The following is a 72,089-nucleotide window of genomic DNA, read 5'->3' on the forward strand; positions in this document are numbered from 1 at the left end:
TGACCTCTGTGATATTAAGTACTTCTACCATAATGCCACAGACAAATCTAAGTTCCTCTGTTCCAAAATGATCAGACACATACCACAGATCAGTTTCTCCTTAGAGCTTCCTCCTTTACCCAACAAGGCAGTGCTGAGTCTGATCCTGTAACAAACATATGTAGGCTTTATTAATTAAATGAAAATGAAGCAAGAAATAATTTCACCATGCTAAGAACACTAAAGACAGTAACAGACAGACAAAGACATAAACCTACTGTGGCAAATTGCCAGCACTACTATGATGGGTCTCACGCTTTCTCTTCTTGGGGTGAGAGGGGGTTCAGGGCACCGTTTCTTGCCCCTGAACTGGGGTATTAACTGCCCCACTAGTGTCCTAGAGGAGGAGATTGGAGAGGGAGGGACCCGGGCTCGCCCTCTACTCTGGGTCCCAGCCCAGGGGCCCTAGGGATAGCAGTAAACCACTAAAACTAGCAGTTCCTTCCCCTGGGCTACTTCCCTCTATGGCCCTTCAGCTTGTGGGGCTTCCTGCCCTCTCCCTCTGCACAAACCAGGTGTCCCTTTACCTAGGGTCTTGGTCTTCTTAGCCCACTGCAGCACTTCCCCAAACTCTCCTCTTCTTCCCTCCAAACTGCTCTCTGCTCCAACACCAATCCATTCTGCTTCAACTCCTCCTCTTGTCTGATTGAAGCAGGGTATTTTTATCATGTGATTGGCTTCAGATGCTTTAATTAATTTATAGCAAACTTTCTTCCCTCTACAGGGAAAAAGGCTCCCTTCTAACACTCTCCTGCTGCTCTCTGGCCGTGGTGTATCACACTACGTTAAAACTTCTGTTCAATGTAACAATGTCTTAGAGGTTCAGTTTCTGAGGTTTTATCCCAGCTATGGCAGCTAGGGGTCCTTTACCTGGCGGACAGAGTCGTTGCCTCTCAGGATCCAGTCATAGAATCATAGAATCATAGAATATCAGGGTTGGAAGGGACCCCAGAAGGTCATCTAGTCCAACCCCCTGCTCAAAGCAGGACCAATTCCCAGTTAAATCATCCCAGACAGGGCTTTGTCAAGCCTGACCTTAAAAACCTCTAAGGAAGGAGATTCTACCACCTCCCTAGGTAACGCATTCCAGTGTTTCACCACCCTCATAGTGAAAAAGTTTTTCCTAATATCCAATCTAAACCTCCCCCACTGCAACTTGAGACCATTACTCCTCGTTCTGTCATCTGCTACCATTGAGAACAATCTAGAGCCATCCTCTTTGGAACCCCCTTTCAGGTAGTTGAAAGCAGCTACCAAATCCCCCCTCATTCTTCTCTTCTGCAGACTAAACAATCCCAGTTCCCTCAGCCTCTCCTCATAAGTCATGTGTTCTAGACCCCTAATCATTTTTGTTGCCCTTCGCTGGACTCTCTCCAATATATCCACATCCTTCTTGTAGTGTGGGGCCCAAAACTGGACACAGTACTCCAGATGAGGCCTCACCAATGTCGAATAGAGGGGAACGATCACGTCCCTCGATCTGCTCGCTATGCCCCTACTTATACATCCCAAAATGCCATTGGCCTTCTTGGCAACAAGGGCACACTGCTGACTCATATCCAGCTTCTCATCCACTGTCACCCCTAGGTCTTTTTCTGCAGAACTGCTGCCTAGCCATTCAGCCCCTAGTCTGTAGCGGTGCATTGAATTCTTCCATCCTAAGTGCAGGACCCTGCACTTATCCTTATTGAACCTCATCAGATTTCTTTTGGCCCAATCCTCCAATTTGTCTAGGTCCTTCTGTATCCTATCCCTCCCCTCCAGCGTATCTACCACTCCTCCCAGTTTAGTATCATCCGCAAATTTGCTGAGAGTGCAATCTACACCATCCTCCAGATCATTTATGAAGGTATTGAACAAAACCGGCCCCAGGACCGACCCCTGGGGCACTCCACTTGACACCGGCTGCCAACTAGACATGGAGCCATTGATCACTACCCGTTGAGCCCGACAATCTAGCCAGCTTTCTACCCACCTTATAGTGCATTCATCCAGCCCATACTTCCTTAACTTGCTGACAAGAATGGTAAAAAGAATCATGTTTCCTTCCACTAGGCAGCTTTTAACCAAATACCCTGCCATGTAACTGTTCTGACCCCAGGGCTCACAGATGTAAGGGTGTGGGGAAGGGGGTCCATGAGGTAATTCTTCAGTGAAGTCATCCCATGTGACTCACCCATGGGTAGGAGTTTCCCCTTCTCCATTGTCTTGTAAACTGGTTTCTACCTGCTGTATTGAGAATCAAGGACTTTCCTCTGGACATGTTGCTTTTTAATCGGTATTAATTGACCACCCTCTCTCCTAAAGGGTGTATATCTACTTCTGGCAAGACTCAGCAATGATTAATGGCTCTTGTTATCATGGAATGTGTCCCAGCCATATGAGAGTTAGGTAACACAAATGTACACATGTTACTCTTTACATGAGCAATACAGAGATTAGCTCATCAGTATTACAGTCATCTGGTCATCTGCATTTAGGAAAGACGAAACACTACATTGTTTGCTGCAATTTTAACAGCTGAATTTTAATAACGTTCTACCAGCATTAAGCCTGACAGACTCTTAGTTGATACACAGGCCTAGAGTTTGCCTACACCCCCAACACCACAATAAGTAGAGCTGGTTGAATACTGAGGATGCAGAAGCTTCTGAAAACTTCCATGTGGAAAGAAGAATCGTCCACATGTGGAAAGGATGCTCTGTCCCAGGATCTCAGAAAACCAGTCTAGAACAGTGTATATTCAGTTCGATGTATTCATGAAACACGACGAGAGTAGCTGTAGTCATTGTAAGTGTTAAGTGCTCTTTTAATTCTAATGCTCAGTAAATTCTTGATCATTTTCATTGTTATGCAATGTTGTTATTACAGTTCCTCAAAAAATGTCAATTGCTTTTCTTGGTAATTTTTTGGTTAAAAAAATATTCAATTTTATTGACATTTCCCATTAATGTTTTCATCTATCCATTGTCCATTTGTGGCCCCCATTATCATACTGTCTGAGCCTTTCACAGTCTGGAATGCAATTACCCAACATCCCTATGAGATAGGGAAGTGCTATTATCCCCATTGTACAGATGGGGAAATGAGGCATAATCAGATTTAGTGTAAGTCTACTTTAGAGTGGCTACAGCCGCACAGCTATGATGCTGCGGCTATGTTGCTATAGCACCATAGTGCAGATGCTTCCTACACTGATGGAAGGGGCTTTTCAATCACCATAGTTAACCCACCTCCCTGAGAGGAGTAGCCAAGTTGACAGAAGAATTCTTCTGTTGACCTAACCGTGTCTGCAGTGAGGGTTAAGTTGACCGAACTACGTTGCACGAGGTCAAAATTTTTCACAGTGCTGAGCAATGTAACTAAGAAAATTTAACGTTTATGTCTAGACCTGGCCGAAGGATATGTCTGCAATTAGAAATGTGACTAGGACTCCAGGGATGTATTTGAGTGGCTAGCCCGTGCTGCCATCACTTCACTGCTCTTGGAACCCAAGCTAGCTAGATGAAAGCTAGCTCAGGCATGTCTAAACGGGCTGCAGTCATGTCTCGGCTTGCAAGCATATGCATACCCTAATTGGCCTGCCCATACAGGAAGTCTGTAGCAGAGAAGGGAATTGATTCTAGCTCTTCTGAGTCCTGGGCTAGCGCCCTACCTACTGAACCATCCAAGATTAAACAGTGAATAATTCTAAGGAAAAATTCTGTGAAAATTATCATGGGGGTGGGAATGTTTCTGTTGGGAAAATGCTTTTTAATGGAAAAATGTTGACCTGCCCTATTTATTATATTTCAGCTGCAGGATTTTTTTTCCTCTATGCAGCATACTTTGCATTTGATATGATAACTTTCATGAGATTCCTGTTGTTTTGCATGTACAGTGACTGATGTGGGGTGTGTGTATATATATATATATCAGAACAATTGTATGGTATATTTTATCATTTGAGAAATACCACGTGATCAGATAATTAAAGACTGCCTAACAAGGAATACACATCAGGGCACATACAAGATATCATGTGCAATTTTAAGTTTGGCATTTCTATCTAGCTGTTTGTTTTACCATTCCCCCATCATCATTACAATATCAGAGTTGAAACCTTTTCTGAGGCAGAGTGATTTGGGCATTTCTTAAATGGGAGGCATTTGAAAGCTGCTCTGAGGCTTTGAATGGCAGAAGTAGTCCCAGAGGAGATATATTAGGGAGCACAATATGCATAATAAATTACATTTATCATATGGCTCTGCAGCTTCCTCAGTTTATCATATGGATCTCATCAATACTCATGTGGTAATAATAATCTATATCTACACTTAAGATACTGACCTGTGGAAATATGTTATCATAAAGGGTGTTTAGAATGAGAAACTGCTTCTCAACATTAATTAAGAAAAGTCTTATGGCATCTACTTTATCGTTGATTTTTGCCAAATTTCTTATGTGGGTCATTTTTTCTGCTCTTTGGAGCATGTTTTTCCTGTGCAAAAAATGTTAGACTTACTTGAGGAAATTTGACAGCCTCCGATAAGCCAGAGGCAGGCATCACTATTAGAAAGAACATCGTTTTGGAAATATGAATATATTAGACAAGCCAGAGCAGGGAAAGAAAACACATGTGTATAAATAATGAAGGGAGGGTTTAAGATGAGGGATAGCATGGGAGATGGCACTGGAAATATTAAGGGTAAGTGAATGGCAGGACATTTTCACAGCTCTGTGCAGCCTTTTCTTCTCTTGCATTAACTGTTAACACCCAAGCAGGATTCTGATGTTTTGACCATAGTTGTCTTCAAATCTCACGTTGTTTGCAGGTCTCTTGCTATTACAGCTCCCTGTCTCTGCTTAATATTTCTTTTCAGAGCCTGCCTTTTGGCAAGACATGTGTGTCCAGTTGCAGGGGCATGGAACAGAACAGGGGAGCAAAGCTATAAAGATCATTTGTTGGTCTCTGGCATAATCAGCAAATTAGGAGCTTGCTAGAATGGTGTACACAAAGAACAGATCTTGACAGATATCCCAGCAACACCTGTTCAGTTTTCTGTCTCTGCTGCAGAAGGGACACCTCAAAAACAGTAAGACAGAATGATGGTCCATTCCACTTGATGAAAGAGGACCCCTGCAGTAAAATCATTTGTGTCTCTACCTTTTGTGTTCCGAATATAAACACATCCCGTTATCCCCGCCCCACGTTCATAGGCTGCCCTTCTGCACAGCTGGCACTTATTAAAATTCAGCACCCTAAATAATTGTGTCACTTTATTTAGATGCCCCCTCCGTTTCTTCTCTCATCCCACCAACTACAAAAATGTTGTTTGTTCTCCTACCCTCACATAAACAAATAAATATAAAAAATCTAATCATCTCCCATAATAAATATTCCTCAGGGGCACTGGATGATTTGCATTGACTAACAGGGCTAGAAACACTACCAAAAAAAAAAAGACAGCGGTATAATATAAATGCCATGCAGTAGTTAACCTCATATCACTTTTTGATTATCATGAGGCCAGTGTGTGATTAACTGTGAGCTACATGATAGCTTTTTTTAATAGATGCATTTCTGATCTCCACCAAACATAGCTCTTCATTATGCAAATAAGCACTGAGGTCTTTTTTGTTTATTTGTTTGTTTATATTCCAGCTAAATTAAAGAATATTTTGGCAGGAGCTGCATGTCTTCTAGCAGTCATATGCTCTTGATTAATCATGCATAATGGGCAGACAGCATGTGAGGTAAAGTAATTTCATACCAATCACTATCCATTATTTAAAATCACTTTGACACATTGCCTTGTCTGTCTCGTCTGAGATCTTGGAGCCAGGAAGAGAAAGATCATTTGGATGTATGCTCCATGAACCAGCTGGACATCACCGGCAAAAGCAAGGGCAGGACAATATAGCTGCTGTTTGGGAACAGAAGTTTGAGTTTTCTCTCCATTGCAAGACATGGAAATTGATGAAGCCAGGACAGTTACACAAGCAGATTGTGACTGTGTGATTGTTATTGGTATTATGGTTGTGTATCAGATTCATATCCTCAGCAGACCAGGCACAGATGGGCACTTGTAATACATACTCACCAGTGGATTACTCTGGTCAAAGGAAGTTCTTCCTGAGTATCTGAGGCCACAGCAGTTTCAATTCCAGACAAGCCCTCACTTATACCAGAGCCATTGACCAGGGATTGAACTGGGGATGTCCAGAACTGTACACTCTATTATGTGGGGTTGCAGGGGTGGTGCTGTGGGACGATTGCAGGGGCTATAGCCACCCCAAAATTTGCCTTAGCCATCCTGTAGCAGCTGCTGCTCTCTCACTGCCCAGCTCTGAAGGCAGAGTGGGGAGATCAGCAGCTTCTGGTCTGGTGTCCAGATCTGAAGACAGTGCCACCACCAGCAGCAGCATGGGATTAAGCCCAGGCAGGGGACCGGGGCCCTGAGAGCAGCCCCCAGCCCATGTGCACACCCATTGGAGCGCACCGCCCAGGGCAGGTGCAGGGTCTGGGTCTCCCCACAACAGCCCTGACTGACCAGCTCTGAGCTGGGCCCCTTGCCCCCCCCCCCAAGTCACTGCTCCCAGAGGGCTCTGCAGGGCCCAGAGCTGAGTACCCCAACCTGGGCAGCTGTTACCTACTGCAAACAGTCAAAGGGTGGCGCGGACCTGAGGAGCAGCCGCAGCCCCAAGCACCATCAGATGCAAGAGGAGGAGACGGGGAGTGTCATGGCCGCTCACATCATGGCACCAGCCAGAGCAGCAGCCGTCCCGCACTGCCTGGCTATGGCTTCCGGCCCCTGACCTGACTGGGTGGGGGGGCTTGGTGGGAGAGAGGATAACGAGGGGCCGGCACTTACCTGAGGAGGAGAAGGGGGCAGGGCCACAGAGAGGGGTGGGGCCTCATCGCAAGGGTGGCCTCAGCCCTTCCCAATTTTCTGGCTAGCCCACATCAGCCCCCCACATTGGGAAGAGACTGGTGCCACCCCTGTGGGGTGCAACAGACTCATATGCTCTCTAGATTGGACACAGAGGGTGATCTGTAATGCACACTCATCACTCAGAAACCCCAGTCAGGATCAGAGTCCTGTTGTACTCTGCAAACATTTGAGTTGGTTGAAACCTGGGGGGAAAATATTGCGAAAAAATATTGGCCACATTTCACAAATTTTCTTCCAGCTCTTACAAACATACAGAGAAATGGCAGTCTCTGCCCTGAAGATTCTGCAGTTTAATAGGGAGATTTTTAAAAGGGGAAGCTGGTGCACAACTCCCATTGACTTTCAATGAAAGTTGGGTGATTTAGAAAATCTCCCCCTGCATGAAGGCAAGACATAAAAGTGTGTGATTCACACAGTAGAGGGGTTAGTGGGAAGAGGGCGATGGAGGTGACAATGATTGGAACCCATGGTTGTGTAGACACACGAGCAACATGCATAATTTGCATGTTGCATTTATATCCATTGATATGCTGGATACTGCAGAAAGTCTATCAACATGCACACTCATTGGGAGATGTCTCTTTCTTTTAATGAAGACATAAAATGGCAGTGCACTGGTGTGGTGTATTGTTTATTGGCAATATGCTATGGAAAACTCAGTATAATGGGCACTGTGCACCTGCTACTCATCCCATGGAGCACGTAGGTGGGGAATGGGTGGATTCTTGGCTCTGCCACCCACCGTCTTAACGTCAGCCAGGGCAGAGGTGTCAATTTGCTGGTGGTATAGGTCAGCATATAGCTACTGCCCAATGCCTGGGAGCAAGGCTGTAGGAGGGAGAGGAATTGTGTTTAAGCCACACTGCCCCCTAGAGCTACTTCTGGGGTGATGCAGTTTACACACTATCCATTCCTCAGGCATGATGCGAAAGGCACTGTCTAGCTCTAAATAGCCTACCAGTCTGAGTTCAGAACATCCGTATCAGTTCCTGTTTTAGACTGTAGCTACAGAGGCAAAGAGGCCCTTCCCTGCATACTTTAATTTACTCTCCATACCCCAAAGTGATGAATGGGAGAAGATTTGTTTTTCTGCACCAGCACAAATCTTGAAGAAAAGTTTACTTGTTGACATTTATACTTCAATGAACTATTAACCTTCCAGTTTTGGCAGGAGACACTGGGATCCACGGAATCCAGTTTGCCAGCTACAGATCATGAGCAATTTGTACCAAAAGAAGAGGTATTTAAACAGAGAATGAGTGGGAACTAGCAGTGATGTGTCTGGCATTTCATGATCCTGCCATTGGCTAAACTTCCTCTGGCAGCATATCACAAGTGTAATCACATTGATGCAAAAAGCAGAAAATGTCAGAGAATATTGCAACTGCTTAGCTGAAGAACGGCAGGCAGCAGTGGTGGGGTTTGATTTAAAAGAAGGTTTGATTTAAAAGAAATCTTCTATGGACCTTCAGCATGACTTTGCAGAGATTTGCCTCCTGTATTTTAACAACATTTTTCCTCTTCACCTGTTTTAAACCCCTTGTCCCAGAGGTGTGTGTACTTGCAGGCAGAATTTGGTGTGGGGCTGGAGAATCTGACCACACCTTTTCCTATTTAAACAAAATCATCTTCTCACAAGTGAAGCCATGGATGGAGGAAGCAACGCTTGACAAGAGAACTTAGAGTCATCACATTTGCTGGAAATATTTGACTTCCTGGCAAATATACCAAATAAAAAGTGAGGGTTGGGGTTGAAAAGCTGATAGTGAGACCAGAAGGAATTCTACCCCAAGAATGTAGCTGGAAAATACCAGCTTTTTGATGCAATCAGATCCATTCCAAAGGCAATACATTTTATCTTCCAAAGTATATTCATGAACCATCTCATTTTTCTTATATGCCAGAAGGGTTAAGTTATCTCTAGCAAGGTTAGGAGCACAAGAACATAGGAAATGCCATACTCCATCAGACCAGTGGTCCATCTAGGCTGGTATGTTGTCTTCAGCTGTGGCCACTATCACATATCAAAAGAAGGTGAAAGAAGCAAAGTTTGGTTGATAAAGGTAACTGTGTTGACATAATATATTTAGACCCTTGTATAGCATTTGACTTGGTCTGACATGACATTCTGATAAAAATATTAACACTATACAAAAATTAATGTAGCCCATCTTAAACAGACTGAAAACTGGTTAGCTGATAAATCGCCCAAATTAACTGGAGATGGGGAATCATCTTGTTTTCTTGATTCTAGTCAGGTGTTGCTGCGATCTATTCTCACTATTCAATATTTCAGGTTTAAAATTATGAGTTCAAATGATCCCTTTCCAAAGTTGCATAACTGGCATTTGCTAACAATAGATTTTATGTCATGAGCATTTTCCAAGATTGAAAATTTAGCATTTATTCCTATTCTTTGTTTTCTGTCTCTGAACCAGTTTCTCTCACCCCATGACTATTTAGTTTCCATAACAACATCTTGTGAGGGATATTTTTGCAGGCTTTTTGAAAGTCCCAATAATTTATTGGCGGGTTCACCTTCATACATCATTTTGTTAATACGTTCAAAATAGACTAGAGTGGCCTGATTGTCCTTTACAGAAGCTGCAAGAGAGTACCCTTGCCATAGCTTGTTCATCCCACTGCTTTAATTCAGCCATTTAATGTGGTACTGCAGTAAGGGCCTCTGGTTTGTAGATCCCAGGATTGCTACTACTGATTTTAATGTTGCAAGTTTTTTGTTAGCCACTCAGCTGCTTTATCCTTAAGTTCCTTCCGAACTCTTGGGTGGATACTCTTTGCTGGCCTCCTGATGACTGGTAGGTTGGCACAGTAATGCGGTGTCCTTGGAATAACAACACGGACACAAGCTCAGTTTAATAGCAGAGCAACATCTGCTTATTATTAGAAGAGGGTACAGAGCCTGCTCCGTTCCTGCTGCTAAGGCTGCTGGTATGAAGAAGTTCACTTTCTTCCCAAGGAAGGGAACACACATTTCAATTTCCTCTCAAAGCTACTTCCCCAGATGGGGCCTTTCAGTCTGGGAGGAGCCACACACTTTAGGAGTTGTCCATAGCTGTGCCAAGAAACACCCTCTCACTCAGCCACACAGTGACCCTGTTACAAAGCCATCTGGGCTGGTGACTGGCAGCCGTTTAGTTTATCAATTTGTTCAAGCTCCCTCCTTCTTTGATACCTACATCTCTATCTTGGAAGGATTAGACTTTTATCCAGGGGCAGAGGTATCGAAGGCCAGGGCAGGCTAAGCCTCCCCTGACCCTGGTCGTGGCCCCGCCCTCCATCTCCCACTATCCTTAAGCTGGTGGGGGTGCTTAGCTCCAGCCAGTGGCATGGAGCTCTGGCCCACTGGTGGCCAGGAGCAGCCTGGGGTGGCACTTGAACCCAGCCGGGGGGTCGGGACAGGTCGGACAGTGGGGCTGCCCCGGGACTGGGGTTGGTGGTTGGGGGTGGCACTTGGGACGACCTGTGGCTCAGCCGAGCGCTGTGGCTAGCCTGGGACTTGGGGAGGTGTGGTTCAGCCAGGCACTGGGGCCGGCCTGGCATTTGGGGTGCTGGCCAGCATGGCTGCGGCGGGCGGGCTGGGATTCCTCCAGCCCTAGGAGGTGTCTCTGGTTGCCTCTGGTCTGGGGAGCGGGGGGCCTCAGGGCTCCAGTGTGCAGGGGGCGAGGCCTCGAGCAGAAGGGAAGGAGCCAGTAGGCTAGCCTCCCCGAAACAGTGGGGTTCACCCGCCAACCATGCTTTTATCAGTAAATGTCGATTTCAACATACACACACACAAAACCAATAAAAATATTTCCATCAGTGATAATAGAAATTTACCGATAGGCAAAGTAGGAAAAACGCTGCTTGAGAACGTACTAGAGCTTGGTTTGAGGCTATGTCCTTTGTATATTTTGACATGTGATGTTGACAATTTGTGGTTGAATGGTTCTAAAGCGTTCACATTTTAAATCTCAGTGTCTACTATCATTAAATAATTATTGTCTGACCCTCCCCCCCACACACACATTGTTTGAAGCCCCATAACTTTGGGGAACTGTAAAAATGTAAATTGATAAAAGTAGAAAAAATGCTTAAAATAAACATTGATATTATCCATCAAAATTATATAAAAATAAAAATAAAAGTAAAATTCTGTCTGGCCTACTCATCCTTATTACCTGAATGAACAGAGCACATCTGGGGAATGTTTAGCACTGTCCGTAAGGGCAAGGAAATCACCTCCACCCTGCTTTAACGTGGTGGTGACATTTTAACATAGATGGAGGCTCTGATACCTCCTCCAGCACCATCACTGCAAGTCTGTACCTTGTGCAATCACTTACGACAATACTTCTGTGGTAGGTAGTCTACGCAGCTGGTAGGGCATGTCGATTTACATTCATTATATCTTTTCATAAAGGATTTTTCCTTCCAAAGAAAAAGAGCAGAATCTAGCAGTTACTGCGTCATGTCAGGATAGAGCAGTCCTAGATTTTAGTCTTGACTCACTGTGTGACCATGGCTACATCATTTATCCTGTATTTGGCTCAATTCACCCATCTGTAGAATGGAATTGCACCTACTGTACTTTCCCCACATGTTTTTTTGGTGAGGCTTTATTAACTATAGTAAATAGCAGTGAGGTATATCCAAAACCCCAGATCTCAGGAGGAGCGTGGATCAGCGTTCATGTTGCACTTCTCGTCAGTACCTGGCCCAAGCCGGGGAAGCTAATGATCCAACCAGCAGACCAAAATCAACGATGAATCCTGGTCATGTGCTACCTGAGGCATGTTGTGCATATGCTAAGAGGACATGAAGGAGGAAATTGACTTATTCTATGTGCTTGAGTGGCTCCAGGAATAGCAGGAAGCCGTGCGCGTGAACAGTCTGGCAAGTATAAAAGTAGTACGGCAGTTGTTAGCCTGACACCTCCATCTGTGTGAATACCATACATTGTCAGGTTCCAGAGCCGCAGCCGTGTTCGTCTGTCTCCGCAAAAAGAACAGGAGGACTTGTGGCACCTTAGAGACTAACCAATTGATTTGAGCATAAGCTTTCGTGAGCTACAGCTCACTTCATTGGATGCATACTGTGGAAAGTACAGAAGATCTTATTATCTACAAAGCACCTCCCCCCACCCCACTCTCCTGCTGGTAATAGCTTATCTAAAGTGGCCACTCTCCTTACAATGTGTATGATAATCAAGGTGGGCCATTTCCAGCACAAATCCAGGTTTTCTCTCCCGCCGCACCCTCACACATAAACCCACTCTCCTGTTGGTAATAGCTTATCTAAAGTGGCCACTCTCCTTACAATGTTATATTGTAAGATGTCCAGTGAGCTGCTGCTGGTGCTGTTGATTCAGAAACAGCCAATCAGAGCTAATGACACATTTTGAAGTCACAGGGTGGAACGGAAGGAATCTCTGTACCACTGATCCTATGATGAGTAAAACCAAAGTGAATTTGAAAGCCAGAGCAGCTCAAGTGAAGATACACTAAGAGGGCTTGATCCTGCTATCACTCTAGTCAGGGCAGTTTTTGTCATTAACCCAAGAGGTAACGCTCTGGGTTCTAAGAGGTCCGTAGATTCCTAATTAACGGACGTTAAAAAAAGCAGCAGGGACTGGCCATGTTTGGTTCTTGGTAGATAACACAGCAGATTTTCAATGGTCACTGCCAACTTGTTTATACCGCCAAAATAGACCCTTCTCTAGAGGACGAGAAATCATATGCAGCACCCCAGGAGGAAAGAGTGTCAGATGCTGATAGCCCCACTATCACCAGGTGCTCTACTCACCACGGGAGCACCTCCTTCTGGCCACATCTGGGGATTAGCTCTGCCAGGCCAACATCCCTTCTTACGGTTGCACTCTGTCACTCACGCAGTTTTGCTCGCTTGGGACTTGACTGCTCCTGCTTTGTGTCTTGGCCCTCCTGTCAGGCCGCTGTGGTTTTCCCCTTCTGGGGGTGGGTTGCATGCCCCAAAAGTCTCTTGGGACCCACTGTCCTAGGCAGTCTTTCCTTTCACTGCCCATTACCCGTTCCACTCTCCCAGTGGCTGGTATGGGAACCCAGGCCTGCCTTCTACACTGGGTTCCAGCCCAGGAGCCCTATAATAAGGAGTCAAGGTCTACATAATCCTCAACCTTACTGCTGTATCCCTGGGCTACTTCCTCCTACCTTGCCTTCTCTCATTCTGAAAGTGACTGTAACCTCTCTCTGTTCTCAGCTACAGGGCTATATACAGGCGCCATCTGTTCCTGTCCAGCTGAACCTCATCTCTAATTAGTCCTTGTACCCTGGCTCCTCCTCCAGGTGCAGCCTAAGTGGTTAATTAGCCCCCCTGGCCACCTTAAACACTTCAGGCCTTATGTGGGATGGACACCCCATCAGACCTACCCATGCTGAGAACTAGCATATGCTGCTAGGAGTCCTACTGAAATCATTGGGACTACATGAGGGACCAGCATGAGCAAAGTATCAGAATCTGGCCCAGAGAGCGAGGGTGATAGATAGTCTTCAGGAGGCCAAAGTTCTTGAAGCGCACAGGCCATGAACAGTTGGGACAGTTCACAAAGTCACAAATCTTTGCTGTCATCTGACTGTTTACAGACTCAGCCACGTGGGTGTGGTTTTCATGGTGCAGCTTGCACTCCTAACAGAAGCCGGAGTCAGAATGGAAAGCACCTGTCACAACTCTGCTGTGCTATACCACGACACTGGAGAATCTAAAACAAAGAGTCACATCTCTTCTGTCTGATGTAGCACCTCCAGCCATTGTTGTTTGTTGGGCCCTTGTGTCAGTTTGTGCCAAACGATTAGACTTGCACAAGCTGTAAACATGGGAAATTTGGATCCGTACTGCTCTCCATAGGCAAGAAGTACAGTGAGAAGTACAAGAGGAATGCATTAATAGGTAGCACTTTAATTGAAGTTTGTGCAGTAAGGTAGTGTTATTAACTCCATTTTAAAGCTAGAGAAGCTGACACATAATTGGGAATAAATCTAGATTTCCTGAGTTTTAGTTCTGCACTCTGACCACAGGAGAAAATGGGTCTGAGAGAAAACTCTGAAGAAGTGGTGAATATTAAATGATGTTTCACAGTATAGTCCCCATTAATGAAATAATCTGAATGATCCAGCAACTTTCCTTATGGAAAACAACCCCTGAGATTAATTCCATTTGAGAAGATAATTTTATTAAAAGAGGACAAGTAGATGCACCCTGCAATATATAGAATTGCAATTCTTAATTTTCTATATGGTGCCTAAATAGTATAATGATATGTACCTTAGATATGCAGATTGATTGATAGAAATACATAGAAAACCCCTGGGCCAGATTCTCAGGAAATCAGTGGATCCCTGATGAAGTCAAGAGGAGCAATGTTTACTAATTCACATCAGCTGCAGATCGGGTTTTATATTTTCATTCTGGATTTAGTTTTCTTCTTTCACACACTATCTTAGTTTCATGTTGACAGGTTTCCCATAAGCAGTCATAATGTGTAACTAATTTGGATAGCAATTACCTGACCCAATTTTTTGTAGTAATTATCTGGTTGAGTAACCCATCAGAAGCAGGCAGTGGATATTTTAACTTCTACATGTCTTGAATACTTCTCGTTTTGTTAGAGCAAGGTAAAAAGCAACACCTTTAAGATAAAAATAAAAAATTTCATCCAGCAGGGGATATGTTTTTAAGATTCAAGCTTTTAGCCAAGTTATTAAGAGCAGCCTTCAGCATAACATTATTTTCATATCGCTTGATTGTGGGTTTCATTTGTACCTGGCATCAGCACCTTCTTGCAGCATCTTTTCCTTTTACGGATCTCACTTTCTACTTTTCTGAGCCTTTTCCTATTGCACAAGGGTGATACTCATTATCTAATAGATTAAATGTGAGATGAGCCTTTATTAGAACTTTATATGTCAAAAACGTTCCATTCTTATGGAGAATTGGGGTTTTGACAAAACAAAATTCCTGACTTCCAAAATGTCTGCTTTCCTCAGTTTTTTGTTTTGTTTTTCATTGATAAACCAGAAACACTAAAACTGAACATTTTTAGCAGTTTTTGACTGAAAATGTTTGCAGTTGCCAAAAAAAGAAAAGTATTTGGTTTTCATTTTTTGAGAAAATATTGAGAAAGAAATAATGTTCTGACCAGCTCTGCTCTTTATACTAAGTGGATATTTATACTTTAGGATATGTAAGTTAGTGACAGTAACTCTATTGCTTGAAAAGACAAAGCCATTTATAATCATTTTACCAAGCTTTTCTTTTGACACAGAGGGATATACTTAGTTGATCTTTCTCCTACAACTGTGTGTTCTACCTAAAGTGTTACTTGTATGTCTCTCTATCTTAACATTCCTACAGTATGATTTATTATGGAAGCCAAATACATAACTGTGGAAGCTATAAAAAGCCCCAAGGTGAGATATCCGTTTGTGACATCTGTTGGGAAATTTTGCTGTATATGAACTTTTGAATTTTAGCCATTTCCAGGTCAGACAAACAACGTAATTGAGATGCAGTACCTTGAGTCAAATCAGAATTTTTGCAAGTGTTTAGAAGACTATTGGTTTTGAAACTGTGGGTTCAAGCATCGAGTCTAAACCTGCATGATGCTGAGTACTGTCAATTCACTGAACATCAAAGAGAATTAAGAATGCTCAGCAATTTACAGGACTGGGGGCCATACTGGGTATTTAGCACTTCAAGATAATTTTTGGAATATAGCCACATCTTCTGAGTGTGTATTCATTAGTGCTGTTGAAACTTTTCCGACCAGCCCTGTGGCATGTGTTGTTCTGTACAAGTCATGTGGTTTGTTTTCTTTGGGCTGCACCTTTAAACTTTAGAAATCTGCTAATGACAGCTGCCATTTTGTGTTAATTGTTGATGCAACTTGCTACAAGTAAGAAACATGCTACTCTCTGACGCACAGAGGCTTTACTTCTACTGTCTCTTCTTTTGTGGCATCTCTTCCTCTAAGGTAAAGCAATTCTGACTGATTGCCCAGTATATGTCTGCTGTTTGTTCATGGAATGCATGCCACACCCAAACTGCAATATGAAGCAATCATAAGCCATATGTAAGTTTTGGGTTGCTTTGAGATAAAATTTTAAAAAATGGTAATTAATTCACTTCTTTAACCTAGATCTGACTAACATTCCAAAAAAGATAAACCCTTCCTGAGGAGAACTGACTTCCAAAGTGTTTCCTATCCCTAATTCCCAACCCAGCATCCCTTGGAAATTATAGATACATTTGGATATGAAATTCAGAAGAAAATCTGAAACTTTGAGGAGTTTATACGAACATTTCGGGATCTCAGCAGGGGCATTGCACTTTGTCATTGAAAGGAGTCACAGAGAACTGTAAAAGGATTAAAATGACCTAGGAATGTAAAAAACGCATGCAAATGCATTCATTATAAAGTAATTGGGAATACATTCAGCTATATATTTTAGTGCTTTTTTTAGAGCTTAAACAGCAGTTTGGTATTCAAAGTCTGTCTCCACTCTAGAGACATGGGTCTGCCATTGTCAGCGCCACCCACACATCTCTGACTGTGTTTTTGTATTAAATTGTTATTTTTCCCCCAGAATGACTGCTGCATGAACACAGGACATGGAAGAATGGCTTAACTCAAACCCAAGAACTTGCTTGCCACTGAAGAGCCAACAATTCTGAATGGCTCTTTTGCACATGCGTTAGGAACAAAAGTTAACTCTGTTCTCACAATAGATTTGGGTACTTTCCACTGTACTTTTAAATATATTTTCTTTTAATGTATGGCAACAAAAAAAACCCATGCACAGATTCTTGCCAGCTATTTAAAGTGACAAAGACAGATATAAAATTCAGGCAGTTCACCTCTCCCACAAAGCAGCAGCTCTAAAAACAAATATGAGAACCACAATGCACTGGTCAGTAACCAAAAGGGCCCAGCCGTATGCCAGGAAAGACAGCAAATATGGGTTATTTCAGATGGAGGTGGGCATTATGTAGGACCAGGTGACTTACAGAGAATGTCCTGCCAACAGCCTTTGGTCTATTTATATCAAGGCGAAGCTAACAGCTAACCTGTACTGACTGCAGCTGTGGCAGTGTATTGTTGGGAGAGTGGCAGTCAGTCAGGTGGGCCAATCTTTAGTCATTTAAGGTTTTACAGGAAAGCCAACACCTTAACATTGATCTAGAAGCTCACAAGTAACAGTGCAAAGTGTATAAGTAGGGGCATAGCGAGCAGATCGAGGGACGTGATCGTCCCCCTCTATTCGACATTGGTGAGGCCTCATCTGGAGTACTGTGTCCAGTTTTGGGCCCCACACTACAAGAAGGATGTGGATAAATTGGAGAGAGTCCAGCGAAGGGCAACAAAAATGATTAGGGGTCTGGAACACATGACTTATGAGGAGAGGCTGAGGGAACTGGGATTGTTTAGTCTGCAGAAGAGAAGAATGAGGAGGGATTTGATAGCTGCTTTCAACTACCTGAGAGGTGGTTCCAGAGAGGATGGTTCTAGACTATTCTCAGTGGTAGAAGAGGACAGGACAAGGAGTAATGGTCTCAAGTTGCAGTGGGGGAGGTTTAGGTTGGATATTAGGAAAAACTTTTTCACTAGGAGGGTGTTGAAACACTGGAATGCGTTACCCAGGAAGGTGGTAGAATCTCCTTCCTTAGAAGTTTTTAAGGTCAGGCTTGACAAAGCCCTGGCTGGGATGATTTAATTGGGGATTGGTCCTGCTTTGAGCAGGGGGTTGGACTAGATGACCTCCTGAGTTCCCTTCCAACCCTGATATTCTATGATTCTATGATTCTATGAAATCCCAGAGCACTGGTGTCATAGACTCTCTCTAGGTTGCTTATATATTTGAGGCTGAGTTCCAGCCATCTCAGCTGAAATTGGCCATATTTTGGTCTCAGTCCAAAGGTAATTTTTTGGCATGTGTGTGATGCCTTCAAAAAGCTTTTTTTGAGAAATACTGATGTGAAACAAATACAATTTTCCCATATATGCCACTTTAATGTAGGGTTAGACTGTGAGTTAGGGTTAGTAATGTAGATAATTTTCCAAAGTTAATTTCATTGGAGTTAATAGAAAAACTTGTATGATTAAGTACTTACCAGTGTAAAGTGTTTACAATCTGGTTCTTTGCTCTTGCGTAATTTAAAATTGGCTGAAGCTGGAAACTTCAAACTTAGCTTGTTTTGTAGACCTCAGTGAGAATTAAAAATCAAGGTAAGTTTGAAGAAGCTCAGTTTAGCAGGTTTAACGTTTCTATTCATTAAAGACAGCAGTTCCACACATATAGATGAGAACATGTTGTCTTTTCTTGAATCTACTTTTAGGATACTTCTCTTAAGGACATCTTGACTAAGGTGTGGTCTGAACTAAAGGGCTATTACACTCCGGAAAGTGCCTGTGTGTACAGGGCATGTTACTGCCCTATTTTTATGATCTCTCAGTGACTTTCAAAGTTGCTTTGTTTACAAGAAAAAAGTATGTCCTCCATCCCTCAACTGTCATCCTCGACAAGGAAATTTGGAACAGGACAGCAAAGTTGGATTATTGCACCAGTAATACAGATTCTGTTCTGTATAGGTTCTTATACTGTGCTCATCACCATAGAATCTGACTGCCTTCCAGTAGAGCGGTAAGCAACACGACCATAGAATCACAGAATCATAGAATATCAGGGTTGGAAGGGACTTCAGGAGGTCATCTAGTCCAAACCCCTGCTTAAAGCAGGACCAATCTCCAACTAAATCATTCCAGCCAGAGCTTTTTCAAGCATGACCTTAAAAAGTTCAAAGGAAGGAGATTCCACCAACTCTCCAGGTAATGCATTCCAGTGCTTCACCACCCTCCAAGTGAAATAGTGTTTCCTAATATCAAACTTAAACCTTCCCCACTGCAACTTGAGACCATTACTCCTTGTTCTGTCATCTGCTACCACTGAGAACAGTCTAGATCCATCCTCTTTGGAACCCCTTTTCAGGTAGTTGAAAGCAACTATCAAATCCCTCCTCATTCTTCTCTTCTGCAGACTAAACAATCCCAGTTCCCTCAGTCTCTCCTCATATGTCATGTGTTCCAGTCCCCTAAACATTTTTGTTGCCCTCTGCTGGACTTTTTCCAATTTTTCTACATGCTTCTTGTAGTGTGGGGCCCAAAACTGGACACAGTAGTCCAGATGAGGCCTCAGCAATGTTGAATAGAGGGGAACCATCACATCCCTCGATCTGCTGGCAAAGCCCCTACTTATTCATCCCAAAATGCCATTGGCCTTCTTGGCAACAGCGGCACACTGTTGACTCATATCCAGCTTCTGATCCACTGTAACCCCTAGGTCCTTTTCTGCAGAACTGCTGCTGAGCCATTCAGTCCCTAATCTGTTGCGGTGCATGGGATTCTTCTGTCCCAAGTGCAGGACTCTGCACTTGTCCTTGTTGAACCTCATCAGATTTCTTTTGGCCCAATCCTCTAATTTGTCTAGGGCCCTCTGTATCCTATCCCTACCCTCCAGTGTATCTACCTCTCCTCCCAGTTTAGTGTCATCTGCAAACTTGCTGAGGGTGCAATCCACACCATCCTCCAGGTCATTAATGAAGATATTGAATAAAACCGGCCCGAGAACTGACCTTTGGGGCACTCCACTTGATACTGGCTGACAACTAGACATGGAGCCATTGATCACTACCCGTTGAGCCCGACAATCTAGCCAGCTTTCTATCCACCTTATAGTCCATTCATCTAGCCTATACTTCTTTAACTTGCTGGCAAGAATACTGTGGGAGACCGTGTCAAAAGCTTTCCTTAAGTCAAGGAATAACTCGTCCACTGCTTTCCCCTCATCCACAGAGCCAGTCATCTCATCATAGAAGGCAGTTAGATTAGTCAGACATGACTTTCCCTTGGTGAATCTATGCTGACTGTTCCTGATCACTTTCCTCTCCTATAAGTGCTTCAGAATTGATTCCTTGAGGACCTGCTCCATGATTTTTCCAGGGACTGAGGTGAGGCTGACTGGCCTGTAGTTCCCCGGATCCTCCTCCTTCCCTTTGTTAAAGATGGGCACTACATTAGCCTTTTTCTTGTCATCTGGGACCTCCCCCCATCATCATGAGTTTTCAAAGATAATGGCCAATGGCTCTGCAATCACATCCGCCAACTCCTTTAGCACTCTCGGATGCAGTGCATCCAGCCCCATGGACTTGTGCATATCCAGCTTTTCTAAATAGTCCTGAACCATTTATTTCTCCACAGAGAGCTGGTCACCTCCTCCCCATGCTGTGCTGCCCAGTGCAGCAGTCTGGGAGCTGACCTTGTTCGTGAAGACAGAGGCAAAAAAAGCATTGAGTACATTAGCTTTTTCCACATCCTCTATCACTAGGTTGCCTCTCTCATTCAGTAAGTGGCCCACACTTTCCTTGACTTTCTTCTTGTTGCTAACATACCTGAAGAAACATTTCTTCTTACTCTTAACATCTCTTGCTAGCTGCAACTGCAAGTGTGTTTTGGCCATTCTGATTTGACTCCTGCATGCCTGAGCAATATTTTTATACTCTTCCCTGGTCATTTGTCCACTCTTCCACTTCTTGTAAGCTTCTTTTTTGTGTTTAAGATCAGCAAGAATTTCACTGATAAGCCAAGCTGGTCACCTGCTTACTATTACTATTACTAAGAATTTACTACTCTTTCTACACATCGGGATGGTTTGTCCCTGTAACCTCAATAAGGATTCTTTAAAATACAGCCAGCTCTTCTGGACTCCTTTCCCCCTCATGTTATTCTCCCAGGGAATCCTGCCCATCAGTTCCCTGAGGTTGTCAAAGTCTGCTTTTCTGAAGTCCAGGGTCCGTATTCTGCTGCTCTCCTTTCTTACTTTTGTCAGGGTCCTGAACTCCACCATCTCGTGGTCACTGCCTCCCAGGTTCCCATCCACTTTTGCTTTCCCTACTATTTCTTCCTGGTTTGTGAGCAGCAGCTCAAGAAGAGTTCTGCTCCTAGTTGGTTCCTCCAGCACTTGCACCAGGAAATTGTCCCCTACACTTTCCAAAAAACTTCCTGGATTATCTGTGCACTGCTGTATAGCTCTCCCAGCAGATATCAGGGCGATTGAAGTCTCCCATGACAACCAGGGCCTGCGATCTAGTAACTTATGTTAGTTGCCGGAAGAAAGCCTCGTTCACCTCATCCCCCTGGTCCGGTGGTCTATAGCAGACTTCCACAACGATGTCACCCTTGTTGCTCACACTTCTAAACTTAATCCAGATACTCTCAGGTTTTTCTGCAGTTTCATAGCGGAGCTCCGAGCAGTCATACTGCTCTCTTACATACAATGCAACTCCCCCACCTTTTCTGCCCTGCCTGTCCTTCCTGAACAGTTTATATCCACCCATGACATCACTCCAGTCACGTGAGTTATCCCACCAAGCCTCTGTTATTCCAATCACATTATAGTTCCTTGACTTTGCCAGGATTTCCAGTTCTTCCTGCTTGTTCCCTAGGCTTCTTGCATTTGTGTATAGGCACTTGAGATAACTTGCTGTTTGTACTGCTTTCTTAGTATGAGGCAGGAGCCCTCCCCTCTCATGCTCTCCTGCTCATGCTTCCTCCCGGTATCCCCCGTCCCCATTTACCTCAGGGTGTCATAAATATAAAGGGAAGGGTAAACCCCTTTGAAATCCCTCCTGGCCAGGGGAAAGCTTCTCTCACCTGTAAAGGGTTAAGAAGCTAAAGGTAACCTCGCTGGCACCTGACCAAAATGACCAATGAGGAGACAAGATACTTTCAAAAGCTGGGAGGAGGGAGAGAAACAAAGGGTCTGTGTGTCTGTCTATATGCTGGTTTCTGCCGGGGATAGACCAGGAATGGAGTCTTAGAACTTTTAGTAAGTAATCTAGCTAGGTATGTGTTAGATTATGATTTCTTTAAATGGCTGAGAAAAGAATTGTGCTGAATAGAATCACTATTTCTGTCTATGTATCTTTTTTGTAACTTAAGGTTTTGCCTAGAGGGGTTCTCTATGTTTTTGAATCTAATTATCCTGTAAGATATCTACCATCCTGATTTTACAGGGGGGATCTCTTTATTTCTATTTACTTCTATTTTTATTAAAAGTCTTCTTGTAAGAAAACTGAATGCTTTTTCATTGTTCTCAGATCCAAGGGTTTGGGTCTGTGGTCACCTATGCAAATTGGTGAGGCTTTTTATCCAACATTTCCCAGGAAAGGGGGTGGGGTGCAAGTGTTGGGAGGATTGTTCATTGTTCTTAAGATCCAAGGGTCTGGGTCTGTAGTCACCTAGGCAAATTGGTGAGGCTTTTTACCAAACCTTGTCCAGGAAGTGGGGTGCAAGGTTTTGGGAAGTATTTTGGGGGGAAAGATGCGTCCAAACAGGTCTTCCCCAGTAACCAGTATTAGTTTGGTGGTGGTAGCAGCCAATCCAAGGACAACGGGTGGAATATATTGTACCTTGGGGAAGTTTTGACCTAAGCTGGTAAAGATAAGCTTAGGAGGTTTTTCATGCAGGTCCCCACATCTGTACCCTAGAGTTCAGAGTGGGGGAGGAACCTTGACACAGGGCTTTGGTCTTCTTCCCCTGGTGAACCTAGTTTAAAGCCCTCCTCACTAGTTTAGCCAGCCTGTTTGCGAAGATGCTCTTCCCTCTCTTCGTTAGGTGGAGCCCGTCTCTGTCTAGCAATCCTCCTTCTTGGAGCACCATCCCATGGTCAAAGAATCCAAAGCCTTCTCTCTGACACCACCTGCATAGCCATTCGTTGACTTCCACGATTCGACGGTCTCTACCCAGGCCTTTTCCTTCCACGGGGAGGATGGACGAGAACACCATTTGTGCCTCAAACTCCTTTATCCTTCTTCCCAGAGCCACGTAGTCTGCAGTGATCCGCTCAAGGTCATTCTTGGCAGTATCTTTGGTGCCCACGTGGAGAAGCAGGAAGGGATAGCGATCCGAGGGCTTGATGAGTCTCGGCAGTCTCTCTGTCACATCGTGAATCGTAGGTCCTGGCAATCAGCAGACTTCTCGGTTTTCCTGGTCAGGGCGGCAGATAGATGACTCAGTCCCCCTGAGGAGAGAGTCCCCGACCACCACCACCCGCCTCCTTCTCTTGGGAGCGGTGGTCTTGGAACCCCCATCCCTAGGACAGTGCATCTCATGCCTTCCAATTGGTGGAGTGTCCTTCTGTTCCCTTCCCTCAGATGTATCATCTAGGCCTCTCTCCGCATTAGTACCTGTGGAGAGAACATGAAAATGGTTGCTCACCTGTATCTGCACTGCTGGTACATGGACGTTCCCCTTTCTTCTTCTGCCAAATTTCTTCACCGTTCTTCTGTCCCCGCTGTGCAGCCTGCTCTGAATCTTCAGAACATTGTGTCCATAGAAGCAAATCCTGACGTCTGTCCAGGAAATCTTCAGTTTCTCTTATGCAACGCAGGGTCGATACTTGTTTCTCTAGACCTTGAACCTTCTCTTCCAATATGGAGACCAGTTTACATCTGTGACATGATGTTTGTTCTCTCATCCTCTCCCCAGGGGGGGAGAAGTTAGAACTTGACAATGTTGTTGATTATTTCAGAGCCAGAAAAGAAACCAGCACACTTCCCCATGGTTGGATTTGCTCTGCAGGGCTGATAGGAGTAGAAAGCAATAAAAAACTTAATTTTGTCAGAAAAGCAAGCGAGCAAGCAGATCTGGCTCGAATATATGCAGAAGGAGCAGATGGGATGAGCAGGAAGGTGCTTTTTTACAATCATTTTACTGATCATAGCTAGTGAACATTTCTGGATAAAGGATGCTATAAGATCTGTTGCCAAAGACAATGGAGCTTGAAAATGCCATGAGACAGGTAGAATTTACAAATTTTGGGCATGGTTGAGACTTTATCTCTCACCCTTTTTAAGGGGAGGCGCACAGCTGGGCTATTGCAGGAACAGATCAGGGAAAGGAATTGGGCCTCAGTCATATTTCCTGCCCTGGAACCTCCTTTGCTTCAGGGGGGAGTAATCTGCTACAGACCTATGCCAGTAATCTGCATGTTACCTTCCCCTCCCTCACTGACTCAGCTGTGCTCATTCCTATGTGAGAGGCAGATCCAGTGCTCCTCCCATTCCCCTGCACAGTCCACACACTCATTGCTGGGCAGTGACTATCATCAGCATGAAGCCAGCTCCGCCCTCCACATACAGACCAGTCACGTGCGGAGGTCATGGAAGCTAATAACAGAGGTGCTTTATGTCCCAAACACTTCTGTGTGGCTGCATAGGCCAATTCACAGTCTTGCCCCTCGCACTTTTTAAGCCTAATAGCTCCAGATATCTTCTCCTGTTATTTTCATTTAAAACACAGAAAATTATTAATGAATATTATTATTTTAAATAATGTCACTTTAACACTAATGTTGGCAAATCAACCGCTCAAATATCAGGAAATTCCAACAGTAAGGCTGGTCCCACAACATTAATTCAGCCACATTCCTGTGGTATATTCCATTCGTGTTCTCCTTCATTACCGTGAACCACAGCTGATTATGTTTGTTATTAAAGTTTGCACTAAAAGAGACACAATATGTGGCTGACTTTATGTTCTGCAAGCAACCTCTTGGGTCAGATCCTGGTGTAAAACAGCATCACTCCATTAATTTAAATGGAGCAATGCTGCTTTACATCAGCTGAGGACCTGACTCTGTGAAATGTAATAGAATGATGCTGATTTTCATTAGCTGATGATCTGGGCACTTAATTTTTGAATTTTTTGACTTTTGGAGGCTTGATCTCTCAACATTCATGCTCATATGTTTTGTTCCCCAACCGATAGATGGGGTTCTGCCATCAGATATGTACGTATGTATTTTTCCCATCTGAACTACCTTTGATATGTATTAATGTGTAGTATCAAATTTATCCAGCAGAAGGGCTGAAATATAGCATGATTCAGAAGATGGCATACCTAATCAGAACAATATGATGTGTTCCGTTTATTTGGCATCATAAATTAGATGCCTGGCATATAAGATTATTTCCAATGAATGCAATAATATGGATATGCTTTAAAAATTCACAACACAGGTGAGGAATAAAGAATTTGCTTGCATTTGACTAGTGATTGCATGGATTCTCTTTCCCATAGTTTTTTTCTCGCTAGTCTACCTCCACATCTCAGAGCTCAGTTTTGCTCCACTGGAGCTGTAGTTCGCAATGACAGGCACCTGAGTAAAGGCCCAGGAGGTACCTAATTAAAAAAGCAAGAAATCAAATTCTGATGGTGTAAGTCTGCTGTTGTCAATGAAGTTGTGCCAGAAGGAAGAGAATTTACTAATTTAGGGTGAAATTCACCCCTGCGCAGCAGGTCTGCACTGGATTTATGCACCACTTGCGTCCCATTTAATTCCTCCAAACAAATTTTGTGCAGGTGCAGTATGGTGAATTTCAGCCATCCAGGGACTATCTAATTCAGGGTACTCCCTCTGCAATCAACTGATTTAAAAATCAAGCACTTAATTTTGCCATGCTAACTTCTTAAAAGGCTTAACTTCATATTTCATGCAAAATCATTTCTCTGCTTAAGAGGAAGGAGGGGAAAAATACATGGAAACATCCACCCTTAAGGATGAAATTCACTCCTATACAGAGGGTCAAAACAAAGGCCCATGCAACACTTAAATCCCACTTTAGCATGCAAAATAGGACTCAGGTGTTGCAAAGGCTTTTCATACAGAGCTGAATATCACTAAGAGATGCCAGTGAAAAAAATAGCCATGTGATGCAGCCTGAAATAGGAACTTTTGTACTGGAAAAAACTTTATATATATTAGAATTAAAAATGACAAACCGCTCCATAATTATTAACATCTCAGTAGTGCCTACAGGCCACATTGTCCTAGGCACATGGCAAAGTGATAGGTCTCTGCCAGAAATAGCATTCACAATCTAAGACGAGAGAAAACAGGTGGATACAATAAATAGATGGGTGGAGCACACAGTTACCAACTTTCACGTGGTAAATAAGCACCCCGACTTTCACAATAAGCTAAAAATCAAGCTAATCCCATTTCAAAATAAGGCCAAAACAAGCCAATCCCTAAGAACCCCAACAGTCTATATGACTAGATCCCCGCGGCGTTCAGTCTGGGACTGCGGTGGGTCCGCTGTGCACCCCTGGCTCTCTCCCCACCTTGCCCTTCCTTGCCCCTGCTGTTCAAAAAAAAAAAAAAGCAACAAGCTACAACAAGCAACAAGTTACAAGCCAAACAAGCAGCAAGCTATCAGCCAAAAACTAGCCAACAAACAACTCACAAGCCAATTAAGCCAAAAACAAGCCCAATTTCTGCGTTTTTTCTGCAGGTTTGGTATATCTGGTGGAGCACTATGTATTAATGAGACGATTCTGATTAGCATGATGAGACGTGATCCCAGCACACCAGCTGCCTAACCAGTGTAGGGGTTTAGTAGGTAACTCTTCAGAGGTGAGTTCTAAGGAGGAATTTGATGGAGTAAAATTGTGTGGCTTTGTGGATTTTTACAGAGAGTTTCCTCCAATACATAGGTTCTTATTGAAGAATTAGACCGGGGTGGGCAAACTTTTTGGCCCAAGGGCCACATCGGGGTTGCAAAACTATATGGAGGGCCGGGTAGGGAAGGCTGTGCCTCCCCAAACAGCCTGGCCCCTGCCCCCTATCCGCCCCCTCCCACTTTCCGCCCCCTGACTGCCCCCCTCAGAACCTCCAACCCATCCAAGCCCCCTGCTCCTTGTCCCCTGACCACCCCCTCCTGGACCCCCGCCCCCAACCGCCCCCCCAGGACCCCACCCCCTATCCAACCCCCCATCCAACCCCCCCCCCCCCCCGCTCAATGCTGAATCAATTATAGGAATGTGAACATGTTGCAGAGTACAGTATATTTTAAAAACACTTTAACACTGTTTCAAGGTAATTACACCTGTATTCCCCCTCCATGGTCCCTCAAGGGCAGCCACTCATGGTTTCCAGCTCCCAGCTATCACCTCTCTTGGGTGGAGTCCCATGTCTCTCTCCATTCTGACCAGGGAGGCTTTAAAGCTCCACAGCCCTCTGACTTGCACACCTATATCCAAAAGAAGCCAATCTGCCTTAAGGCCAGGCCCTGTGCGTTGCTCTCTTTTTTCTCTCTCTCTCTCTCTCTCTCTTTGAGGGCTCTTAATAATGTATTGCCAGCAGTTACAAGTTACCACATAGCTTTTTCTAAGCAAGCACCTTTATTGTTAAGGTAAAAGCATTACAGAGAAGACGTATAAAAACAATAAGTGTTCCTATATGCATGTTAAAAACTTACCAGAGCCCCAACATAAGGTTGCGCCCTTAGTCCCAAGTTCATGACAGTTTTTAGATCGGGAACCAGACACCCTCTTGACAGTTCACCTGTTTCTTTATACAGATCAAACCTTTGATCTCCTGTTTCCTGGAACAGATAATCACTAGTCAATGGCCCTCTGCTCAGGATGTAGTTCAAAAGTTTTGTTTTTTTTTTCTTTTGCAACAGAGGTTGTGGAATTTTCTTTCACCACTCCCCAGGGAATTCCCAGGAAACCCTCCTAATACTCATTGTTCCAAAAGTCTATGCCCTGTCTAGCACATTTCAGTATAGTCATTTGAACTCCTTACACTTCCCAGCTCTCACATCGGTCACACCCTTCACATGGCCAGAGTAGTATAAAGGGACCTTAGTGTACCTGAGAACCCAGCAAACAAAATGGCTAAGAATTAGAGCTAGTCACACTTTTTCAAAATTTGGACTTTTTTTGTGTGTGATCGCCCCCCCCCCCCCCGTTTCCTCCCTGCCCAATTTTTCAACCAGTTTTAATAAATATAAGTCCAGCCAGTGTGCCCACAGTTTCTGGTGATGTTAGCCATTCCCTTTCAGTCCTCCTTAAAATGTACAAGTTGCCAATGGACTATAATGTATAGCCCCCGGTGGAAATCCACTCTATACATTCTTGAATGGCTCTTCGCACTGCTGCAGAAGAAGTATGCGCAGCATGCCTGAGAAATCCTATTGTCATTGACTGTTCTGTTTTTTTGGCAGATTTGTGCTGGTGGAGATGCACAGAAGAAAATCTTGTCAATTACGTATCACCTTTGAATCTCAATCAGCTGGCATGGCTAAGAAATTTCAGGAAGAAGTTAGCACACTGAATCCTGTCCACAGTCTCAGGGGGCCCCAGGTTTGCTTGAATTCCTAGCACATGGGCACAATGATTGGCAGCTAATGATAATGAACAGTGAAGCAATTCAAACATGGTTTGCTTCATTTCAAGTACTGCAGGCTGATTTGCTTTTCAACAAGACATCCTAAACCACAGGATATCAGACAAATAAAAGAACATGGCAGCCAATATTTCAGCTCTTCTGAGCCTTCCTGAAATTTATACTCCCAGGGCTATTTGTGTGGCTTCACTCCCAGATGCAGGAAATATGACACACTCAGAACACTTCCTCAGTTTTTCCCCCAACTCCATCTGCCCTGTTTAAGATGCTGCTGCTCCTGTTACTGCCTCTGCTTCTGTTTCATCAAGTCCTTTTTCTTGTGTGTGTGTGGAGGGGTGGGGGGGTGGGGCGTCTTTTCCCCAGGTGGCTGAGAATCTGAGTAATAACAAGCAAAGCTCTGTTTACCAATACAATACAAGTTATTTCTAAATGGTATCATGAATACTGAAGGATCACAGAACTCTGCACAACTGAGGACACTTAAATTCAGGTCATTTACCCAGGTTTAATGCATACACAGGTAGCACGTGAATATGTCAAAGCCTGGGGGTGAAGAACATTTAATTAAACAGTTAATGGGGGAAATCACTGGCTATACAAAATAAATGACTGGAGGCCAAGGACAATTCTTTGGAAAGACAGTATGTAGAGTAAGTATGAGTCAGGGAGAATGGTGTTTGGAAGCCATCACATGGTATTCTTTGCATCAGTCTGCACTGATGGAGTTCAAGAATGTGAGGAAGACTCCCAAACCGGAGCCATTCTTTTTAGGTGACAAATCTGAGGAACTGTCCCAGATTGAGGTGTCATTAGAGGAAGCTTGCAACAAACAGTAATAAGTCACCAGAGCCAGATGGTATTCACCCAAGAGTTCTGAAGGAACTCAAATGTGAAATTGCAGAGCTACTAACTGTGGTATGTTTCAGAGTAGCAGCCATGTTAGTCCATATCCACAAAAAGAAAAGGAGGACTTGTGGCACCTTAGAGACTAACCAATTTATTTGAGCATAAGCTTTCGTGAGCTACAGCTCACTTCATCGGATGCATTCAGTGGAAAATACAGTGGGGAGATTTATGTACACAGAGAACATGAAATAATGGGTGTTACCATACACACTGTACGAAAGTGATGTAACAAATAATTTAAATCAGCTTCTGTACTAGATGACTCGAGGATAGCTAATGTGACACCAATTTCTTAAAAGGGCTCCAGAGGTGATCCCAGCAATTACAGGTCAGTTAGCCTAACTTCAGTACCAGGCAGATTAGTTGAAACTATAGTAAAGAACAGAATTATCAGACACATAGATGAACATCATTTGTTGGGGAAGAGTCAATGTGGTTTTTGTAAAGGGAAATCATGCCACACCAATCTACTATAATTATTTGAGGGGGTCAAAAAGCATGTGGATGAGGGTAATCCAGTGGATATAGTGTACTTAGATTTTCAGAAAGCCTTTGACAAGGTCCCTCACCAAAGGCTCTTAAGAAAAGTAAGCCGTCATGGGATAAGAGGGAAGGTCCTTTCATGGATCAGTAACTGGATAAAAGACAGGAAACAAATGGTCAGTTTTCAGAATGGACAGACGTAAATAATGGTGTCCCCTGGGGGTCTTTATAGGACCAGTACTGTTCAACATATTCATAAATTATCTGGAAACAGGGGTAAACAGTGAGATGGCAAAATTTGCAGTTGATACAAAATTACACAAGATACTTAACTCCAAAGCAGACTGTGAAGAATTACAAAGGGATCTCACAAACCTGGGTGATGGCAACAAAATGGCAGATGAAATTCAGTGTTGATAAATGCAAAGTAATGCACATTGGAAAACATACTCCCAACTGTACATATAAAATGATTGGGTCTAAATTAGCTGTTACCACTCAAGAAAGAGATCTTCAAGTCATTGTGGAGAGTTCTCTGGAAACATCCACTCAATGTGCAGTGGCAGTCAAAAAAGCTAACAGAATGTTGGGAATCATTAGGAAAGGCACAGATAATACGACAGAAAATATCATATTGCCTATATATAAACCCTTGGTATGCCCACATCTTGAATACTACATGCAGATCTGGTCACCCCATCTCAAAAAAGATATATTGAAATTGGCAAAGACACAGAAAAGGGCAACAAACATGATTAGGGGTATGGAACAGCTTCCATATGAGGAGAGATTAATAAGACTGGGATTTATCATCTTGGAAAAGAGATGACTAAGGGGGCATATGATAGAGGTTTATAAAATCATGACTGGTGTGGAGAAAGTAAATAAGTAAGTGTTATTTACTCCTTCTCCTAACACAAGAACCAGGGGACACCAAATTAAATTAATAGGCAGTAGGTTTAAAACAAACAAAAGGAAGTATTTCTTCACAGAACACACAGTCAGCCCATGGAACTCTTTGGCAGAGGATGTTGTGAAGGACTATAACAGGATTTTAAAAAGTACTAGATAAATTCATGGAGTATAGGTCCACCAATGGCTATGAGTCAGGATGGGTAGGGATGCAAAACCATGCTCTGAAGTGTCCCTAGCTTCTGTTTGCTGGAAGTTGGGAATGGGTGACAGGGGATGGATCACTGGATGATTGCCTGTTCTTTTCATTCCCTCTTAAGCGCCTGGCATTGGCCACTGTCAGAAGACAGGATACTGGGCTAAATGGACCATTGGTCTGACCCAATATGGTCCTTCTTCTGTATGATTCTCATCTCACACTGGTGTATTTCATGAAGTTGCTCATGGTTTACATCAGAGTCAGAGCAACCTCAGGCCCCTGAAGAAACAAGAAAGCAACTCCAGATGGTGCGGGCTAGCATTGGAAACAGATCTACCATTCACTGTGGATAGGCAAGAAGGGAGAAGGAGGCAGATTTTCCAGGTGGCAAGAGGAATGTGGGGGTTCCCTAATCAAGCTCTGCCCACGATCAGTAGTGAAAGGATTGAAAACCGTGCCATTAAAAGTACAGTTCTGCCCTGAAAAGAGACTATGTTAATGTCTTACCCTAGCAGATCTGCTCCCTTTGTGTAGTCAGTCATATCTTCTGACTCCAGTCTCAAACCTATTAGTACTTGGCACCTTCGCTCTGCCTTTCATGCAGAGGTCTCACGCTGCTTTACAGACATTTATAGTAATAATCACCTCTGTGCACAAATCCAGAATGAGGCTTGTGTGCCCCTTGGACCCTCATACCACTCCTGTGACATAGGTCAACTTCATTAGCCTTATTTCACAGGGAAAGAATCTTGGGAACAGAAAGATCAAGTGATTTGCTTAAAGTTACTCAGTGGATAAATTGGGAATAGAACCGAGATCTCCAGATTACCATTAAATCATCCTTCCCCACTGTCCAGGCCTTTTAGGAAGCCCATGAAGATTTCTCTTATGCTATCTCTCTAATAGTCTCGGAGTGGCTTTCACTTGATCCTGATTGATTTACTTGGTCTAAACCCTCTACTGCTATTTCTGTATTAATCTTATCCCCTGAGGTCCCCATTTACTTCCTGCCTCTTACTGTGTGTCTACACTCCAGCTGGGAGTGTCTCACAGCCCAGGTAGACAGATATTCAAGCTAGTGTGCTAAAAAAAATTAGCAGTGTGGATGTAGCATGTACAAAGGCACAGACTAGCCACTCAAGTTCAGAGCCGGGGGGTGCCGTACTAGGGAGGCTATCCCATGCCGCTGCCCATGCTATAACATACATGGTCTTATTTTTAGCCCACTAGTCCAAGCAGAGCTAGAACCAGGGCTGGGAAGCATGTTCCCAGCAGCAGTGTAGACATACCCAGGAGGACACTGTATCACTCTTTAATGAGAAAAGAAACCAAAAATCCCATCTAAATTGGTATCCTTTGTTATTTTTCTTCTCTCTTTTCTTCAATTTAGATTACTCTAGATAAAGCAACCTGTTTTCAGTGACCTCTGCTTTAACCTCATGTAAATATGCTTTCACTTTTCTTCCAAAGCCAACACAAATTCTATTGTATTAAACATGTAATTTATTCAGTAGCATGCAGTAAAATCCCTCCACTGGTTAAAAGGGATAGGAGAAGGTACACACAAGCCTCACTGAATGTAGCAGCATGTTTTCCCCCCTATTCTGTTTACATATTTTAAAGTATTCCTGGGACATTTTGAAATTAAATAAGTTATAAAAATGGGTAAGTGCTATACATTATAAAGTACCATCTAGAAACCACAAGAAATAAAAGGCAGAAATATCTGCAATTCATATCCAGGTGTATGACTAGGGAATGAGTATGTTGCTGTTTTATATCTTCACTTAGAAGACCAGCTTGATTAGCCGCAACCCCTGTCACTGGGGAAGCCGCAGAGTAAACTCATTAAACTGAATGGAAGCCAGAGTTTCAAAACAAAGATGTGGGTAAAATATTAAGAGTGGGCTTTCCAAACTGCTCACTGTTAGTGGCCTAACTCTGCTCCCATTTGAAGTCAATGCTTAACTTTCAGTGGGATATTATTGAGCATTTTGAAAACCCCACCCCTAATGCTGATAGACAATATAAGGATAATAATATATAGCTAGAAAAAATAATAGTGTGGTATAAAGGTTTCATTTGTCTAAACTTGAGATGGCTGAGTGAAGTACCCAGCTATGCAGGTCACCCCAAAGAAGTCCCAGGAAAACATTTATCCTATACCAAGCCATAATGTTTTCTGTAAGAACAATCATATAGGTATCAGAGCCAACAGTGCTCTGCCTCATTTAGGACCTGATCCAAACTCACTAAGGTCAATGGAAAGACTTCAAGGGTCTGGGTCAGATCCCTACTGCATATACAGTGAAGGAGGCAAGAGGCTTCTTAGGTGAGCTGGCAAGTAACATGTACCTATGATCAAAGAACACTGACAGCAGGTCCTACAACTTCTCAGATCCTAACAGTGGACAATTTTTAACAACATGTATAGTTTCATGTATGTGAGAGAGTTTCCGTGCTTGGCTTCAGTGTCATGAGTGAAGTTTGGAAAAGTCCAACCAGTGGGTCAACATTGCTTTTAATTAAGGATAAAAATAATGTGTTATAATTGATTGATCATTGGTCTTTATGAATTTAAAATAAGTAAAAACATGGAAACATTTAAATTGAGTTTGATCTTACTAACTGCTAAATTTCAGAAGCTCCTGGATGTGTGATAGATAGATAGATTAGATTAGATCGATCAGTGGCTTTCAAACTTTTTGTATTGGTGACCCTTTTCATACAGCAAGCCTCTGAGTGTGACCCCTCTTATAAGTTAAAATGGGAGGAGGGGGTAATTTAATTTAATGGTGTCTCAGGGCTGTCAGCCCATGGAGCTGACAGTTCGCGACCCTGAAGTAACCACCTTGAGACCCCCAGTTTGAGAACCCCTGAGATAGATAGGCCCTAAACCTCATGGATCAGAGAACCTGATTCCCCATCACTATGGCACTCTGCAGTCATGTAGTGGGATAAGACCAGTTTTGTCCACCCTCACTCATTCCCATATTGCCTGTGATAACAGGAAAGTCAGATTCAGTAAGGGTACTTGTTACATTCTCGGCACATACATTTCTATCAGCGGAAGTGCAGGAATCTTGTTCAGAAGAGATACCAGCTCAAGTTCCTCTTCCTTCCTCCTGCAGTAAAGGCAGCGACTGATCATCACCATTTTAAAGTCTCGGCTTTGGTTCAATGTAGAACAAACTCTTATCTTGTTACTTCTCCACTTCTCACCTCCCCCACCAATTCTGTTGTATTAACTCTCACACTCCAAATTGCTCTCCTTTCATCATGTTCTCTCTTGTCCTGCCATGTGAGCTGCATGGGGAAATCTTGTCAGAGCAAATCAATGGCTCAGCTGAGCTATTGATTCACTCTAAAAACACCCTCTCATGCTGAGCCAGCTGTTTCACATGAAGAAAGCAGAGTAAAGACAAAGAGGCCAAAAGAAGTCACAAAAAATAGAAGAAGTTTCAGAACAAAATTCTCTGGGAACAACTGGAGATGAGCCTAATCTGGCTCCAAACTCTCCCCAAATTTGGAAGCATTTGGCACCAAAATTCTAGATCTGGTTTTCATCATCTCATGTTTTGATTACTGCAACATCCTTCTCTCTGGCTTTGATAAATGCAACCTTGCCCCACTCATTTCTATTCTGAATGCTGCTGCAAAGATCATTCTCCTAGCCCATCACTTTGACCATGTCACCCCTCTCTTTGAATCCCTCTGTTGGCTCCCCCTTCTCTGTTGCATCAAACATGAGTTTGATGATCCTGTATGGCTTATCCCTACCCTACCTATTATCCCTTGTTCACTGCTGAAATGTTGACTCCCACCTCTGACCTGCCAATGGTACCAGGCTCTAACACCTACTGGTTACATTTGGAAACAAGCACCTTGTGCTTTCTCTCATGCTGCCCCTCATGTATGGGAGAAGCTCATTATTGCCATTATATTTAGCTCATTATTCTCCTTCAAATCCCTCCCTAAAACTTTCCTTCATCCTGATGCTTATAAAAAAGCTGGAGACTATTTAAAAGAATGGTGCACTGATATCACTTCTGATGATGCTGAGCCATATTGTCCCATCATTTCTTTGAACTTCCCCACTGGTCTGTATCCATCTGTTGTTTCTTGGCTTATGCTTAGATTGTAAATGCTTTGGGACATGGACTATTTTTTTTTTTTGTTCTGGGATTGCACAGCTCTTAGTACAATGGGGTCTTGGTCCATGACTAGGGCTCCTAGGTACTATGGCCAAAATTATGAGGATAATCATAGAATCACAGAATATCGGGTTGGAAGGGACCTCAGGAGGTCATCTAGTCCAAGCCCCTGCTCAAAGCAGGACCAATCCCCAACTAAATCATCCCAGCTAGGGCTTTGTCAAGCCTGACCTTAAAAACTTCTAAGGAAGAAGATTCCACTACCTCCCTAGGTAATGCATTCCAGTGCTTTACCACCCTCCTAGTGAAATAGTGTTTCCTAATATCCAAGCTAAATCTCCCCCACTGCAACTTGAGACCATTTCTCCTTGTTCTGTCATCTGATACCACTGAGAACAGTCTAGATCCATCCTCTTTGGAACCCCCTTTCAGGTAGTTGAAGGCTGCTATCAAATCCCCCCTCATTCTAAATAATCCCAGTTCCGTCAGCCTCTCCTCATAAGTCATGTGCTCCAGCCCCCTAATCATTTTTGTTGCCCTCCACTGGACTCTTTCCAATTTTTCCACATCCTTCTTGTAGTATGGGGCCCAAAACTGGACACAGTACACCAGATGAGGCCTCACCAATGCCAAATAGAGGGGAACAAAGAGGGATGAAAGTGCCTGCCAAAGCCAGGGATAATAATAATAATTGACTGGGTCTATTCTAAAAGAGGTCTAAGCCCTTGATATTCAGATCCAAACTCTCTTGAAGTTCAAGATGGTTTGACCTAATAGCAGCATTTGGAAATCAAATAAGAGCAACACAGTGCCTATCATTGTCCGATGGTCTATATGGGAGCCAGGGAGATGGGAGGGCTGAATTCCACTCCCATCTCTGCCTCTGATGCATATTTTTGACACAGGTCACATAGGCTCTGTTTTTTCAAAGGGACTGCTAATTTTTTGGGTGTTCAAATTTTAACACGGTGGGGGGAGGAGAGGCGGGGAGCTGATTTTCAGGGGTCTGGAGCACCCACAGTTCTCGTGGTCCTCAACTGGATATACAATTGCTCAGAATCTCTGAAAATTTAGCCATCGGGAATCTAAAGCTGGCACCTGAAATAAGAAGGAACTTTTGAAATTGAGGATCCAAAAGCGTTAGTTCGCCATTTAAAAACAACCACCACAAAATCCTGGACAATACTTGTCCATCTCTCGCTATCGTTATTGTTACAGAATATATAACAGCTCTGAAAAGTAATGCTACAGCAACATTGGCAGCTGCTCCTGGAAGCTACAGACATATCTGAGATAATAATTCAGACTAAGAAGAAGCCTTAAGATACAAACCGAACACCCCAGAATGTGTGTCTGCCTGCCAAATGCAATCCGAACTACATTAGCATCCAGTAATATGCTCCTTCTCCATGTGACACCATCTGTGAATTTCACTTGCTCATGTGTTAGCTCCAAGTAACTGTGAACAGTGCCTAATTTAAAGGGAGATAATGAAAAGTAGAAACCACACTTCCATTGTAATCACTGTGAGGGTCAGGTGGTATCTCCCTAAGCTAATACACTATTCTACAGGGTACTGCATCACCTTATGGTGCAGAGTGGCGGATCTCTCCATTCTTGTATGTAGCCTCTGCCAATCCAGACTCCAGTACTAGGTGCAGGAGTGGACATGTTACCAATGCAAGCTCTGTCCTTTCTGCAGCGGGCACAGTCAGTAAGTATTTTTTTCAATTATTTATTTTGTGGAGGAGGGTAGGATGGGGGAAATCCACATGTAACTTTTGGATTTTGTAATACACAAGACACAATGGCTAAGAATAGATTCCTCCCCTTGCTCCTTGTGGACTGTGTGCCCCGTCTCTTTACAGCAAAATCTGTGTTTCCTGCGCTTGCCACTGCTGCCAGATTTTTTAAATTATTTATGAACGGCAAATGATTTGCACTCTGTCCAAATCAGGGAATGATTCAAACCTGGTGCATCAATGGCATGATGAGGGCACTAAAAAGGATTAGAGTAGATCAGAGTAAATAGGGGGAAAGTCATAGGGATTGGTGCAAGAGTGGATTCTATACCAGACTACTAAGACTTCAGCTAGTCAGGCTGGTTCCTTTGAAAAGAGGGTATCCCTTTCTCTTTAAAACTGCCTTGTATTTAGCAAGGTATGGCTAAGGGACAGGTGAGCTGCTTCTAGGGAATAAGAACCCCCTCAAACTCTCATCCATATTTAGCAACAAGTTTAGAGAAATGCTTTTCAGAGTTCTGAAATGCTAAGGTAAGGTCTGTTGGGTTGCGGGGTGGGGGGTGGGGGTTAAACTCATATTTTATGGTCAGACCCTACTTTTGGATGATTCTCCAAACAGTTCCTCAGCCCTGTATCTTTTAGTTCACACATCGTCAGCCCTGATAACTACCGTTTATCACCATCATCTGTCCTAGTCTGGTGGGCAACCAGGCAGGTGTATTCTGTACATGGGAGTGTGGACTCCTGGATTCCATACATGCTGTGGTAGATCAGTATTGTTGCATGTGTTTCGGCAAGCCAGTCTCATAAGAGTTTAGTTTGGACATATTAGGTCAAACCCTGGTTGTTTTTGGGTGGATGTACTGGTGGTGTACAGGGGATAAGAAGTAGATTGGTTCTAGAAGCCAGATTGCTAGCCATTCCCTAGTTCTTCCAGAAACTTCTGGTCCTCAATTCCCAAACTGTAAAAGAGGGATCATAGCATATTCTTTTTCTCAGCCTTCATCAGTATTGTCTATTTAAACTATAGACTCTTTGGGGCAGAAAATATCTCTTACTCTGTATTTGCACAGCACCTGGCCCAATAAGGCTCCAGTCTCAGCTGGGACTTCCAGTCACTACTGCAATACACAAGGCTAATACATTCCTGCTTGACAGTGTTTATATCACCAAAAGAGCACAGCAGTCAGCACTGACCTGCACCATTGTTGGCAGCCTGACGGAGGACACAAGGACTCAGTGGCTATGGAGACTGGATTGTCCTCTCATCTTTATACTGTTTCCTCTAGAGCAGTGGTGGGCAACTTGTGGCCCGCGGGCTGCACGTGGCCCATTAGGGTAATCCGCTTGCAGGCTTTGAGACAGTGTTTACATCAACTGTCTGCGGGTACAGCCATTTCCCGCAGCTCCAGTAGCCATAATTCGCCGTTCCTGGCCAATGGGAGCTGTGGGAAATGGCCGTGCCTGCGGACAGTCAATGTAAACACTGTCTTGTGGCCCGCCAGCGGATTACCCTGATGGGCCGCGTGCAGCCCATAGGCCACAGGTTGTCCACCACTGCTGTAGAGCACAGTTGAGGCTCTTTGGCAGACTGCATGGGGAATCCTGCACCGCTGCTCCTGCTCCTGTTCCATTTTCCATTTGGATAAAGGATTTCAGCCTCCAAGGGCATCAGCACAGCATCTTCAGAGACGTTAACAGGACACCTTTTCCAAAAACCCATTGAAGTTTGACTTTAATGCACTTAGGATCAGGCCTTTCACTATTCCTTATTTTTAAAGAGAGGAAAACAATTACAATTTGGTCAAAATGTTCCCACTCATAACCTCCCATTTGAGCTTAATACCCTACGGAAAGATAGAGCCCTAACGGCACAATGTGCTTAGCCCACACAGATGCAGATCCTCTTACCACCAGTTATGAGTACTGTTTAGAAAGCTGGGCTCCTGAGAGAGCGAGCGGGAGGGGCTATTGCCAAGTCTGTGGAGTTTGAGAAAGAATGTGAGCTTCACCTCCAGCCCACTGGACTGTGCAACGAGCGACTTCTCATCTGCATCAGCTACTTTACATCAGGTAGTGTCTCTTCCAGGCCTTCTTGAACATCACCTGCCTCTTGCAAAAGGACATTTAGTCCAATTAAGTTAAGTGGACTCCGAAAAGGTGTCACATGATTATCCCATCAGTCTGGCTCAAAAAAAAAAGAGGCAAGAATAGCTTAATGTTCTATGCAGTGATGAGGCAAGATAAACAGGAGGCTGTTCCAGACATTATGCATTTGCAACTCTCCTGGCATCTTGATTTTTAAGTCCTTGCAGCTCCTTCAGCACTCAGATGCTGATTATGAGGATTATGATAATTTAGGTAATAAAGCCAGACATGCAGGTTAATGTCACAGCAGGATTTTGTTTCTTCCACAGAAATCAAAGAGCGTAGCTAGTCTTCCAGCCACTGGGCCCCACTTCTGAAGCAGTCCTCAGCAGACTGGGGCAATTTCATGCTTAGTAATTTATTCTTTTTATGCTGCCAGTGGACATGTCACTGGGGAAAATCCAGCTTCTGATTTAACTTCATGAAGTTAAAGGATAATTTAGTTTGAAAAACAAGTTCTATTTTTTTTTTATTTAAATGAACAGCCAGAGATACCCAGAGCTCCTGTCTTACTGTAGAGATTAGAATTTAATCAAGCTAACCTGACCATAAAGGTGTCGCTTCCCATTCCAGGAGGCTAAGGCGATTCGGAATAGCTGGATTCAAGATGTACAGAATAAGACGGTCTTATGTGCCTGACCATGAAAGGTTCTAATCTCCTCTCAAAAGATGCTGAACATTTGTGCTTTTAGCCCTTTCTGTATCTGAGCTGGATATGTCAGACAGACTTTCATTGTCTTGTAGAGTGGTGGAGGGATGGGGAGGGGGTATCTGGATTTGACTTCGCCCTTCACCCTTCCAGCTAGAGGAACTGAATTCCAGGATGTAGCTGGATATCAGATGTCTCCTGCTGCTCAACTCTGGTTTCAGCTGATGGAACTCAATAAGGAGTTCCAGGTCAATTACCACTGGCCCACTGGGGCAGGTTTGACTCATTAGACCCTGTCCGGCATGTAATGGAAGTGGAATTCAGCCTTTGGGATAGGAACGACCAAGCCTAGGAGCAGCCAAAGATGGGGATAAGGATTAGGCTGACATTTTGGAATAAAATTTTGGAATTACCTTTGTGGTCATCAACACATGCGGCTGTGACTTTTTGATTCCACCACTTGCCCGAGCAAATGCAGGTATCAGCTTGTTCTTTGAATAAATCTGAATCTGGTTTCTTCAGTTTTAAAGTATGTAAAAACACTGATAAATACACACTAAAAAGTTATGCGAGGAGAGACAGACAGCTGGCCTCTATACCTTTTCAAGGAACTGCCTCTCACATCTGCTTTTCTTCTATCCAGCTTGGAGATGGCACTTTCCCTCCCTTCTGTTCTTCTGATGTTGCTGGCAGCTCCATTCCCCACTGCGGTGATTCGGGGCATGTGTCAGCTACATTGCTCTTCTCTGAGTGACAGCCTGCTCTGCCTATTCTCCCCAGTGCAGTTTGAGGGCAGCAGTCCTACTGTACCTTTTTAGAGCAGTAAGGCCCAGAATCTTTTCCACAAGGCCCCAGTGCTCAGACCTTTTAAACACTAAACCCCACTTGGAGCTTCACCCTCCCTTTGCGGAGACTGCAGAGTGGTTTCCACATTTTGGCTCCTCCTGTCTCTCCTCCTCCCCGCACTGCTTACTAGAATCTGCAGGATTCTAGAGGAAAATGAACCATGCTGGGGCTGTGGGTGGTGACTTCTAAGTAGCATTGTAGAAGGACAGGCGACAGCCCTGACCTCAGTGGACAGAATGTCCTTTCTTTGAGCATTGGCTCCTCATAGTAGGGGCTACCTAAGTGTCAGGTCAGCCAACAATCTGTGAGAAACCAGCGGAAAATAGCCAATTGGGAAAGAGCCAGTTTTACTGAGTCACAACACCCCTGATGTTTCGTTCAGTTTTGTGTTTTCACAGGAAAAGGAACAGGAGCTTGAGGACTTGGCTGCATCTCTCCATCTCCCATGTAAGGCTAACCAGAAGCAGCTGCGCTTGGGCACCTAGCTTACTCTGGTGGCCTAAGCAGGCGAGATAAGAAGAGGAGAAAGGGGAACAGAAAAGTGAGCACAAAAAGCAAAAAGGAAGAGCAGCAAGGGACAGCCTTTTGTAATCTAGCCCAGCAATGGAAAGCACCAAGCCAAGGGAAAGACTAAAAGTTGGTGGGTGAAAGGATGGGTTTCTAGGGGTTAGAGTGAGGCAGATGGTCACCAAGAGCAAAGTGAGTCTAGTGAGTGGAGGTAGAAATTGGCCGTGCCTGGTGGGGAGTGAGTGTGAACAGCCCACGTTGGTCCCAATCAGGGATAGACAAACTGCCTAGCTGCCAGTGAGAGCAGATCCACCCTGTGTAGGGAAGCCAAAATTGGAGAGGCCAGAAGAATTCTCTATCATTAGTAGGTCCACTTCTAGCACTTAATGAAGACCATCCCCAATGACATTTAGATGGAATCCCCTGAATCCTTGGAGGTCAGGTTGGGCTGCATATTTGTAGGGCAATTAATTATTATTTCTATTTATTAACTATATCATGGTAGCATCAAAGGGCTCCAGTCAGAAGTATCAGGGGCCTGGTTGTGCTAGGCACTGCAGGAAAACTTATTAAAAAGTCACTCCAGAACAGCTTACAACTAAGTTGTGACTTTCTATGAATAGGGCCCTACCAAATTCACGGCCATGAAAAATGTGTCACGAACCACAAAATCTAGTCTCCCCCCATGAAATCTGGTCTTTTGAGTGCTTTTACCTTATACTATACAGATTTCAAGGGGGAGACCAGTGTTTCTCAAATTGGGGGTCCTGACCCAAAAGGGAGTTGCAGGGGGGTCACTAGGTTATTTCAGGGGGGTTGCGGTATTGCCACCCTTACTTCTGCTCTGACTTTGGAGCTGGGCAGTCAGAGAGTGGTTGATGTTGGCTAGGCACCCAGCTCTGGGGGCAGCACCCCACCAGCAGCACTGCAGAAGTAAGGGTGGCAATATCATACCATGCCATCCTTACTTCTGCGCTGCTGCCTTCAGACCTGGACAGCCGGACAGTGGCAGCTGCTGACTGAGGACACAGCTCTGCAGCTAGCCGCGCAGAAGTATGGGTGTCAATACCCTACCATGCCAACCTTACTTCTGCGCTGCTGCTGGCGGCGGCTCTGCCTTCAGAGCTGGGCTCCCGGCCAGTAGCCGCCGCTCTCCAGCTGCCCAGCTTTGAAGGTAGCACCGCCGTTAGCAGCAGCGCAGAAGTAAGGGTAGCAGTACAGCACCCCCCCTCGCATAATAAGCTTGCGACTCCTCCCAACTCCTTTTTGGGTCAGGACCCCTACAATTACAACACCATGAAATTTCAGATTTAAATCGCTGAATTCATGACATTTACGATTTTTAAAATCCTAGGTCCGCAAAATTGACCAAAATGGACTGTGAATTTGGTAGGGCCCTATCTATGAATGCTTCATTTGTCTCTGTCACTGCATTGTGATGTCTGAGAAAAACAAATCATCTATAATCTTGGAACCAGCAAGGGGAGGTCAGTGAAGAAGACTTGATATACAAGTAGTTTAGCTAGTACGCAACAAAAAACATATGGAGGCATCTTTCCTGGCAACAAAGCAAGCAAATTAAATATTGTAAACTTGACTATGCTACATATACTAATGACTTGACATATTGGAATCCAGAGGTGTTCCAGGTATTCCTGAGACACCATGAGAATAAGATACTTACACTGTAGCTAGATGTAGCTAGATGGATGTTTATCAATTCAATCTAAATGCTATACTCGAATGATAATATTTTGTCTGTTAAATAAACTGTCTGCTGTGATATGACTGTCACTTGCGTGTTCAAGCATTGTCAGAGTGGTTTCAGGTTTTGCTTTGAATGAGGGTGACTAGGCAACTTGTAAAAAGTGGCTTCTTACGATTTACATATTCATTTAATTTAAAGGGATAGAGCAACAGAATACAGTAGAAGAATTGCTGGTTGAAAAAATGGATAAAGATTCAAGCAGTTCATATTTTCCAAACTGGTTCCTCCAATCCTAGGTAAGTTTGTTTTACAATTATTTACATTTAACTAAAATTAAGAATCTGGCATGTTGGACTCAAGTTGCTTATTTATCTGTGCTAATTTTATTTAGATTACTATTATTTTATTTGTGACAACATGCTGCACTGAGGCCACTGCATGTCATGCTGGCAACTATTGTCTCATCGTTTCCTTATGCCCTCCTGTCTGTATTCACCTGTCGTCTCTTATTTTATATTTAGATGTTAAGCTTTTGGGGGCAGGGACTGTCTTTCTGTTCTATGATTGTACAGCTTCTAGCACAATGGGGCCCTGCCCATGTCTGGGGCTTCTATTGCAATAATAAATAATAATAATGAATATAATATAATATTTAAAAAGAGTGGAGCCTATGAATATTTGGGAGGTGGGATTACTCTTCAAAATTCTCTTTTCCAAGTAAGAGTCTCATTAAATCTCCTTCTGAAAAATTAATTCAAACCTTGAAAAGCAGCATTCTCTTGCATAGCTTGAAAGTTAGATCTGTTTTGCTGAAGTGCCAGAGTTTTAATATAAAATATTTAACTGGAACGCTAGAGGCTTGGGATGTTGTTTCAATCCTGGTGAAAAATGTTTTTTAAATAAACTTAGCAAACCCGTGTGCAACATCTGTCATTACTCAGGAAACCATTTAAAAATGTTGTAACTTATTTGCAAGTGTGTAAGGATATTCAAGAGCTTTAAACTCTGTAATAAATGCCTGGAAGGTGGTGTATTCACCATATGCAGCACCCTTCAGGATGCGATGCTGCAAGGGGTCCTCCAGTGCCTCCTGCTGGCCGAGGCCTCTCAGTGGGTCTTTGGTGGCTCAGCCCTCTGCCCAAGTCACATAAAGTTCTGTCCCCGTCTGTGGTAAGGAAAGACCCAAGCTAAATAGGGTGACCAGATGTCCCGTTTTTAAAGGGTCAGTCCTGGTTTTGGGGACTTTTTCTTATATAGGTGCCTATTACCCCCCATCCCCGTCCTGTTTTTTCACAGTTGCTATCTGGTCACCCTAAAGCTAAACATCCAAATAATAGTTCTTTAGCCCCTCTCAGGCTCCACTGAAGTGTTCTTAGTGGCCGTCCCTCAGCCCCCCCAACCCCCAGGAGCCTAACCTGCTTCTGCAGATGTACTGGCATGTCCCTTGCTCTTAGGTTTGCCAACCCTCCAGGATTGGCCTGGAGTCTTCTGGAATCAGCATCGATCTCCCAGTGACTATTCAAAGCAATCTGGGAGATTTTAATAGGATATTTTAAGAAAATGACATTATGTCATGCTGGGGGAAAAAAAATCTCTTGGAATAGCTTCAGTCAGAGCTGGCAACCCTACTTGCTCTGTGGCTGGTAGGGGAACCCAGGCCTGCCCTGTACTCTGAGTTCTCGTGCAGGGATTCTGTATTAAGCAGCTAGGTCAGCGTCTTCAGATATACTGCTGTTTCCCTTGGCCACTTCCTACTTCTAAGCCCCCTGGTGCTGCTCTCCCATAGCCTTTGCTTAACATGGCCTCCCTTTGGTTTGCAGGCCTCTGGTTTCTCCCTTCTAATAAATCTCCTGCATCCCTCGGGCTCCTATCTGCAGGACATTCCTGCCTCCTTTGCAGTCTTTCCCCTCCTGAATTCTTCATTCTGTTTGTAGTCTTTTCCTAACCCTTTCTCTACTGGGGTCATTACATTGCCATGCCACCATAAGCTGGAGAAGAGTTGCAAGATCATAGGTAAGGTTAAGCCTTGCTTGCCTTAAAGGGCCAGCCAAACTGTGACACTGCCCTATATAAAAGAATACTTTTTTCCACATGAAGAGTGAACTACACTTGGCTCCAGGGCTTCTCTTATCTCCAGAATCTGAAAGAGAATGTAACAGAACCATAATAGTAAATGCTAACCAGTACTCCAAACAATGCATATTAAATGTGAGGTCATGGCACCAGGTTACCTAGAAGGAAGGAAAAGATATATCTGATCTTGGTAGGGCTACCAGTGATGTGACTTATTAAGCTGGACACTGGAAAGAGAATTTCTGCTTCCAAAAATTCTCAATACCTATTATTTTCAGGAATGCCTGCACCTGGAGAAATAGCTATATACCTTGTTTCACATGTTGCATGTGAGTAATGACAAGAATGGACTCCATTTTTTCTAAAACTAAGCTGGTTCTTTATTAAGACAACCATTTACAGAGGTGCTGCAATTCTGGCTAACATTCTAGCAGTGTGCACAAAGACCGACTTCTTGGTGTCTCCTCCAACTTCTTGCCTCCTGAAAATTGTGCTCCTCCTACCAAGCACGTTGTTACAGACTCTCTGACTAATATGTGAAGAAGAAAATGTGGATCATACCATATGCCATTGGTCTGAGGCAGCTTGTAAGGCTCAACCCCAAACAATGGTATTGGCTTGAAAGCACAGAGTATCCTGGAGAAGATGTTGCCCATGCACTAGGTAATGAACCTTGAATCTCTTATGGATTGACTTTAATTGGGATGAGTGGAGCTGCAAACCAGGGGGCTGATGCCTTAGTGGTCCATAGTTAGCATCATTGACTTGGGTGGTTATGTATCAGGCGATAGCTGTGTTAGTCTGTATCCACAAAAACAACAAGGAGTTCGGTGGCACCTTAAAGACTAACAGATTTATTTGGGCGTAAACTTTCGTGGGTAAAAAATCACTTCTTCAGATGTTCGTCTTTAAGGTGCCACTGGGCTCCTTGTTGTTTTTGAGTGGTTATGAGCACAGGGATGAAATTCTCCCTGAGGATGAGGGCCTGTGCAAACTCTTCTGTATTACTTATGTCCTGCAGGATGACTGCACAGAGGAACCAATGGACATCAGCTGTACCGGTGGCCTCCACATCCCTTTGCTAGGGGGAGAGAGTCTGGCACCAGCCTTCCATTATCTGGTGTGGAGGGAGATGATGAAGGAATGGATCCATGGCCCTTACTAGAGCTGCAACCACTGTTCCACCCCACTGTCTGGAGTAGCAGCTGCATGAGGCCTGGAAAAAGGGAAGCACAGTGAAGTTCTCATAACTGTGCCCCAAGTTAGGGGTGGATTTTACCCAACTCACATGGACTTCTACCTCATAAAGCCTGATGGCTGATAGGCTTCATGTGGTTGATGTGTATGCAGCCATGGAGCAGTCACAGAGTTACAGTCAGTAATGTGTCATCTAATGTAGCTATGAACAAAAGAGACATTAATAATCAGATCAATGCCAGGTGTGGAGGGGTAGCTCAGTGGAGAGTCATCTTGTAGATGAAGTGGAAAAAAACAGAAAATAGGATAATGAGAGTCCTTGAAGGGACTCTCATCCATCATCCCCCCCACCGATAACCTTGCGGAAGGTCCTGAACGTCCCATAAAGACTGATTACATCCCACAGGGCTGTTCATCAGTGCAAAGCCAACTGATACTATTATAAGGATCACAGCTTCTCAGATAAAGACAGGGTTGTCAGGAAAGCCAGACAAGTAGATTACTGCTCTTATGAAGGAAATAAGTCAGTTATTAACCTCCATTCTGAACTTAAGAAAATGAAGAGATTTAAAAGGAAGTGGCAGTTCCTTTCTGGCCTGAGGGAACGTAATACAAACAAGGGGTTTCTATTTAAAGTGACGTGTCAACCAGAGGGTCACATTGCCCTTAATAGAGCTGCAACTCTAGGAGGTCCTAGATGTCCTGACACATGGAGACACCAGAAGACGATCAAGCTGAGGACGTCCAGCAGCAAGCAAGGAGTAAGGGGGGATGCAGCCAGTTCTGATGAATGACACAAAGTGGAATGCTATAGAGGAGTCCCGGGGAAATTCAAATCAAGGAGAAGAATGGCTGAGCGTGAGCTGGAGAGATCAGAGAAAGACACTGATTCCTGAATCACGTTAAAATATCCCTTTTATTTATATCAAAGCACTTTCCAATTCTAATGGTAATCTATGTCACTGCCAGTCACACAGCTGTATTGCCACATCCCAGGCCTGAAAAGTTACATTAATACTAATTTTTATGATGTTCTTTACAGTTAATACAAATAATTTGGTGTATATGGTTCAAGGGAGGAGAAAAAACTGTTTTCCACCCTATATAAAAACACAAAGGATGTACTATTAAAAACACATTAAAACTTGTGGCATCTTTCTTAATGGGGGGAAATCCTGGTATATTTTATAAAAGGAAAGTGTTACTTGCTATTATTATCTCAACTGGGATTGAAATGCATTTCTATTAATGCCAACAGGCTTAATTACTTAATAAGCTGAAAAGTAGCTCTGATTTAATGGATGAGAGACAAAGAGGGGACTGGATACATAAGTGCTGTAGAAAGATGGATAAAGAGATGGAGGACAAGAGGACTGTAATATCTAAACATGGTTAAGAGTGAGCAATGAGATGTTGCACTTCTCATTCTAAACGGCTCCTCCTTTGAAAGATGGTGATTAAACATGAAAGAGATGCAGTATTATATTTTGATCGGAAACCTGATGTGCACAATATCACTTTGGTCTACTTTACTAACATTAAACAACCTTGTTCCTCAGAATCGATCCAATTCTGGTTGTTGATCTTGGTGTGAGGTGTCTGGTTGGTGGCATGCAATATAAAGAAAGTCAGATTCAATCATCTGGCTTGCAGCTCTATGTGCCTGTTATTTTCTATTGATATTAGGCCAGTGCCTAGAGAGCCCAATCCAGATTAGTGCCCTCGTGTACTAGATACCAAACAAACACATAGTGAGAAGCAATCACTGCCCCAAAGAGTCGAAGCACATCAGACTGGCAAAAAGGAAGTATTATTATCCTAGTTTTACGGATGGGAAACTGAGGCACAGAGAAATTAAATAACTTGCTCAAGCGTCACACAGGAAGACTATGATAGAGCTAGAAACTGAATGCAGATCTTCTGATTCACAGTCCAGTTCCTCTATCACACAATCTTTCCTGCTATCTTCCTTCTTTCCGTCCATCCTCTAGGATGAATTTTTAAATTTTCTGAGAGAGAAAACAACGCTAAACTCCTGAACTGGTACTGACAATATTACAAGATTGGACCTCATGCCTATGTGTATGTTATTAAATCTTATAGATCAGCCTTTCGTAGAAGGCTATAGAGGCTCAGTACATTTCTTTATAGAGACCTTCTTCTAAGCGTACCTAAAATGGAAGCAAGACGTTTGAAGAGACTCATGGGAGGCCAAAAAATGCTGTAATGTGGGTTTTAATTAACGCAGTCATGAGGGGACCATTTGTTTACACTTAACATAGCCAGGGCAGAGAAAGAAGAGTAGGCTCAAGACCCTAATATTTTCTTATCCTATATCATCCCCCATCAGACAAGCTCCATTAGGGAATACCAGGTCTCATTTGGTATAAAGACAGCCTTGGAGCCAGTCAAGCCACTTAGAGAATAGGAGGACTAGTGGCACCTTAGAGACTAACAAATTTATTTGAGCATAAGCTTTTGCATCCGATGAAGTGAGCTGTAGCTCACAAAAGCTTATGCTCAAATAAATTTGTTAGTCTCTAACGTGCCACAAGTTACTCCTTTTCTTTTTGAGAATACAGACTAACACGGCTGCTACTCTGAAACCTGTCATTTAGAGAATGTAACACACTACATGCCAGAATGATGGGTCTTCCTCGGACAGATCATGCATTTAGTAGGATTCAAGCTGCAGTCTGATGAATAGATTGGAAGTTCACCAATGGCCTTTGTGAACTTGAAAGTGCAGGTCGTTTCCCTTAAAAGCTTACACTCTAGGACAGTGGTTCTCAGACTTTTGTACTGGTGACCCCTTCACATAGCAAGCCTCTGTGTGCGACCTCCCTTTTAAATTAAAAACACTTCTTTACATATTCAACACCATTATAAATGCTGGAGGCAAAGCGGGGTTTGGGGTGGAGGTTGACAGCTCACGACCCCCCATGTAATAACCTCGTGACCCCCTGAGTGGTCCCAACCCCCAGTTTGAGAACCCCTGCTCCAGGACCACACAACAGACCAAGAGAGGATAAATGAAAAAGGTGTGTCAAGCAAGCTGAGTGGCGAGGCGGGATTAGCTACAGCTTGATGAATTTACATCAAAGAAACTCATATCTCCTCCCCCCCAAAAAAGATCTAGTGGTCACATTCAGGTTGGCGTGTCAAAAAGAACTTTGGGGCTCCTTAGAAGAAATCTGTACTGAGCTATAACTAACAGGAAGCATTGGTGTTTGTGAGACATTTGGTACTCCACTGAGAGGGTGAGAAGACCCTTATAAATAGTGTATCAGAGTAATCATCCATGAACCTAGAGAACTGGGAATGCTGCTGGCTCCATTTTTATGAGGGATTCTCTTGGGCCTAATTGGGTGTAGTAATTGGATGGCTAAGTACACCTGTCAGCTATTTGGGTTCTGCTTGCAATTATAAAAGCTTTGTGTGAGAGCTAGGGGGAGAGACAGACTTATTAGCAGGTTGTCTAAAGAGGCAGTTATTCCTCAGATGTTTTTTTCTCCCTCCTTAGTAGAGAGAGACTTATTTATGGAGTAATATTTTTGATGAGTTTTAAAGCCATATTCTATTTCTACATGTTTTGTAACATCTTTTGGGGACTACTCAGTTTGCCCCATGCTACATATGCTTGATCAAACGCCATCCTAGAACAAAGGACATATTTTATTTAGTATCTTATAAACTACAGTATCTTATAAACTATAGGAGGGATGGACTGGTGGCTAGAGCTCTAGCTTAGGGATTTAGGAGACCTGACTTTCCAGCTCAGCTGCTAACTTTCTGTGGGACCTGGGCAAGTCACTTAGGTCCAGATTTTTAAAAGTTATTTAGGTGCCTAAAGATGTGGATAGGAGCCTTGTGGGACTTTGAAATCGGGATAATAGTACTTGCCTACTTCACAGGGGTAGTATGAGGATAAATACCTTGAAGATTAGGAGGTACTCAGAGAGTGTGATAATGAGGGCCAGATAAGTGCTTTAGATAGATGAATGAAAACTGAAGGACTCCTGTTGATCAGTTTTGATTTTAAAATCAAGCAATCCTTTAAAAATAGCATTGTGGCAACTCTTTTATTGATGGCTATACACTAAGTTCGTTCTGGCTTTCACTGAATTCTAAGGAGCAGCCTCTGAGCTTAAAGCCCCTTTTATGGTGAGCTCCCAGGAGATTGTTCCAGCAATGACTGTGCTGATGGGTCTGTACCCTCAGATAGCTCTGCTTTGGTCCTATGGCATTGCAACAGTTCTCTGTCCAGCCAAACAGCACTTAATTTTGAGCCAATGGCTTGCTTTTTCCATGACTTCATGTCCCCCTCTACTATCAGAAACCCTAAGCTCTTGTGTCTGATGCTAGGTTATATGCTTTCCAACATCAGTAGTGCGCTGATCACTAGTTTGCTGTCAGGGATTGGACTAGATGACCTCCTGAGGTCCCTTCCAACCCTGATAGTCTATGATTCTATGAAACAGTTTGGCTTACAGACTGGGTAAGCAAAGAGTGGTCAGGAGTAGGTCCTTTAGAGCCATTTTAATAAGGGGAAGGGCATTTTTGAACACTTTCTTGTGGAATCATCCAGTTAATTAAATGCATGGCAGTGCTCCACAATTTAATAACAATCAGGAAAGAAGCACACTGTCTGCCATAGATTTGAGCTCTTGAGAACAAGTATCCTTGAAACGTGCTAGCTCATTGTCATGCATCTTTAAGTCTGCCTTTACATCACCAAACAAAAACACTGTTCATCTTCCAGGCAGCCAGTGACGAGTGGAGCCTAGGAAAGCAATCTGCCCACTGAGCCACCAGCAAAATCAGACTTACCCAGCTGGTAGGAGCCAAGAGACAAGTTGAAATTGACTGATTTCAGACTGAAAACATCACTCATGACCTTGAGTGAATAAAGTCTCTTGGAACAGCTGGGAAGAGGAAGGTGGAGAAATAGAGAGGCCAAGTAGAACTGAGTGGATGGTAGGGTGGCTTATTATTATTTTGTTGTTTTACTGTAGCAAACCTACGAGCCCTGACCATGGATCAGGACACCATTTTGCTAGGTGCTGTACAAATACAGAAGAAAAAGACAGGCCCTGTCACAAGGACTTTACAATTTAGAGTTGATTCTAGTAGGCCTCCAAAGAGAATGGCAAAAGAGCCAACGAACTAAAGGCCCTAACAGCTATCAGAACCCACATGCTCATATGAGTTCATTAGGGCTGCTGCAAAGTGATGGCCTAGAGGATAGCTGTCAACAGTCCTGTAACATAGTCTATTCATCCTAAAATATTTTGTACAACTTCAGTTGGTATAAAAGTGCCACCAAAAGGCACTTTTGTCTGGGTGAAACACTTTTCAAACATTGCCCAAATCCTGAACTGAATAGTTTAGCAGACAATTGTAATTGAAAAGGGGAAGGAGAATGCAATTACACAAGCTTAAATGTGGCCAGGATACCGAGGTTAACTCTTGTGCCCCTAATGGCGAGAGTCTCTGACCAAAAGATGGCACCTTTATCACCAGAGTGGCCCCTACTACCATGCTAGGGAAATGGGTCTGTAGTGACTCAGAGCGACAGCGACTCAGTCATCAGCACCACTTACTGTAGTGCAGGGATCCAGAGTCAGGAAACCTTTTAAGGAAATGAACCAAATCTAATCAAAGATGATAGCTCACATAGAATATAGACCTGTATCCTTCAGGCACAATTGCCTTCCTCTTCCTCATCTCGTCTCTCCAGTGCCACAATATTTCTTCTCCCAACCTCCACTTTCCCTTAGGCTTTATTCCACTCTGGCTTCCTGCAGAGCACAATATTCCCCCCATCCCACTTCTGCTCCAGGAAGAACCAGACCCTCCCCCCTTCCAGCATTTGAAAACTCCTACACAGCCTCTCCTAGGAACACAGGAACCCAGTGTCTCACTCACATGCCATTCGTCTGAAGTTTTATACCACGTTCATTGTCATGGTCTTTGAGCAACCTACTCCTCTTGTTTCATGCCATACACAGCTTCCCCATGCTCCTATTCAAGGTACCACTCCCTTGCTTGCTAGGTAGCATTCCTTCTCCCACTAGCTCCACACTGGGAAAAAAATCCACACCCTACAGCCTCTCCCTCAGCCTGCACACAGTATAAAACCGCCTCCCACCCCCGAGAAGGCACATTCAGGGCTGTCAGATGAAAAGGGAGCCCGTCATCTTGCTGTGTGAGCCTGGTGAATCCTTGGCACAACAGCAAACGATGAGCCTGATCCTGAAAGGTTCTAATCTCCTCCCCAACAATGCTGAGCCTCCTCAGCTCCCGCTGAAGTCACTGTGATCTTAGGGTGATCAACTCCTCGTAGGATCAAGCTGTATATGAATGCTGGAGAGAAGCACAAGCATGCAGCTTCTGAACCACAGGCTCCTTATTCCTTTCCTAGATGCTCCTTAGTGTCTTCTACCTAGGTATGGGTCTCCTTAGCTGTACCATCTGACTCAGGACAGCCAACAGAACCACTCCAACCCGTGGTGAGGCTACAGTCCGTACAGAGTGCGTGCAGTAGTATTGTAGAGTTACTATAGGATTGCATGTAGCTCGAAGTTTGAAATAAGGACACAGCTTAAAAGGAGGCATATCTGATTGCAACAGTATCACAACAAATCAGAAACGAAGAGGAATGTAGTATCGTGGGGACATGTGTCAAATGTAAGACATTTTCATATATTTTTCTCTTTAAAACGTTTTCATTTTGTATTAAAAGGAGAGTCATTTAGGAATTAGGATGGATTTATATAGAGTATGCAGAGGAGTCAAAATATAACATGATCCTAGTACAAGCTACTCCAAAGTAGAGAGAACTAAAGGAATGAAACATAATATGCACTAATAATAATTTGGGCGCTGTGATTAAATCCACTTTATTTTCTTTCAAATAATAAGAGATCTGATGTAAATTTTGCCATGCTGGCAGATTCTTTTTACTTAAACCTCTTGCTGACTTTCCCACTTCAATTAGTTTCACTTAACAATTAATGATACTTTTTGAAGAAGCTCTTTCAAATCTTAAGATACTTTGAGTCCGACACGATGCACAGTCTCAGATCACTTTGGATATTGCTGCCTAGACTGACTATTAGATGTTTCAACTACACCTGCAGTAGGAATTCAGAGGTGCTATCACAAGTCTCACAAATTCTCTCTTACTGAGTGTATAGGCAGTTAGATCTTGGAAGAAGTGATATGCTTGTGGTGTCATTATTTCTGGAAGCTGTCCACATCAACAGTAAAGTTTGTTCACTGCCTAAGTGTCTCTTTGACTGAAGTGATTTTCTATGTGCAGAGCTGCTGCCTACAGGATACCCACACAAAACACAAGCATTACAGAGGGAAGTGGTAGCTGTGTACTCTAGTCATTTTATTACATACTCCCCTAAACTCATCCTTGGGTTTCTAGAACTAATATGAGTTCAGATCCCATTAAAACACCAATGGAAGAAACCCTGGGATTTTAATGGAAAGCAGTGGCATACATTATAATGTACCAGCACAGAATAGTTTCCCTATCCATGGGCTGGCCTGCTACGTATTCCTAGGTATTCCTTCAGCTCAGATGGTACTGGCTTGTGATTTTGATGCTCTGTTCTGTGTTATATCCATGCTGTCAACCCTGGTGTTTATATGGTGTTACACCTCCTCATAATCTGCTCCAGCAGTTTTTACTTCACCAGTTCTTTAGGAAATTACCAATTTTCTCTTGGCAATTTTAAAAAAAAAAACATCACAGAGGAAGACCTACTAAATATTCAATATTTTGCTTCTTGCCAAACCAACACAAACCTCATCTTTTGTCTGCAGTGCAAAATGTTTTTTCAAAGGGTTTGAACCCCGTCCCCTCAGATCCAAACACGCTCAAACTTTGGTCAAGTGTGGATGTGGATCCCACTTCTACAGTTTTACGCCTCTTGAATTTGTCAGACGGCACTGCTAAATGATGGAGTTGTGGATATTTTTAAAGGCTAGTCACATAAATTGAAATCATACAATTTTGATATATTCTCCCTGTTCCACAAATCAGTGGAAACCCAGTCAATTGGGTATCTTGTGTCTAAACCAGAGATGACACCTTGTAGCCTTTATAATGTGTTGATTTTACTCCTGTTGGGCAGCACTTCTGAGAGAAGAATTAATCATTGCACGAATAGAAGAAAAACATCTTTGTATATCCCTGTATTAATATGAGGTACTAGCTGGCTCCGATGATTTGTAATGGGATCCAGTGTCTTGCCTTTCAAGTAACTGCTTCCAGTTTTCCCTGGATAACTAGTGATTGAACTTCACTATCTTATTACCTGTTGGTTGACCTGTATCACCAATCAGGTGATGTCGGTGGGTCATCAGAATAAACATGTTTGTGGGGAGTAGAAACATATGGGAACCAAAAAAAGTCTGTCTTGCAGGCAATATTCCATTTTGACCTTACTGAAGCATTTTGTTTCAATACTTTTGAAACAAAATTTCACCGAAATTGATGCATTTCTGTGGAACATTTCAATCTTTTCCATTGGAAAATGCCTTCTGTCAGGAAATTTTCAAGCAGCTCTAGTAGATAATCTCAGATGAGTGGTGCTCAGGGCTTGCGTCATGCTGGTGGGAGCAGTGTGAGGAAGCCAACATGACTGCTGTCTTTGCTGTGCCTGCACTTTAGATAAACTGGACCTAGGCTTCACTGAAAAATTGACTCATTGCTAACAGGTGTCAGCAGCAGATGCAAGAGGATACATAGATAAAGATAAACCATGCCCAGCATTACTTCAGAAACCAAGATTATTATTAGTATTGCTTTCTGAGGGCCAGATCTTCAGATGGTGCAAATCAGCTTAGCTCTGTTGAAGCCACAGCTGAAACTTACAGGGTATTTTAATGAGGATAACCCATCCCCCTGAATGAAAATACCTATAATATTTCTTCAGCTGTATGTAACGATCTCAGGGTTCCACTTCTGGGCTCTGGAGGGCTGTCCCATTAACTAGAAACACACACAATACAAAAGGACTTCCCATGAATATACCCTAATATGCTGCTACCACAGAGTTTGCCACCATCTCAGTAGCCTAAGAAGAATGATAAGCCTTGCAAAGTGTCTGAAAGGTTAATACATCCTGGACCCAGGGAGGGAGTGGGTGATTTCCAAAGTTAAATACTCCTCACAGACAGCACCCTTACAGCAACTCCCTCTTATTAACATGCAGGATGCTCCAGATTGAGAGCTTCTGCTGATTACAACCATGGCAGTATGGCTCAGGGACGATGTCTCAGGTAACTACATCTCAAATCATTTGGTACTTCATAGATTCCACAATGCTGGTTTAATGTGCCCTCAATGTGCAAGGTCTGCTACAAGCTAGGGGGGTTCGTGAGTTGGAAATGACAGAGGAAGAAACCTGTGTGTGTGGTCAATCACAGGATGACCATGAGCCATTAATGTGATGTGGCTGTGAAAAAGGCAAATGTGATCCTAGGATGTATTAGGTAATTCATTGCACAAAGCATTCGTAAGACCTCCTTTGGAATATTGGGTACAATTCTGGTCACCCATGAAAAAGAAAGATCAATTCAAAAACTGATGCAGAGCCACTAGGATGATCAGGGGAATGGAGGACCTATGTTATGAGAGGAGACTGGAAGAGCTTGGCTTATTTAGTCTTGTAAATAGAAGCCTGAGAGAAATAGATATCGACTGGCCATGAACAAATTCTGGCTGGAAATTAGAAGAAGGAACCTAACCATCAGAGGGGTGAAGTTCTGGAAGAGCCTCCCAGTAGGTGTTGTGGGGGCAAACCACGTAATTAGATTGACAAGAGAGCTGGACAAATTTATGACAATAATTGTATGATAGGTTGTTTGTGATGGTGGGGAGCAGGGCTCCACAGCCATGGGGCTCACTTCTGGTTTATCCTCCTGAGGCTCGTGCTTCAGGGTTTCAGCCAGCCATTAGCAGGGGTCAGGAAGGGTATTCTGTGTCAGTGTATTCTGGGAGGTTTGTATATCTCCTTCCTCTGAAGCACTAGGGATGGCCACAACTGGAGATGAGACAGTTGGTGGGGGGTGGGGGGCTTAGGCTTGAGTGTTTAACCATCTGGTTCTTGCTTACATGATCTCATATGTAGAAGGGAAGGACGGAATTTCCCCCCTGGCCAGATTGGCTATGACCTCGGGTGGCAGGGGGTCATTTTTCTCTGCAGCATATGGGTCACTTACCGGGATTAACTGGGTATATCTCATTTAAGCATTTCCCTGCCATTGCAGGAGCTTTGAGCACTGATGCAGCTCAGTCCCTCCTATCCTCTGCCTGTGGCACATAATGGTCTTGTCTTCTGTGGGTCTCATTCACTTTGGTCTCATTTCAGTTGCTGGTTTAGTGTGTGAGTGCTGGGTGGTGGTGGTGGCCTATGATACACATGGAGTAGGACCAGATGATCCAGCCGTCCCTTCTGGCCTTAAACTCTATGATTGTAGTCCCTCTGATTCCTCTTCTCAGCTGCTCCATCCTGTGTCTGAATCCCAGTGCTGGAGCCGCAGGAAGGACATAGACAGATCCCTGTTCTGGCCCTTGATTGCCATTACAGTGGTCTTTGTTTCCATTTTGCATTGTCAAATGATTGCAACACAGGCCTGGAAGTTAGAGCTTTTGGGCTCTTTTCTCATCTCTGCCACTTCCTTTTGAATGATCTGTTACCATATTCCTAACCACCCTGTACCTCAATTTCTCTATCTGCAAAATGGATTCAGTTAATTTCACAGGTGTTTCTGAAGCATAGAAGTGTGAAGTATTATTATTACTGGGAGGAATGGCTCTGTAAGGAAAATTAATTTAACCATAACACTCTGTCCTTATTACCGATACTGGAACTTGCTTATTAGAGTTCTCTACTCATATGGGAAGAGGCAGTTTAAATGTATCCCTGCAACATGGCACTTCTGTTCAATGTGCTACATGGAATTTCCATGTCACATGGTGATAGTATGAGTACAAAGCACAGCCACAGGGAAATGGGATGGTCCTCTGGGGAGCCGAGGAAAGAGAGAGGGCATTCATATTACAGCATCGATCTTTGCATTTAGCAATTTGTGTACATGTGCTGGTCATTCCAGGATAAAGGAAAAATATTGCCTTTTAGTCATATTTAATGTCTCTGAATAATTGTCCTCTTCCTAGCAAGAGGGGACAGGGCTCACTATTAGGTGAGTTTACCACCAAAGTCAGAAGGCCTTTACAGACCCCCTTGATACACACAAGTAATATTTTGAGCATCACCCTGATCATGAGTGGATATGCATAGCCGGAGTGAAAGGAAATGAAAGGCATCTCTCTCTGAAATGTATTTCCTTTCCACACCATTGGCATTTTATATTACAACTCCTACAAATGCAGAGTAATAGGCAATCTAGACGCAGTCATGATGTCGCTTGTAAAATTTGATTGGCTGAACATAAGATTAATAATTTGCTTTAACCTTCATTACTTTCATTCTTTGCTTTAAAGAAACAGTCAATTTTTCTCTCTATCTCATAAAGGCAAATCTGGCCACTATAACATACCACAGAGAACGCAGATGATTTTAGCCATCTCGGGTTATCTGCAAAACTCCTGAATTAAGGTTGATCCTTTTTTATTGTTTGATCACCAAATAAAAGCGTGTACAAGAGTTAACAATAGGAGACAATGCCTCAAGTTACAGGAACCCCAAGATTTTTGGGAGGCAGATGTGGGGCTGGCTTGGGTGTCAGATAGACTTGAGTTCTATTCCTAGGCCTGATGTGTGGTCTTGGAAAGCTACTTCCCAGAACTGCAGAGAAAGGTAATTCCACTTCACAGAGGATTTTGAAATTTGGCTTACTTTAGATTACCATGGAAGTCCAAGGGTTCTGGGGCATTGCACCTGGCAGGCTGCTCCTGACCTGTGGATCCAGGGTCCCCAGCAGCCAGCCAGCTGGGTGGTGAACTGGCAGGAAACCAGGCTTACTGGGTTCTACTGGAACTTTTGTGTAATCAGACTGTGTCTGCAAAATATTTACATTTTTGCCAAATTGGTGAAAGCTCAGTTACGTCCCCTCCCTGAGCCCTTGTTTTCCCTCCCGCACTTTGCCTTGTCTATTGAAATGGTAAGCTCCTCATCGCAGGAACTGTCTCTTTCTATGCATTTGTATAGCATCCTGCACAATGGCAGCCCTCATCTCCCTGGGGGACTACAGGAACATCTGCAATACAAATAATAGACAAGAGGAAGAACGTAAGCAGATGCACATGGTGGCCAACATTTGCAAGCGTGAATGCCTAATGTTAGCCACAGAAATGAATATTTAGGCATGGAAGTAAGCAGCCTGATTTGCTGTGTTGCTGAGTACCCCCAGAAGTGGATGAGAAAATCCAGCTATTTGTTCAGGTCCCTAAACATTGGTTTTGGTGCCTAACCTCTGGCCCTCAGTTCTGAAAGTGTTGGCCACAGTGTAAAATAAACAGAGGAAAGCTCACTACCTTGAAAATACAGAGCCATCATCTGACATGTAGGCAGGACCCAGATCAGTGCCATCAGCCAACGTAGGAAGAGTACTCTTAAAGGGGCAGATTGCCCCAAAGATGGACTAGACGTGGCTGGGTTGGAACAGTGGCTGCTGACCCCCACCGGTGCTCCTTCCCCTACCTCCCCTTAAAGGAGTAGACTTCCCTTTCCACACCATGTGGTGTCCTGGCTGGTAGGAATATGGCAGCAGAGGCAGTCTGGAACCAGTTTAGTAGCTTCCAGCTTGAGTTGCTGTTCCTGGTGGTGTGGAGAGAGGACACCTTTAAGTTCAGGCCCTTCCTGAAGTTGCCTGGCTGGGCATCTAAGACCAATTATTCTCCTTCATACACTCATATTTGGTCTAATGGCTAGGGAAGGTAGGCATCAGGACTCCTTTACTCTGCCACTGGCCCATTGTGCCATTTACCCTCTCTGTGCCTCCATTTACCCATCTGTATAATAGGTACTAGAAACACAATACTGATTAAATATTTCACTGGGGTGTTGTGAGGCTGACTGATGGTTTGTAATGTGGGAGCTCCAGAAGTGCAAAATATAATAATGTTATACATTAATTTTGTCTGTACAGCATGATGCACATCAATGGAGTAATGTTAACAGTACTATACAATATGATGAATTACCACATTGTGCAAATTATCCTATGCACCAGCTAAGTATTGCCTTATCCAATAATAATAATAATAATAATTAATAATTAATAAGACACTTCCAATGCATATTTAAAATCTCGACCAATGCTAGATTTTTTTTACTGCTCCTGCATATTATGTGAATGCTTTACAAGCTCTTTCACCATAATCCTAAACCATTTTACATAGCTCTGATTTCTGGAGCATAGCCCCTTGAATGTAATGTTTTCTGATTGTATGGAATATATACCTTTTTATTTGAAGAAAGGAATGAAACAAGGAAGATCCAAGGGCACTGAAATGTCTAGGATGAAGGGATTTCAGGTGGATGAGACAGACAAGCATGCTGGGGCGGTAGAGATGGAAAAATAACAAATAAACATAAAATGCTGTGACAAATTCTTAGTAGCAATGATCACAGCTCTTCACTTGCCTTGTCATTCTGAGGCTGCAGTTTACTGTATATGTTATGGCGGCAGTGAGTTTTGGAGAGAGAATGGGGGTGACTTGGTGGTTTTAAATGGAGCATTTTCCCACTGGTAAGGGGAAGCTTGCGAGACAGTATGAAAGTGCTTGTCAGAGAAATGGAAAATGGGGCAATGGAGGCTGTTATCATGGGTGGAGCGAAGGTGGCAGCTGACCTTGCACTAAGAGTTTGAAGATAGCACAAGAGACCCCAGTTTCCTCTCTTTTTTGCTGGAGTTGATATAAATTGGTTTTGCCTTGTCTCATTTATAATTTGTACAGCAAATGTATGGGGCTGCTGATACCTCACATTAAAGCAAAATTCTACTGGGGGAAAAAAATCCAAATATATTTCCCTGAGTGCTCTCCTGGTGGCCTTTATTCCCAGTGAAAGCTTGCCACTGTGGGGACCACCAGAAGGCAGCTCCAAGAATCTCTGCTTATAACAGGTGACAAGGAAACATTATGCATGAACTGGAAGGAGGAACTAGATGACCTTGTTCTTTTGCACGGCTCATTTCTGATGAGCTGTATCTGGTGAATGTGAGCAAACTACAAGTAGGAACATCACCATTAGATTCCTGGATACCTGGCATGCTGCCAGACCTAGTCATTGATATCCAAAGACCAGACAAATGATCATGCTCTGGGTATCGTGACCTAAGCAGATGATAGCATATGATAGTCAGATTCAGATAAAATATTGTCTAGTGCTAGATTATTGAACACTCATCATACCAAGGCCATGAATCACGTCCAGCTCTGAACAGAAAGACCTGCTTTCATGTTTTTAATGACATCCAATACATTTTGATTGTATTTAATGACACTACTGTATGCTATTGCCAATGTGCAGATCCAGGACTTGGCTAACGGATTAGAATTTGCTTTATATTGTCAGATCTGCTCAGTGGAAGCTTTGTCAGTATTCTGCTTTGGAAGAAATTGATGAAGAGATATTAATGCTCCTCGCCCTATCCTTCATTTTCAGTTTAAGGAAGAGCAATAGATCTGGTAATATATATCAAACTGGAATAAACGTTTTAAGTGCACCCACTAAATAAGAATATTGGTGTGACAAGATAGTGTGGGTAATGGGGCCTGTGAGTCAGCCCAACCCTGTCATGTAGGATGGCCTTTTAAGCTTTTGGGAGATTTGAGGTGCAGAAGGACCTAGAAAATAGGAGATTTTGAAAGAGAAGGTAGTCCTGGAATAAATAGCATTTAGGAAGAATACCCTTTACTGTCACTTTAAGGGCATGGGTCCAGGAACCTTGAAGAGTGGGTGGGGCAAGGCTCCCCTCTCTCCCAGACAACTGGAATGAACTTTGGGAAGAGGAACAGCAGGTATTCTGCCTCCTACCTCATTGCAAGGAGACACCAGCAGGAGAATGCCAGACTGCCTAACTCTCCATGCTTAAGGAGTAATTAGGTGAAAGGGGCAAGCTGGAGGAGAAGCTGACTAAGGCTTTACAGATGGCATGAACCAAACCCCCAGCTTCTTGGGGGAGAGCTGGGGAGATTCCTGTCTTAAGGAAAGAGAGAGATTGCCTGTCTAAGTGTAACCTAGCCTCTGTCAAAAAGCCTCATCCTGACTGATATAGAGGAATTGACCACAAAACTGAAAATCAGCGATTGCTCAGGTGCAAGTAATCATTACCTGATTTTCTGTTAGCACTTAACAAATGTCAAGTCTGGACTAGAGCTGTGTGGAGGGTAGAAATTCCGCTTGACAAAGGTTTTCACAATTTGCGTTCATTCCGAATTAGAGCAAAACCAAAAATACTTTAAATTCTCTGAAGAAAATTCTGACTTTTTTTTCTCATTTCAGGTTGATCGAAACATTTTGTTTAGAAAAGGATGTTCCAACATTGTCAGAGTTTATATCTTCCGAAACAAAACTCTGTTGAAATCAACCGGATTTTGTAAAGCATTTCGATTTCAACAGAACTGCACATTCTGATGGCACATGGCTCCATCTAAACTTGTCCAGCCAGCTCTACTCCCAACCAGAATATTTTGACTGGGGCTTTGAAAGGACCAACTCCACAAAGCTCTCCTTTCACTGGCGAATGGTATTGCCATGGGAGAAGGTACTGTGTGGGCTGCCTGAAAGGCCATGGGCTGCTACTGGGACACGCAGGCTTTGGCATGTCCTCACTGCATTGCAAGCTCAAGCTGTAACCCAGTTTTGCCCCTAGCCTAATACCCGTTCACATCTCTAACTAGAGTTCAGTGGGGCTTTAAGCTCAGGCTAGCTGGGCTGCTGGGGAAGTGGGTTGAAACTTGAGTGATGCTCAAACTTGTAATGCAATGGGGATGCAGCTCCTTGAGTTACAGCTCACCAACTGCTAGTCCAATCTCTCCATAGCCTGGCTGCTGCTTTGCAATGTGGCCACTCTCACTCAGCTCTCACTAGGCTAGTTTGAGTGGAGCAACTCATGCTAAGTGGTTCACAGGTCTGGTTCGGGCTCTCTGCAGATGGGTTGAATTTCACTCTGTGGGATGATTTAAGGATAGAGTTTCAGCTTTGGACAGTTTAGACTAGTAATTTCCATCACTCTTGTATGTATTACAGTAGCACCTAGAACCCTCAGCTGACAACAGACCTCCACTCTGCTCAGCCAGGTACAAAAAATAGATAAAGGAGTGAGGAGGAAGGGAAGGGAAAAGGTGGGATAAATAATAATACATAGCTCTTACATAGAGCTGTCCATCAGTAGATCTCAAAGTGCTTTACAAACAAGGTCACTAGCATTATCCCTATTTTAAAGATGGGGAAACTGAAGCACAAAGAGCAGAAGAGACTTGCTCAGGATCACCCTGTGGGCAAGTAGCAGAGTTGGGAATAGAACCCAGCCCTCCTGAGTCTAGTGCTCCGGCCTCTTGGCCACACAGCCTCCAGACAAAGGCAGTGAATAACTGAAAGCAAATGTGGGACTGAGGAAACAAGCTGTGGGGGTTGGGTTAGAGCTATGAAACCTCACCATCAATGATGGGGAAGAAGAGAGGGTGTTTGAAGGATGGGGGAAGGGAGATGACAGAGGTCAGGGTGTGCCTTTGCACTTTTTTTCTTTCAAAAAGTCAACAAGATCTTCCACAGAGAGGGAAACACAGCAGGGGATGGAGTCAAAGGAAGTAAAGAAGAGGATTGGATTAGGGGAGTTAATGTGGTGGCAGGAATGGGCAAGGAATATGGCAGCACTGAATGTGGAGAGAAGACATGATTTGAGGACTTCAATAGCTCAGACATAGGTTAGGGGTTTGTTACCGGAGTGGGTGGGTGAGGTTCTGTGGCCTGTGTTGTGCAGGAGGTCAGACTAGATGATCATAATGGTCCCTTCTGACCTTCAAGTCTATGATTCTATGAGTGGAGGATGTCATTTTGATGGTGGGACATTCTCCAGAGTTGCTGACTGACAGTAATGGAGGAGTAGAGGATATGGATTTTGGAGTGAGGGGTGGGAGACATTTTTCAGTGGGGGAGAGGGGAAAGAATTGACAGCGGCCGAAAGTGTGGCATTGAGGGATTCGACAGCCAAGTCAGATGAGGAGACTTTCAAAACATAACAAATGGGACAATAGGAAAAAAAACATGAAAACCACCTGAATGGTGAGTGTATTCATGTCCGCAGTCCTGCTTCAATGGGGGGAAAAAAACAGCAGAGAATCCTTGGGCAGTCCTACCTCATATTTGATTTCAATCACTTTCTTTAGAAACTCTCACGACCTGGCACTGAGCAAGCTTGTCCTTGTCATTTCAGCTTGTTCTCTATCATGTGGCTTAATGTCTTTAGAAGGAGTACAATACTTTAATTGAAAAAGTCATCTTTACAGTGGGGATGAACTAAATGAACATGGGGGAGGATTCAGTTATGCTGAGAAGAGGAGGCAGGGGACCTTGACCAAAGTGTTTTTTCCCCCCTGAATGTGGGGAGGTTGAAAGGTAGAGAGAACTTTAACGCAGGGATATGGAGTCAACATGCAAAGCTATTTTTCTGCATGCACGCTATTATGCAGCTGGGTGATGGACTTTAAAAAGGCAAATGTCTCTCAGTTGATCGGACTGAATCCTGATCTGAACCTGAACAACACAGATACAATGTTCTGTTTAGAATCCAAATAAGTTAGCATACAGAAATATTTTGTTATTATTATATTTTAAATGTCAGCAGAATTACTGAAGGGCAGTATTATCATTTAAGCAAACTGCATTACAAATTCATGTGAAGCACATGCAAGGAGACAATAGCCAGACAAGTTTTCTGTCCTCCTCTTCAACCATCCTCAACAGAATTAGAATAGAAGAGGTGGGCTGTGGTGAAGACATGATACCAGCCATGTGGTCCACCAGGGACCACTTGATACTGAGTTATACCAGATGGATACAGTGGAGTCCCTTTGGAGCAGGATACAAGGCCAAGTAGCATTGATTTACCTCCCCAAAACACAACACTGAATGCAACTGAACTCAGACTGACTTCTCTCTAGCAGTGAAAGGCAACCCCTGAACAACTCAGAGCTCCAGATCATATAAATGTGCCAAAGTTTGAATGCTCCTCCAAAATTTCCCCAAACCAGATAGGTAAGAAAACTGGGTTGGCAATCTCATGAGACAGGCCCTCTCACAGGATTTCCAGTGTTTCCTGCTCCTAGCTGGGCCCAAAAGCAGCTTCTCTCACAGTCCTTCCTCTCTTCTGCCTCCATTTCCAGCTAGAGCCCAGTCTAAAAATATAGTGCTTGTGGTCTAGTTGTTACAGATGAAACTGGGAACTAGGAGTCAGCTTTATTGAGGGTCTGGTCTGAGATTGTAGAATGACCCCCACCCTCCCACCCAGGAACTAAGGGTCAGCACAAACCACACCACCTTCCACCCCAAGTGCAAGGGGCACTTCTTCAACCTGTCTTCTCCAATATGCATCATGTACATATAAAAAAAAATCAACCCACCAAAACATTGCAGTGCACACACAATTCTTCCCTTGAGGATGAGAGAAACAATGAACCACATGTGAAAGATGTTAGTTACATTGTTCAATTTAGTACTGGAAGGCACTCATGGAATTTAGCCTACATTTCTTTGAAAATCTGGGCCTCAGATACTGTGGTGATGAGGGTGGTACCTATACAGAATGGAATTTATTTTCAGGTCTGACCAAGGTATGCTCAGCATGGGACCTTAGAGAGTTGAGGCAAAGGTGGCTACAGTAAAACGAAAACAGAAATATGTGAGCTGCCTGTAGATTTGAGAGTAATCTCTAGTGTGGAGCTGTGTTGTCTTGAAGATTCATGAGAAGGAGGCACAGTCTGGACTCTTAGACGTAATGCTTTATTAGAATTAAGACCAAGTTACATAAGAGAAAGAGGAGCCAGGTCATGTACCTGGTGAAGCTACCACTAGACTGCTTCCAACTGGTTCTCTCTAGCCCCAGTCCAGTTCTTTCTAACATGCTCCTAACAGGATTGATTTAAATCAACAATTTTAAACATGATTTAAATCAGCAAGCAGGACACATTGATTTAAATCATGAATTTTAATCAAGTTTGCATTTGTACTTTTTAGTTATTTGTTGATTCTCTTTGTCTGGTAACCATTAGAACATGCTGATTTGCAACTAAATACAGCCTTTACACTAAATTTGGTCCTTCTTTTTGCTTATCAGGAGGAAACACTATCTATACACATTTATTTAAGCAATTATATAACCTGACTTATATTTATTCAGATTCTTACTGTTTGCATTTTCTATTTTAGATAAGATGAATTTCTTATTTAGTAGATTGATTTTTTTACTTGTGATTTGTGTCAAGCTCTATTTGGATGGAAATTCAGTTGAAAATGCACAAAACTAGCATTTTAAGTGTTTGTTACTTGTTTTTACTAAATAAACTACCTTAAAGGTGCTGGAAACATTTAAATGTTTAGCAAAACATTTTTTGCGTGAAAATCTAATTGATTTATTAAAGAAAGGAAGTACTATTCATCATTAGTAAACTGAACTGTTTCTGGTCATCACGTCCTTCGGGTTTTTTAGAACTAGTAGATCTCATCCTCTCACACCTAGTTTTAGTTCATAGACTGGAAGAGGAAAACAAGCTTTTCTGCTTTTTCAACTCAGAACTGGTTTGTAAATTTTGAGTGAACTTGTCATTGAACTGCACTAATTGAATAAATGGAAATGAAGAAAATATTTTTCTCTGAACCTGCAGAAGAGGCTATTGCTATCAAAAGCTGGTTCCACACTTCAACAAGCTCTAGTTTTAGGTGCTTAGTCAGTGACTTCCACAAGTTCAATGGTTTCACTTTCTTTAAAACTTGGTAGCAAATATGTACTAAATACTGGTTTTTGCATTTAATTTAAATTATTTTAATAGATTATAATAAATTTAGGCCTTAGCATAGGTTGTACATTTAATTTTAATTAGGTTTATTTTTTTAAAAATCTGCATTTAATTTACATTTCAAAACCCTCTTTCTTTTAATAAAAACAACTGAATTTTATCCGTTCTGGTAATCTCTCATATTTACATACATGATAATTGGCATGCACTTTATGCAACTTGGTTGACACTTTACTTACATTCACAATGTTTTGCACCTGTTTCCTACTCTTTTACTGAGTTACTGAGTTAATCCCCCAAAACCTGTTTACATTACTCAACATCTCTTTCAGCTATGTGCTGTACAGAACTGTATTTTACTGTACTTAATGTACATCCATGCATAATTAAAAAAGCAAATGCAATGGGATTTACACATCACCATCGTCATTGGCTGGAGAAATATTTAATTGCTTAAGAATATGCCATTACGGAAGAAAGTCTTTGCCTGGGGAATAAAGCAGAGGAGCAGTTTCTATACACAGTTCTGTTCCTGATTTACTATATGGATTTGAGCATCACTTTACTTCTCTGTGCTTCAGTGTCCCTAACTAGAGAACTGAACTAATAATAGGTTTCAGAGTAGCAGCCGTATTAGTCTGTATTCACAAAAAGAAAAGGAGTACTTGTGGCACCTTAGAGACTAACAAATTTATTTGAGCATAAGCTTTTGTGAGCTACAGCTCACTTCATCAGATGCATTTAGTGGAAAATACAGTGGAGAGATTTATATACATAGAGAACATGAAACAATGGGTGTTACCATACACACTGTAACCAGAGTCATCACTTAAGGTGAACTATTACCAGCAGGAGAGTGGGGGCCGGGGGGAAACCTTTTGTAGTGATAATCAAGGTGGGCCATTTCCAGCAGTTGACAAGAACGTCTGAGGAACAGTGGGGGGTAGGGGGGATAAACATGGGGAAATAGTTTTACTTTGTGTAATGACCCATCCACTTCCAGTCTCTATTCAAGCCTAAGTTAATTGTATCCAGTTTGCAAATTAATTGCAATTCAGCAGTCTCTCCTTGGAGTCTGTTTTGAAGTTTTTTTGTTGAAGTATTGCCACTTTTAGGTCTGTAAACTCAGCCAGCTTAAAGGGACATAATCACTGAGATTCAAAACCTGAGTTAGAAATAGTTTAGGGTATTGCACCTGCCTTAGTTCCCATGCCAATTGCTGTGCTTTTGCAGTCATATTCCCTTGTTTAGAAACATGTCATCCTCTCCCCTGTGTAAAAGACCCACGCAAACAACAGGGGGGAATGACTGACTATACCTGAGAAACTTAGTAACCACCAAGTGCTGTCACCAAGGAGAAACACATTTTTCTCTCTCTAATATTAGGTGTCACTTGTAACAATAGTAGATAAGCAATTTTCAGGCCTTGTGTGAGTATTGATTTTACAATGTCTCTTTAACTGGCCAAATCCTGCCTTTGACTTCAGTTATTTTCGCTTGAGTAAGGACTGCAGGCTCCGTGTCTGGAAAGTACGTTGAGTGTTACCAGCCTATTTGTACATGTAGGGGCAGGAAACATCATGAGGTTCCCTCACAAAGAGTTTCCTCCACATTTTCTTTCAAGCCAACTCCAGGAGAGACTCCTCGAGCCAGCCTCTAAACCCCTGGATCCCCAATCTCTGCACAGACCTGTGGGGGACACAGGACCGTCCACTTTGAGGTCCACTACTTCTGCAAGAAGTCTGACCCTATTTCCTCGCAGCTCCATTGGATCTGAGCTGTTGAGAACTCCCCTAATGAAGGCCACCTCTAAAGCACTTCTTTAAGGGACTTGCTGTGCTCTCTTGTACATACTGGGAAGTGGGGAAAATATGTGGCTCCCCCACAACACTGCCTCTGGCTTGGATACTCCTCCCTATTGCCTCCCTCCTCATATGGATCCCCATTGGGAATGTGGGAAACCCTGCTGTGGTGGTACCTGATTCCCATTTCCACATAGGAAATATACATGAAGAAGGTTTCCCCCCGAGCATGGACTGCTAGGTCACAATCTGAGTCATGTTGTTCAGCAAGTGGCTCTCTAGTTCTTGAGTCTGTTCGCATGCGACTCACCAACTGGCATGCCCCTGCTGGTGGGTCACAGTGTAGCAGGCCCTCCTCCTTTAGAGACCCATGGTGGTCTGCTGCTCTCTTGCAACTCAGCGCTCTGGCTGGATCACATCTAGTCCCATCCTTCCTAGGGTAAACCATTAGTCCAACAGGTAATAGTGTTTTGACCTCACATTGGCCTTTGGTTTGACTCCACACTCACTAGTCTTTACCCCTGGTATCAGGGGCATTCAATAGTCCTTACCCCTTGTCAGGGGGTTTCTGCTCCACCTTCCTCCATGGGTTGGTAGAGGAACCCAGGCCCTCCCTCTCCTTGCTGCCTCCCTGGACTACTTCCTATCATTCCCCATCATAGGGCTTTGCCATAGCCTCTTCCCCGGCTCCCAACTCTGCTCCCTCTACGTGCCTTCCATCAGCGCACTGAAGAGCTTCTTAGCACTTCCTGCTAGTCAAGTGGTTCTGCTCACGGAGAGTTTTCACGACTCCCCTGGCAGGGCAGTTCCTGACTCAGCAGGAGTCTTGCTGCTAAGTCTACCTTCCTTCAGGAAGGCTTTGTCTGTAAGGTCCTTCATTTTCAGTTTTTTACTGAATTTTACTTTAAAAAAAGGTCCAGATTTTACAGCAGCTATAATGTGGTTTTTACTGATTTTCACCCAAGATTGGGATCAATCAAGTGCATGAGAATGCTGATTATGTTAAGAAAATCCAATACATTCCAGTAGGTAGGGGTCTTTATACTAATAATCAATTAATGTAAGTGCAAATGTGAGGTTCCATTAAAGGAAGGCAATGCAGTGGAAGATACCTTCACCCACACATATGTGTATGTATTGTTAATGTACAGTGCATGAAATAAACCACAGTGTTAAACTGCTTTTCCATTCAATACTCTTATTTTGTTTGTTTGCTCTTTTTTCTGTCTCCTTATTAACCCAGATATTTACCCAGAAGACTGTAAACATATTTTTTTCATCAAATTTCTCCCATTTAAAAAAAAAAAATTGTAACAAACCCTGACGAAAAAGGAACCCTATGAAAAATGTGGAGCTGGGGGACTATGGATGAGACAGCATGGCTTTGATACCTGGGAAGCTACTAACGCAATGTATAAAACATTCAATTCGTGAATACCTGGAAGATGAAGGGGTAATCACTAGCAACCAGCATGGATTCACTGAGAACAAATCATGCCAAACCAGTTTGATTTCCTCCTTTGACAGAGTAACTGGTTTGGTGGATAGGGGCAGTGCAGTGGACATCATATATCTGGATTTCAGAAAGGCTTTTGATACAGACCCACATGACATTCTGACAAGTAAGCTGAAGAAATGTGGGCTTGGCATAACTACTCATTAAGTGAATACCTAGAATCATAGAAGATTAGGGTTGAAAGAGACCTCAGGAGGTCATCTAGTCCAACCCCCTGCTCAAAGCAGGACCAACCCCAAATAAATCATCCCAGCCAGGGCTTTGTCAAGCCAGTCCTTAAAAACCCCTAAAGATGGAGATTTCACCCCCACCCCCCTCCCCTCAGGTAACTAATTCCAGTGCTTCACCACGCTCCTAGTGAAATAGTTCACTAAGAGCTCCATCTTCTTTGGAACCCTCTTTCAGGTAGTTGAAGGCTGCTATCAAATCCTCCCTCGCTCTTCTCTTCCGCAGATGAAATAAGCCCAGTTCCCTCAGCCTCTCCTCATATGTCATGTGCCCCAGCCCCCTAATCATGTTCGTTGCCCTCCGCTGGACTCTTTCCAATTTGTCCACATCCTTTCTGTAGTGGGGGGCCCAAAACTGGACACATGCTCCAGATGTGGCCTTACCAGTGCTGAATAGAGAAGAATAATCACTTCCCTCGATCTGCTGGCGATGCTTCTACTAATGCAGCCCAATATGCCATTAGCCTTCTAGGTAACAAGGGCACCCTGTTGACTCATATCCAGGTTCTCGTCCACTGAAATCCCCAGGTCCTTTTCTGCAGAACTGCCACTTAGCCAGTCAGTCCCTAGTCTGTAGCGGTGCAGGGATTCTTCCATCCCAAATGCAGGACTCTGCACTTGTCCTTGTTGAACCTCATCAGATTCCTTTTGGCCCAATCCTCCAATTTGTCTAGGTCACTCTGGACCCTATCTCTAATCTCCAGTGTATCTACCTCTCCCTCAAGCTGAGTGTCATATGCAAACTTCCAAAGGGTGCAATCCATCCCATCCTCCAGATCATTAATGAAGATAGTGAACAAAACTGGTCCCAGGACCAACTCCTGGGGCAATCCGCTGATACCATCTGCCAACTAAACATCGAGTGGTTGATCACTACCCATTGAGCCAGACGATCTAGCCACCTTATTGTTCATTCAACCAATCCATACTTTTTAAAACTGCTGGCAAGAATACTGTGAGAGACCATATCAAAAGCTTTGCTAAAGTCAAGATATATCATTCCCTCAGCACCCTTGGACACATTGCATCTGGCCTCATGGACTTGTGCATGTCCAGCTTTTCTAAATAGTCCTTAATCTGTTCTTTCACCACTGAGGGCTGCTCACCTCCTCCCCATACTGTGCTGCCCAGTGCAGCAGTCTGGGAGCTGACCTTGTCTGTGAAGACTGAGGCAAGAAAAGCACTGAGTACTTCAGCTTTATCCACATTATCTGTCACTAGGTTACCTCCCCCATTCAGTAAGGGTCCCACACTTTCCCTGACCTTCTTCTTGTTCCTAACTTATCTGAAGAAACCCTTCTTGTTACCCTTCACAACCCTTGCCAGCTGCAACTCCAGTTGTGCTTTGGCCTTCCTGATTACACCCCTGCCTGCTCAAGCAATATTTTTATACTCCTCCCTAGACATCTGTCCAAGTTTCCACTTCTTGTGAGCTGTCTTTTTGTGTTTAAGCTCACCAAAGATTTCTCTATTAACCCAAGCTGGTTGCCTGCCATATTTGCTATTCTTTCTGAACATTGGGATGGTTTGTTCCTGCGCCCTCAATAAGGCTTCTTTAAAATACAGCCAGCTCTCCTGGACACCTTTCTTCCTCATATTAGCCATCCAGAGATCCTGACCATCAGTTCCCTAAGGAAGTCAAAGTCTACTTTTCTGAAGTCTAGGGTCCATATTCTGCTGCTCTCCTTTCTTCTTTTTGTCAGGATCCTGAACTTGACCATCTCATGGTCACTGCTGCCCATGTTGCCATCCACTTCTACTTCTATAATTAGTTAATTAACCACAAACATAGAGTAACTATTAATGGAATGAGGTAGGATTGGAGGGACGTCTCAAGTGGGGTTACACAGGAATCTGTTCTGGGTCTGATGTTGATAACATCTTTATAAATGACCAGGATGTAGAAATAGAGAGCATACTGATCAAATCTGCAGATGACCCAAAGCTAGGGGGGTTTCCAACATTTTGGAGGATGGAGCTAAAATTCAGAGGGATCTTGATAAATTGGAGAAATGGGCTATAGACAACAACATGAAATTCCACAAGGGCAAATGTAAGGTGCTACACTTAGGGAAGAAAAACCAAATGCCCAAATACAGCATGGGGGATAACTGGCTTGACAGCAGCACTGCTGAGAAGTATCCTTGAGTTGTGGGGGATCACAATTTCAACGTGGGACAGCAACGTGATGCTGTTACAAAAAAAGCAAATATACTTTTAGGTTGCATTAACAGAGGCATAGCATGCAAATCACAGGAGGAAATAGTACCGCTCTGCTCGGCACTGGTTAGGCCTCAGCGGGCGGACTGTGTCCAATTTTGGGCACCAATGTATAGAAAGAATTTAGAGAAACTGGACAGGGTCCAGAGGCAAGTGACAAAGATGATCAAGGGGATGGAATGCAAGCCATATGAGCAAAGGGTGAAGGAATTGCATATGTTTAGTTTGGAAAAGAGGAGATTAAGGTGGGACATGATAGTGGTCTTCAAATACTTGAAAAGCTGCCATTAAAAGATGGAGGAAAGTTCTCTCTCTCTCTCGCCACAGAAGGCAGGACAAGAAGTAACAGATTCAGCATAGCAGATTTAGAGTCAATCTCAGGAAAATGGAACAGACTTGCCTAGGGAGGTTGTGGAAGCTCCTTCACTGGAGGTTTTCAAAAGGAGACTGTATAGACATCTGTCTTGGATGGTTTAGACACAACAAACCCTTCATCTTGGCAAGGGGTTAGACTAGATGACCTTTGTGGTCCCTTCTAAC

The 72,089-nt window shown here is 43.4% G+C and overlaps 1 long non-coding RNA gene across 1 annotated transcript; it reads left to right on the plus strand.

Annotated features, from left to right (window-relative positions):
- Positions 1 to 36,499: 36,499 nt before the first annotated feature.
- Positions 36,500 to 47,317, plus strand: LOC140905838 (uncharacterized). Its single transcript, XR_012156957.2, has 3 exons — positions 36,500 to 36,623; positions 42,708 to 42,805; positions 45,604 to 47,317. It is a non-coding gene; the product is annotated as an uncharacterized LOC140905838 (long non-coding RNA).
- Positions 47,318 to 72,089: the final 24,772 nt, after the last annotated feature.

This window comes from Lepidochelys kempii, chromosome 2, assembly GCF_965140285.1.
Source record: "Lepidochelys kempii isolate rLepKem1 chromosome 2, rLepKem1.hap1, whole genome shotgun sequence".
Classification (NCBI taxonomy): domain Eukaryota; kingdom Metazoa; phylum Chordata; order Testudines; family Cheloniidae; genus Lepidochelys; species Lepidochelys kempii.